Below are 72,089 nucleotides of genomic sequence, written 5' to 3' on the forward strand. Positions count from 1 at the left end.
TAGAAAAGCAGCATCCATCATTAAAGATCCTCACCACCAAAGCCATGCTCTCTTCCCACTGCTGCCATTAGGTAGAAGGTACAAGAGGCCCAGGACTCGCACCACCAGGTTCAGGAACAGTTATTACCCCTCAGCCATCAGGCTCTTCAACAAAGGAGAATAACTACGTTCATTCTATTCCCAGTGATCCCACAACTGATGGTCTCACTTTAAGGATTCCTTATCTTGGTATTTCATACTCGTTATTAATTGCTATTTATTTATATCTGCATTTGCGCAGTTTGCTGTTCATTGATCCTGTTTACAGTTATCATTCAATAGATGTGCTAAGCATGCCCACAGGAAAAAGAATCTCAGGGTTGTATATGGTGACTTGTATGTACTCTGATGATACATGTTACTTTGAACCTTGAGCTTTGAACATGACTTCTGTTCCTCAACATGGCCTTCGCTCTCCACAGAGCATTGCAGAACCCTCTTCCTGGCTGTTGGGTGTCACCATAGACTTCATCCACCCAATCCACAGAGCTGACTTTACATGCTAGGACAGGCATGTCCCTATCTCACCGGGGTACGAGGCCCTCCAGCTACCCCCATCTCTTTTAGACCTCCTATTGAAGAAGTGTACCAGGGCGCGGCTTCCACATGCTAACAGCTACCAGGAACCACAGGAGAGAGCTGCTCCAGACTGGACACAACAAGCCCCTTCACCAGAGGCACTACTGCTCCCTGGATACCCCATACATCCCTCAGAGAGTGAAATAACCCTGTGACAAAAACATCATCTTGAACATCAGCACATAGTTGCTTGAGGTCCGATATCTACTAGATAATTGGTTGGCGTTGGTAGCATGCAGGCAGATAAGTAGACAGAGGTGGACAAAATTCAGTCAACACTCAGCAAACAAAAGCCCTTTCAGATGTTGTCGGACCTGTCCCTAACCTGAGGAGTTCATTGCAACTGAAATGTCACATCCGATTTGTGGAGACTTTAACAACAAGAAGGAAGAGCAAAACTGAATTAGAACATAGAATGTAGAACAGTACAGCACGAGAACAGGCTACAATGTTGTGCTGAACTAGATAAATTAGTAACCAAATGGCCAACTAACTTAATCCCCTCTGTTTACACAATGTCCATATCCTTCCATTTCCCTCACATCCATGTGCCTATCTGAAATATTCCTAACACATCTGTCTCGACCATCACCCCATGCATCCACCACTCTTATTGTAAAAAGCAGGTTCTATACTCTTGAGCCACAATCTACCCCATACATTATGGGGCGTCATAGTAGCACAGCGGTTAATGCGACACCTTTACAGCCTGGGGCATTCCAGAATTTGGAGTTCAATTCTGGCGCTGTCTGTAACAGTGTTTGTACATTCTCCTCGTGAGTGTGTTGGTTTCCTTTGGGTGCTCTGGTTTTTTCCCACAGCCCAGTTAGTAAGCTGTAATTTGCCCCATGATTGGGCTCAGGTTAAATAGGTGGGTTGGTGGGCGGTGGGACTCATAGTACATAGAACATAGAACAGTACAGCACAGGAACAGGCCCTTCAGCCCATAATGTTGTGCTGAACCAATTAAATAAGTAATCAAATGGCCAACTAAACTAATCTTTTCAGCCTACACAATGTCCATATCCTTCCATTTTCCTCACATTCATGTCCCTAATGTACCTGTCTCTGCCACCACCCCAGGCATCCACCACTCTCTGTGTAAAGAACTTGCCCCTCACATCTCCTCCGAAATCACCTCTCTCATCGTAAAACAGAATTTCATAGCAACTTGGTATCTGCCGTTATAGGGCAATATTGACCACGTGCCCAGCTGGTCCCCGTTTCCTGCATTCAGTCCATATCCCTCTCCTCTAAGTATCTGTTCAAGTGCTTCCTCAGTGATACCTGCCTCTGACAGCTTGCTCCATGCGCTCTCCACACCACACCATAATACCCACAGCACCAGGTTCAGAAACAGTTATTACCCCCCCAACCATCAGGCTGTTGGCCAGTGGGGATAACTTCACTTGACTTCACTCAGCCCATCACTGAACTGTTCCCACAACCAGTTGTCTAACTTTCAAGGACTCTTTATCTCATGTTCTCCATATTTATTGCGTATTTATTTATTTATTATTGTGTTTTTTTTCTCCTTTTGTATTTACACAGTTTGTTGTCTCTTACACATTGGTGTTTGTCCCTCTTGTTGCGTGTAGTCTTCCATTGATTCTATTGTGTTTCCTTGTATTTACTGTGAACGTCTGAAGGAAATGAATCTCAGGGTTGTATATGATGACACATGTGTACTTTGATAATGAACTTACTTTTGAACTTTTTGAACACTGTGCATGGAAGATGATGCCTCTCAGGCCCCTCTCTCACCCTGAACCTAAGCCCATTAGTCCTGGAGTCAGTTGTTAGAAAACAAGCATTTAAGTCAATCTCCCCATTTTTGAGGAAATTTTCCTCTCCATTTGCTTCACTCAGCCCTGGACAGGAGATGGGATGGATAGCAATGTTCTTCTGCTCTGGATTTTCATAACAATATTCATTTTAGGATGCTCTCTGATCCAATCCTCATTCTCCCTAGCCCTTTTCCATAGAACCATAGAACTATAGAACATTACAGCATAGAAACAGGCCTTTTGGCCCTTCTTGGCTGTGCCGAACCATTTTTCTGCCTAGTCCCACTGACCTGCACACGGACCATATCCCTCCATACACCTCTCATCCATGTACCTGTCCAAGTTTTTCTTAAATGTTAAAAAAGAACCCGCATTTACCACTTCATCTGGCAGCTCATTCCACGCTCTCAACACTCTCTGTGTGAAGAAGCCCCCCCTAATGTTCCCTTTAAACTTTTCCCCCCTCACTCTTAACCCATGTCCTCTGTTTTTTTTCTCCCCTAGCCTCAGTGGAAAAAGCCTGCTTGCATTCACTCTATCTATACCTATTATAATTTTATATACCTCTATCAAATCTCCCTCATTCTTCTACGCTCCAGGGAATAAAGTCCTAACCTATTCAACCTTTCTCTATAACCCAGTTTCTCAAGTCCTGGCAACATCCTTGTAAACCTTCTCTGCACTCTTTCAACCTTATTTATATCCTTCCTGTAATTTGGTGACCAAAACTGAACACAATACTCCAAATTCGGCCTCACCAATGCCTTATACAACCTCATCATAACATTCCAACTCTTATACTCGATACTTTGATTTATAAAGGCCAATGTACCAAAAGCTCTCTTTACGACCCTATCTACCTGTGACACCACTTTTAGGGAATTTTGTATCTGTATTCCCAGATCGTTCTGTTCCACTGCACTCCTCAGTGCCCTACCATTTACCTTGTATGTTCTATCTTGGTTTGTCCTTCCAAAGTGCAATACCTCACACTTGTCTGTATTAAACTCCATCTGCCATTTTTCAGCCCATTTTTCCAGCTGGTCCAAATCCCCCTGCAAGCTTTGAAAACCTTCCTTACCGTCCACTACACCTCCAAACTTTGTATCATCAGCAAATTTGCTGATTCAATTTACCACATTATCATCCAGATCATTGATATAGATGACAAATAACAATGGACCCAGCACTGATCCCTGTGGCACACCACTAGTCACAGGCCTCCACTCAGAGAAGCAATCCTCCACTACCACTCTCTGGCTTCTTCCAGTGAGCCAATGTCTAATCCAATTTACTACCTCTCCATGTATACCTAGCGACTGAATTTTCCTAACTAACCTCCCATGCGGGACCTTGTCAAAGGCCTTACTGAAATCCATGTAGACAATATCCACTGCCTTCCCTTCAACCACTTTCCTGGTAACCTCCTCAAAAAACTCTAATAGATTGGTTAAACATGACCTACCACACACAAAGCCATATTGACTCTCCTTAATAAGTCCCTATCTATCCAAATACTTGTAGATCCCATCTCTTAGTACTCCTTCCAATAATTTACCTACTATCGACGTCAAACTTACCGGCCTATAATTTCCCGGATTACTTTTAGAGCCTTTTTTAAATAACAGAACAACATGAGCTATCCTCCAATCCTCTGGCACCTCACTCATAGATACCAACATTTTAAATATATCTGCCAGGGCCCCTGCAATTTCAACACTAGTCTCCTTCAAGGTCTGAGGGAATACCCTGTCAGGTCCTGGGGATTTATCTACTGTGATTTGCCTCAAGATAGCAAGCACCTCCTCCTCCTCAATCTGTATAGGTTCCATGACCTCACTACTTGCTTGCCTTATTTCCATTGACTCCATGCCAGTTTCCTTAGTAAATACAGACACAAAAAAAAACATTTAAGATCTCCCCCATTTCTTTTGGTTCCATACATAGCCGACCACTCTGATCTTCAAGAGGACAAATTTTATCCCTTACTATCCTTTTACTCTTAATACACCTGTAGAAGCTCTTTGGATTATCCTTCAGCTTGACTGCCAAAGCAACCTTATGTCTTCTTTTAGCCCTCCTGATTTCTTGCTTGAGTATGTTTTTGCACTTTTTATACTCCTCAAGCACCCTATTTGCTCCCTGTTTCCTATACATGTCATACATCTCTCCTTCTTTATCAGAGTTCCAATATCCCTTGAGAACCAAGGTTCCTTCTTCTTATTCACTTTGCCTTTAATCCTGACAGGAACATACAAACTCTGCACTCTCAAAATTTCTCCTTTGAAGGCCTCCCACTTACCGATCACATCCTTGCTAGAGAACAACCTGTCCCAATCCACGCTTTTTAGATCCTTTCTCATTTCTTCAAATTTAGCCTTTTACCAGTTTAGAATCTCAACCCGAGGACCAGATCTATCTTTATCCATGATCAAATTCAAAATAATGGTGTTATAATCACTGGAACCAAAGTGTTCCCCTACACACACTTCCATCACCTGTCCTAACTCGTTTCCTAATAGATCTAATATTACATCCTCTATTTGTACCTCTATATATTGATATAGAAAACTTTTCTGAACACATTTTACAAACTCTAACCTGTCTAGACCTTATAACAGTATGGGAATCCCAATCAATAAGTGGAAAATTAAAATCCCCACTATCACAACTTTATGTTTCCTGCAGTTGTCTGCTATCTCTCTGCAGATTTGCTCCTCCAATTCTCGCTGACTATTGGGTGGTCTATAATACAACCCCATGAATGTGGTCATACCTTTCCTGTTTCTCAGCTCCAAGCAAATGACCTAAGTAGACAAGCCCTCTAATCTGTCCTGCCTGAGCACTGCTGTAACATTTTCCCTGACTAGCAATGCCACCCCCCCACACTTTATTCCTCTGCCTCTATCGCTTCTGAAACCCTGGAACATTAAGCTGCCAGTCCTGCCCCTCCTGTAGCCAAGTTTCACTAATGGCTATAATGTCGTAATTCCATGTGTCAATCCCTCAGCTCGTCAGCCTTCCCCACAATACTCCTGTTATTGAAATAGACACACCTCAGAAGATTATTACCACCACACACAACCCTTCTGTTTGTGACTTTGCATGGACTTTTAACATCATTTATTTTCACCCCCGCTCCACTATCTGCTCTGGCACTCTGGTTCCCATCCCCCTGCAAATCTAGTTTAAATCCTCCCCAAAAGCACTAACAAACCTCCCTGCAAGGATATTGGTCCCCTTGTAGTTCAGGTGTAACCCGTCTCTCTTGTACAGGTCCCACCTGCCCCAGAAGAGGTCCCAATGATCCTGAAATCTGAAACCCTGCCCCCTACACCAATTCCTCAGCCATGTGTTCATCCACCAGAGCATCCCATTCTTACCCTCACTGGCACGTGGCACAGGTAGCAATCCTGAGATTACCACCCTCGAGGTCCTGCTTTTTAACTTCCTACCAAGCTCTCTATACTCACTCTTCAGGACCTCCTCACTCTTTCTTCCTACGTCATTGGTACCGATGTGTACCATGACATCTGGCTGATCACCCTATCACTTCAGACATTTTCCTCATTTCTACAGCAGAGCTCCCCTACCCCATCACAAACTTCCTCATTTGCCTCCTTCATTCAGTTCCAAAAGATGATTAATTGTAATGGGAATAGGCTGACTCTGTGGGTTTTTGCTGTACGTCGCCAGAGGCAAAAGTTCGATCCTGACACCCGGCTTTGACTGTGTGGAATCTGCGTGTTCTCCGGGATATCAAGAAAGGTGCCATAAAAGGGCCAGTAATATGATAAGGAACCCACTCTCCCTGCTCGTGGACTGTTTGTCCCACTTCCATCAGGGAGGAGACTACCTGCATCCACACTCGGACCACCAGACTCAAAAACAGTTACTTTTCCCAAGCAGTGAGGCTGATCAACACCTCCACCCAGTAACCCATCCCTCCACACCCCCAACCACCCCTACTTTATCAATTCCTGTTAGAGTCACCGTATGTACAGAAACTCCTGTGCCTAGCAATAGGACATACAACCAATCTCTATACTTATATTTACTGTGATCTTTTATTTTGTTTTTGTACTCCTTTTTTCCTTCTCGTTTACACTCGTGTACTGGAAATGACATGAAGCAGTGTCATTATGAATGCTGAATCTTGAATGGTCCAGCTTCCTCCCACATCCCGAAGATGTGTGGATAGGAAAGTTAATTGACTAAGTTGCCTCTAATATGCTAGAATCCAAGGAAAATTGATAAGAATCTGGGAAAAATAAAAATGGGTTTAATGTAATAAAATATGAGTATATTGTCAGTATTGTCTCATTGAGCAGAAGGGCCTGTTTCTGTGCTGTAACTATAAACCTATGAAACACTAACTTTACTTGTCTCTCCCGACAGATGCTGCTCGACTTGCTGAGCGTTTCCATCATTTAATGGTTGTTGGATTAGATTGTTTAATTGTCATTATCTTTGCAGTTTAATAATTTATGCCTGCTTGTGTTATATAACCAGTGCAAAAGTCTTAGACACATATACATAGCTGGGGTGCCTAAGTCTTTTGCACAGTGCTGTAGTAATTTTATGTATTGTACTGTACTGGGGTGTATGGGGTGGTTGGTCCTGATTAAATATCAGGAAACGCCAATACAAATCCTCCTAGACAAAGTAGTACAAACAAGTGCAGATTTTGGTCTAACCATCAATTGTAAAAAAACCAAATATATGGTAATATCAAAACAGAAGGATACTCCCAACTGTCAATTGTACATCGGTAACCAAGAGATTGAACAAAAGACCAGCTTTAATTACCTTGGTAGTTTCATATCACAGGATGCTAGAAGTAAAGCAGAAATAAAAAGAAGAATTCCCATTGCCAAAACCAACTTCCAAAAAATGAAACCCATTTTTACCAACAGACACATTTCTATGACAACAAGGCTTGGGCTACTAAAATGTTACATCTGGTCAATCTTGCTGTATGCTTCCGAAACATAGACCATAAAACCAGAACTCCAAAGAAACTTAGAAGCAACAGAAATGTGATTTCTTAGAAGAATGCTGAAAATATCATATAGAGATAGGGTAACTAATGAGACAGTACTCCAATGTGCCCATACAAAAAGATCTTTAATGAGAACATTAAATGAGAGGAAACGTAAATTCCTGGGCCATGTCATCAGAAAGGGAGAAATAGAATGCCTTACATTAAAAGGCCGTATGCCTGGGAAACGCGGAAGAGGAAGGCAAGGAAGAAAATTTATGGACGCTGTGAACGAACTAACAGATCTAAGTGTGTGAGATATCATTGACGCTGCAAGGGATCGTTCGATGTGGAGAGCCATGATCGGCCAAGCGTGTAACATGCAAGGCACATGAAGAGAGAGTACTGTACTGCTGTTGCAAAAAAAACAAATTTCATGACATATGTGAGTGATGATAAACCTGACTCTGATATGGGTCTCTATTGTGGACTGAGAGTGGGAAATGGGCAGGGAGAGGGGAATCATGGTTGGGAAAAGAGGAAGGGAGAGGAGAGGGAGGGGGGAAGCATGCGGGAGGAATTCTGTAATGATCAATAAACCAATTGTTTGGAATCAAATGACCTTGCCTGGTGTCTCAGGGCTGGGTGTGTTTGCATTCACGTCACCCTGCTGTAGCGCTCCACCCTCACCATTCTCAACTCCCACCAGATTTATAAACTCACTTTCCACTCCACGTTGACAAATACAGTACTGTGGAAGAGTCTTAGCCACCCACGATATATGGAGTATATTTGCCTAAGACTTCACACAGTACCGTATACAGCTGTTTAGTATGATTCCAAACTGTCACAGTACGTATATGAGGTTGTTCAGTGTGTCCCCTAGGAGTTCCAGTTCTTTGTAAGTTCTGGAACATTCTCTTGTGTTTCAGTATTTCAATCAGGACAATCTGATCGGTTATGTGTGAATTTGAATGGAATTTTTCTGATCTGTGGAATATAAAACGAGCTGAGAACATGCCACTGCCATCTTACTTTCTTCTCTCCATTCCGCTACTAGCTTCTGCTCCTGTCACTGTCTGTTTTTAATTCTCTTTGTGCTTTATACAATGTTCGTGAAGCAACAATTTTATGCCTCTTTCCTGATTTCTGAAAGAACCTTAGATTAAAAACATAAGAATTGAATATGGTTTTATTTTCAATTTTAAAGGTCCATCAATCCAAAAAGGAATTCTGTCTTAAAATGTTTGGCAAAGGCAGCATTTTAATTTTAATCTTGTTTTTCGTCTATTCCTGTCCTCATGCAAGAAATGGAGTGCAGTTGAAGACATTGCCTCATATACTGATGCACAGACTGGAATTAGAATTGGGGTATTATTGTCACGAGTGCAAAGGAAGGTACAGTGAAAACATTATCTTGCATGTCATTCATGCTGTTCATACAGACAGGTACCTTTGGGCAGGTGGGGCTCATCGGCTTTGGACAACAGCCCACCTAGGAGAAGGAAAACTTTTGATTTTAAACCTCCGCTGCCTTGTAGCCAAACCCCAAGGAAGAAATCCGGAGCTGGGGTCCCTAAGGCAGTTTGATGTTGCTTACAACTTCACTCTGGCAACCTCTGTGACGACACTGGTGCTGAGCTGTATCAGTGCTTGCCCTTCCTTTGGACTACACCAGAAGGGGAGCCCGCTGCATGGGGAACAGCCGGTTCTTCAAATCTTCCCGCCCAGTCTTGTGCCCTGGAGAGGAGACTGTCCACCGGAGGTGCAAGCCCATGATCCCATGGGATCAATGGCTGCCTACATCAGACACAAGGGGAAAACAGTAACGGAATGCAGAATGACGTGTAACAGATACAGAGAAAGTACAGTGCAGGAAGACAATAAGGTGCAAGGTTACAACAACGTTGATTATGAGGTCAAGAGACCAGAGTCCATCTTATCAAACTAGGGAGCCATGCAATATAGCAGGGAACATAGAACATAGAACTGTACAGCACAGGACAGACACACAAGAGATTCTGCAGATGCTGGAAATCCAAAGCAACACACACACACAATGCTGGAGACACTCAGCAGGTCAGGCAGCATCTATGGAAATGAATGAACAGTCCACGTTTTGGGCTGCGACCCTCCACCAGGACTGGAGAGGAAGGGGAAAATGCCAGAATGAAAAAGGTGGGGGGAAGGAGTCGGAACAGGACAGGTGAATCCAGGTGGATGGGAAAGATAAATGGCTGGAGATGAAGGAATCTGATAGGCAAGAAGAGAGGACCATAGGAGAAAGAGAAGGAGGAGAGCACCCAGGGAGAAGTAAGAAGGGGTAAAAGGCCAGAGTGGGGAATAGAAGAAGTGGGGAGAGGGAGGGCTTACCAGAATGAGAAATCACTATTTATTCCATCGGTCTGGAGGCTATCCAGAGAGAACACCAGGTGTTGCTGCTCCACCCTGAGGGGGCCTCATCTTGGTACAAGAGCAGGCCGTGGACCGACATGGCAGAATGGGAATGGGTATCAGAATTAAAATGTTCGGCTGCTGGGAGATGTTTGGTGGGTGGAGTGGAGGTGCTCGATGAAGCGGTCCCCCAATTTACGACGTGTCTCACCAGTGTAGAGAAGGCTGCGTTGGGAGCACAGAACAGACCCTTTGGCCCATCACGTGAGCCGTCCTTTTAACCTAGTCTAAGATCTGGGGCACTGTTCTTTGTTCTATGTTCTATATGCCAAAGCTGCTACAATCTCCCCTTTCACATCCTCCTGATTCCCTGTTCAGTGTACCATGCTGATTGGAGAGTCCCCTGTAACACACAACTCAGCCCATGTTCTGGTCACCTCACTATAGGACAAGAAAGCTTTAGAGAGGCCGCAGAGGGGATTTACCAGGAAGCTGTCCGGACGAGAGAGCATGTCTTAAGAGGACAGGTTGATCGAGGTGGTACAGCATTGAACAGGCCCTCTGACCCACAACATTGTGCCTTTTTTTTAAACTACTCCAGGATCAATCTAACTCTTCCCTTCCACATAGCTCTCCTTTTTTCTTTCATCATGTGCCAGATAAGGTAAAGCAGAAGATTAGGAGGTTTTGCAAGTATATTCAAAGCAAAAAGGTAACTAGGGAGAGAACAGGGCTCCTCAAAGGACGATAAGGTTGTCTATGTGTGGAGCCAAAGGGGGATGGGCGTACTGGTCACCAATTGGTCATCTGGGAATGAAAGGGTTAATGTATGAAGAGTGTGATGGCTCTGGGCCTGTACTTGCTGGAGTTTAGAAGAATGAAGGGCGGGGGAATCTCATTGAAACCTATCGAATATTGAAATGACCAGGTAGAGTGAATGTGGAGAGATGCTTCCTATAGTGGGGGAGTCTAGGACCAGAGAGCACAGAATAGAGAGACATCCATTTAGACCAGTGATAGAACCATAGAACTATAGAACGCTACAGCACAGAAAACAGGCCATTTGGCCCTTCCAGTCTGTGCCGAAACGTTATTCCGCTAGTCCCATTGACCTGCATCCAGTCCACAACCTTCCAGACCTCTCCCATCCATGCACCTATCCAATTTATTCTTAAAACTTAAGAGTGAGCCTCACATTTACCACATCAGATGGCAGGTTGTTCCACACTCCCACCACTCTCTGAGTGAAGAAGTTCCCCCTAAACCTTTCCCCTTTCACCCTAAAGCCATGTCCTCTCGTATTTATCTCTCCTAATCTAAGTGGAAAGAGCCTATTCACATTTACTCTGTCTAAACCCCTTATAATTTATACCCCTCATGAGGAGGAATTCCTGTAGCCAAAGTGGAGTGAATCTGTGGAATTTGTTGCCACAGATGACTGTAGAGGCCAAGTCATTTGCGTAGCTTTAAAGTGGAGGCTGATAGGTTCTTGATAAGTTAGGGTGTCAAAGGTTACAGGGAGAAGCAGGAGAATGGGGTTGAAGGAATCAGCCTTCACAGAATGGTGGAGCAGACTTGATGGGCAATTGGCCTAATACTGCTCTTAAGTTTTATGATCTAATGGTCACCTGTGTTTACCATTGAGAAAGATATGGACTCAGGGAAGTTTGTGATGATGCCTTGAAGAGAGTCTACATTATGGAAGGGGAGGTGCTGAAAGTCTTAAAACATAGAAGGTTAGATAAAGCCCTGGGACCTGATCAAGTAGGACATCATGGGAAGGTAGGGAAGAAATTGCAGAGTTCCTAGATGAGATAACTGGATCATTAACATCATGAGTGAGGTGTCAGATGATTGGAAGATGACTAATGTTTGGACTTTGTTTATGAAAAGTTGTAAGGAAAAGCCTGGGAGCCACGGGCCTGTGAACCTAACAGGCTGACGGATGGTTGCAGTTGGGAGCTGAATGTCCAAGCTTACACATTGTATCAGAGGGATAGGAAGGTAGGCAGAGGGGGTGGTGTGGCTCTGATGATAAAGAATGACATCAAATCATTAGAAAGGTGTGACATAAGATCGGAAGACGTTGGATCCTTGTGGGCTGAGTTAAGAAACTGTAAAGGTAGAAGGACTCTGATGGCAGTTAAATACAGGCCTTCAGCTGGAATGTGGACTACAGATCACAATGGGAAATAGAAAAGCTGTGTCAAAAGGGCAAAGTTTTGCTAGTCATGGGAGATTTTAACATGCAAGTAGATTGGGAAAATCAGGTTGGTAATGGACATCAAAAGAGTGAATTTGTTGAATGCCTATGAGATGGCTTTTTAGGGCAGTTGATCATCTATACTGGATTGGGTGTTATGTAATGAACTGAAGTTGATTAGGGAGCTTAAGGTAAAGGAACCCTTAGAAGGTGATCACAATATGATTGAGTTGACAACTTGAGAAAGTAAAGTCTGATGTAGTAGTATTTCAGTGGAGTAAAGGGTATTATGGGAGAGGAGTTGGTCAAAGTAAATTGGAAGGAGCTGATGGCAGGGATGACAGCTGAGCAGCAATGGCGCAAGTTTCTGGGAAAAATGAGGAAACACTCAAGTGGCAAAATGGTACAACCGTGGCTGACAAGGGAAGTCAAAGCTAATGTAAAAGCAAAAGATAGGGCATAAGACGAAGCAAAAGTTAGCAGGAAGATAGAGGTTTGGGAAGCGTTTAAAAACCTACAGAAAGCAACTAGAAGAATGATTAGGAGGGAAAAGATGAAATATGAAACCAAGCTAGCAAACAATATCAAGGTGGATTGAAAGAGCTTTTCCAAGAATATAAAAAATGAAAGAGAGTTGAGCGTGGATATAGGACCGCTAGAAAATGAAGCTGGAGCAATAATAATGGGGGGACATGGAGATGCACATGAATGAAATACATCAGCCCTCACTGTGGAAGTCACTAGCAGTGTGCCAGCTGTTGTAGTGTGTGAAGGAAGAGAAGTGGGCGTGGTTGCTATTACAAGGGAGAAGGTGCTCAAAAACTGAAAGACCTGAAGGTACATAAGTCACCTGGACCAGATGGACTGCACCCTAGGGTTCTGAAAGAGGTACTGGTAGAGATTTTTGTGGCATTAGAAATGATCTTTCAAGAATTATTGGACTCTGGCTTGGTTTCAGAGGACTGGAAAATTGCAAATGTCACCCCACTCTTTAAGAAAAGGAGGAAGGTAGCAGGAAGGAAATTATAGACCAGTTAGCCTGACTCAGTGGTTGGGAAAATGTTGGAGTCAATTGTTAAGAATGAGGTTATAGAATACTTGTCACAGGACAAGATAGGACAAAGTCAGCATGGATTCCTAAGGAAAATTTGGAGAGAAGGCAAGTACAGGGTTCTAAGTTGGATGATCAGCCATGATCATGCTGAATGGCAGTGCAGGCTCGAAGGGCCGAATGGCCTACTCCTGCACCTATTTTCTATGTTTCTATGTTTCTATGTAAAATTCTGCCAGATGAACCTGTTGGAATTCTTTGAGGAGATTACAAGGAAGATGGATAAAGAGGATGTTGTAGATGTTGTATATTTGGATTTTCAGAAGGCCTTTGACAAGGTGCCACACATGAGGCTGCTTAACAAGTTAAGAGCCCATGGTATTACAGGGAAGTACCTGGCATGGTTAGAGCATTGGCTGATTAGTAGGAGACAGCAAGTTGGGATAAAATGATCCTTGTCTGGTTGGCTGCCAGTGACTTGTGGTGTTCCGCAGGGGTTGGTGTTGGGACCACTTTTTATGCTGTAAATCAATGATTTAGATGATGGAACAGATAGCTTTGTTGCCAAGTTTGCAGAGATATGAAAACTGATGGAGGGGCAGGTAGTGTTGAGGAAACGGGTAGGCTGGCTGCAGAAGGACTTAGACAGATTAGGAGAATGGGCAAGAAAGTGGCAAATGAAATGCAATGTTGGAAAATGCATGGTCATGCACTTTGGTAGTGGAAATAAACGTGCAGACTATTTTCTAAACCGGGAGAAAATCCAAAAATCTGAGATGCAAAGGGACTTGGGAGTCCTTGTACAAAACACCCCAAAGGTTAACTTGCAGGTTGAATCAGTGGTGAGGAAGGCAAATGCCATGTTAGCATTCATTTCAAGAGGTCTAGAATACGAGAGCAAGGATGTGATGCAAAGGCTTTATAAGGCACTGGTAAAGCTCCATCTTGAGTATTGTGTATGGTTTTGGTCTCCTCATCCAAGAAGAGATGTGCTGACATTGGAGAGGGTTCAGAGGAGGTTCACAAGGATGACTCCAGGAATGAAAGGGTTATCATATGAGGAACGTTTGTTTTCTCTGGGGCTGTACTCGCTGAAATTTAGAAGGATGAGGAGGGATCTCATTGAAACTCTTCATGTGTTGACAGGGGTAGACAGAGTAGATGTGGAAAGGATGTTTCCCATGGTAAGGGAGTCTCAGACAAGAGGGCACAGCCTCAGAATAATTGGGCGTCCATTTAAAACAGAGTTGTGGAGAAATTTCTTTTGCCAGAGAGTGGTGAATTTGTGGAATTTGTTACCACAGGCAGGTATGGAGGCCACATCATTGGGTGTATTTAAGGTGGAGATTGATAGGTTCTTGATTGGCCATGGCATCAGAGGTGAAGGCCGGGGAGTGGAGCTGAGGAGGGAAAAAAAGATCAGCTATGATTGAATGGCGGAGCAGACTCGATGGGCCAGATGCCCTAATTCTGCTCCTATGTCTTCCGGTCTTATGGTCTTGACTTCTTCACCGGGGACCACAGTCTGTGCAGATCCGCCTCACAGATAATCAATACTGGCACACTTCAAGCCCACTGCTCTACTCTCTCTTTACCCATGACTATGTGGCTACGCACAGCTCAAACAACGTCTATAAATTGCCAAAGGCATAACTAGCTTTGTGAAAACTTCATGTGGTGACAAGGAGTTGTGCAGGAGTGAGATAGATCAGCGTGGAGCGCAGACTGGTGTTGCAACAAGAATCTTGCACTTAATATCAGTAAGTCCAAGGAATTGATTGTGAACGTCGGGAAGGGGAAGTTAGGGGAACACACACCAGTCTCATCGAGGGATCAGTAGTGAACAAAGTGAGCAGTTTCAGGTTCTGAGGATCTACCTGGGTCCAATATATTGATGCAATTACAAAGAGGGCATGCCAGCAACTAGACTTCATTCAGAGTCTGAGGAGATTTGGTACGTCACCAAAAACACTGGCAAATTTCTACAGATATACCATGGGGAGTATTCTAACCAGCTGCATCACCGTCTGGTATGGAGGGGACACCGAACAGGATCAAAAAAAGCTGAAGAAGGTTGTGAACTCAATCAGCTCCACTATGAGCATTAGAGCCCCCAGCATCCGGGACACTTTCAAACGGCGATGCCGCAAAAAGACTGCAGGCATCATTAAGGACCCCCATCACCCTCTTCTCGTTGCTACCATCAGGGAGGAGGTACAGGAGCCTGAAGACACACAGTCGATGTTTCAGGAACAGCTTCTTCTCCTCTGCCATCAGATTTCTGAATGGATGTTGAACCCATGAATACTACATCACTCTTTTTGCAGTACTTATTTAATTTAATTTTTATGTATATTTCTTACAGTAATTTATATTTTCCATTGTTATGTATTGCAATGCTGCTGCAAAACAACAGGTTTCATGACAGTTACTGGGACTGGAAAGTTTGAGCTTTATAGAGAGACTGGTCTTTTCTCCCTTGAGCACATGAGACTAAGGGGTGACAGTATTGAGGGTTATAAAATCATGAGAGGCATAGATAAATTAACTATATGGTCTTTACCCCAGGGCAATGGAAAGATTTAAAAGCTTTTTCTTCACACAGAGGCTGATGGTTATGTGGAACGAGCTGCCAGAGGAAGTGGTAGAGGCAGGTTCAATTACAGAATTTAGAAAACATTTGAGCAGGTTCTGAACGATTAATCTGCTGCATCCCATCGACCTGCACCTAGACCACAGCCCTCCATGCCCCCATCCATGTACCTATAAAAATTCCTTTTAGGTGTTGCAATCAAACCCACATCCACCACTTCCACTGGCAGCTTGTTCCACCCTCTCACCACCCTCTGAGTGAAGAAGTTTCCTTAAAGTTTTCACCCTTAATGCATGACCTCTAGATGTAGCCTCACCTAGTCTTAGTGTATAAAACTTGCCTGCATTTATCCCATCTATACCTCTAAAAATTTTGTATACCGCTATCAAATCTCCCTTGATTCTCCTACACTCTAGGTAATAAAGTCCTGACTTATTCAACCCTTCCCTATAACTCTGGTCCTTAAGTCTTGGCAACATCGTTGTAAACTTTCTCTGCATTCTTTCAATGTTAGAACATAGAACATAGAATAGTGCAGCACAGTACAGGCCCTTCAGCCCACAATGTTGTGCCAACCCTCAAACCCTGCCTCCCATATAAGCCCCCACCTTAAATTCCTCCATATACCTTTCTAGTAGTCTCTTAAACTTCACTAGTGTATCTGCCTCCACCACTGACTCAGGCAGTGCATTCCATGCACCAACCACAATCTGAGTAAAAAACCTTCCTCTAATATCCTCCTTGGACTTCCCACCGCCTACCTTAAAGCCATGTCCTCTTGTATTGAGCAGTGGTGCCCTAGGGAAGAGGCGCTGGCTATCCAGTCTATCTATTCCTCTTATTATCTTGCACACCTCTATCATGTCTCCTCTCATCCTCCTTCTCTCCAAAGAGTAAAGCCCTAGCTCTCTTAATCTCTGATCATAATGCATACTCTCTAAACCAGGCAGCATCCTGGTAAATCTCCTCTGTACCCTTTCCAATGCTTCCACATCTTATTAACATCTTTCCTCCAGGTAGGTGACCAGATTGCACACTAGTTAGGCTTTACTAATATCTTATACAACTTCAACATAACATCCTATCTTTTATACCAATACTTTGATCTATGAAGGCCAATATGAAAAAAAAATCTTTCTTTATGACCCTATCTACCTGTGACACCACTTTCAAGGCATGATGGACCTGTATTCCCAAATCCTCTGTTCTTCCACACTCCTCAGTTCACAAGCAAGTCCTGTCCTGATTTGTTCTTCCAAAGTGCACCACTTCATGCTTCGCTGCATTAAATTCCATCTGCTATTTTTGAGCCCAATTTCTCCGGCTGGTCCAGCTCCTGCAGCAAGCTTTGATAGTCGTAAACACAAAATACTCTGCAGATGCTGGGATCAAAGCAACACTCACAACACGCTGGAGGAACTCAGCAGGTCGGGCAGCATCCGTGGAAATGATCAGTCAACGTTTCGGGCCGGAACTCTTCGTCAGGACTGTAGAGGGAAGGGGCAGAGGCCCTATAAAGAAGGTGGGGGGAGGGTGGGAAGGAGAAGGCTGGTAGGTTCCAGGTGAAGGGGAAAGATAAAGGGGTGGGGAAGGGGAGGCAGGGAGGGGATAGGCAGGAAAGGTGAAGAAGGAATAAGGGAAAACACAATGGGTAGTAGAAGGAGGCAGAACCATGAGGGAGGTGATAGGCAGCTGGGGGAGGAGGCAGAGTGAAATAGGGATAGAGAAAGGGAGGGGGAGGGAATTACCGGAAGTTGGAGAATTCTATGTTCATACCAAGGGGCTGGAGACTACTTAGACGATATATGAGGTGTTGCTCCTCCAACCTGAGTTTGATAGTCATTGTTGTTGTCCAGTACACCCCCAATCTAGTGATCTGTGTGACTGGGAAACATGCAAGCGTGAGCTGTCCTGGTGCACACTGGTATTAGTTAGAGCATAAGACAAAGGTGCAAAATTAGGCCATTTGGCCTATTGAGTCTGCTGCACCATCCCAACATGACCGGTTTGTTATTCCCTTCAACCTCCTTTCTCATGCCTTCTCCCTGCAATCGTTGACGCCCTGATTAATCAAGATTTAATTTATTTAGAAATACAATACAGTAACACACCTGCTAACCCCTTGTGAGCAATTAATCTCCTAAACCTTTGGAATGTGCGAGGAAGTCGGGGATCTGGAGGTAACGTACAAACTCCATACAAACAGCGGCGGGAATTGAACCCGGGTTATTGGCGCTGTTATAGCGTTACACTAACCACTGCACGACCGTCCCGTGATCAGCCTCCGCTTTAAATATACGCAACGACTTGGCCTCCACGGCCATCGTGGCAATGAATTCCGCAGATTCGCCTGCCCAGCCGAGTCTGTTGTGAATGATGAAGGTGGATACGAGCTCCCGGCGTAATTCCCCGTGGCTGACGGTGAGTTGCGAGTGGGTGTGAACGGCGGAGCCCCGGCTGCACTACCGCGACTGTCCGCTAGATGGGAGTGTTGATAGGGAGTGCGGCGCCGCTCAGACTCCCTCAGTCCGGGGCAAGGCAAGGTCAGCGAAACACTGCGCCGAGTCCGCATCAGCAGCCTGCATCCCTCGAAAGCTTTCGCAATAAGCACGGGTGTGTAATAACTTAACTGCAGCGCTGAATAAATCGCAAAAGGGCTTATGCAATATAAATTACCAGTATGAAAGCATTCTGCATTATATTTTTTTCCACGCAATCGCTAGTGTAGATCTGTATACTTGTACAGGGATGCTTTGCCATTAGATCGATTCTGATGCGCCTGATACTTGTTGATTGATGCATGGACGGTTACACGAGTGGCGCATTCGCCCGTGGATTGGGACAAGGGTGCGTTGAACCTTGACAAGCGAAATATTCTAAATATTGGCTCCCCTGCGCTCACTGTGGAAGTTTACTGTACCTCTCCCTCTGCAGGTCCCCACATCCTCACCCGGGGCATGGGATTAATCGGCTCCCCTTCCCCGCCCTTCGCCCTATATATCGACTCTTTATCCGTTCCTCTACCTCTGCTTTCTCTTATTTAGTCTCCCTCCCTGTGCCCGTCTCTCCCTTTCCCCCGTACCTCTCTCCCCTCCTCCGGTCTCCGCTCCACTCTTATCTATTTCCCTCGTTCTCCCTTTTATCGGTCTATAAGCGTCGACTGTTTATTCCTCTCCATAGATGCTGGCTGACCTGCTGAGTTCCTCCAGCATTTTGTGCGAGTGCCTCAGCCCGCTCTCCTCTCTCTCTCTCGCGCTTGTCATTCTTGCTCTTTCACTCCCATCCTCTCTCTCATATACATTATCTGTGCGTGCCTGTCTCTCTCATCCTCTCTGTCAGCCTCTCCCTCTCCTTTCTGCCTCCCTCCGGGTACTTCGTCTCATCCTCTGTTCCCCTCTCTCCTGGCTCTCACTTGCTTCTCTATTTCTCTCTTTCGTCCCCTCTGTGCCTATCTGTCCCCTCTCACCTCTCTTTTTTAGCAGCTCTTCCTTTTCTGCCCACCTCCTCTCCCTCACTCACTTCACGTTCTCTTTCGTCTCGCACACCGACCCCTTCTGTCTCCCCGTCCCCCCGATCTCTCGTCTCTTCATCTCTCTCTCTCTCTCACACACACACTTCTCCGCGACCCCGACCCAAACCGACTACCCCGAGAAGCCGGCGCACGTAACAGAGCGAAACACGTTGGACGCCGCGGCGCACGTTCACACAAATACCGGTTTTGCGAATACTCTGGGGATGGTTTAATTTGAGAGCCCCTCTTGTTAGCCCGGACCCACAAATCCAACAAAGAAACTTAGGATGTGGAGAGGGCCAGTGTCTCAGCGTTTTCCTCGTGTCACCGACTTGCATTTGACAGCTGCGCTGAGCAACGCAAGTTGAGACGCGCGACTCTCCTTCGACAGGTCTTTCCTGCAGTCAGCGGGAGGTGTGTGTGTGAGTGTGTGTGTGTGTGTGTGTGTGTGTGTGTGTGTGAAAGAGAGAGAGAGAAAGAGGGAGGGAGAGGGAGAGAGGGCTGGATTGGGGAGGGGGATCTCTCTCTCTCTCTCTCTCTCTGAAGTTCTGAGTGAGGCGCCGTTCCAGATTTGCTCACGGTCCATGGAGTTTGAGTGAGGCGGAACACGAACCACTGTTGTGGACGCATGCCACAGTTTAAAGCGCCTCCGCCTTTATATAGACACAGTCCATACTTCGTGCAGTGTGCATTCACACACACACACACATACACACACACACACACACACACACACACACACACACACACACACACACACGTATATATACATACACACGCACAGAAGGCACCGGATGTCACTTTCACAGACTTGCCCGTGTGTGTTTAATAGATTGCATTAATAATAAAAAAGTTATTTTTTTCTGCAAAGAGGGTTAATTTTTTTTCCATTTGCCTCGCAGAACCAACCTCCTCCCCCCCTCTGCCCCCATCTGCAAGGATGTTTTTTGAAGGTTTTGAACTGGTTTCGGCTCTGGCTGCCTGCTTGGTCTCCGTGGCGCTGCTCTTCGCTGTGTCCAGACAACTCTGGCAAATCCGCTGGGCGGTGACACGGGACAGGAGTTCCAATCTACCGATTCCCAAGGGCTCCATGGGATTACCTGTCATCGGAGAAACATTTCACTGGTTGGTGGAGGTGAGGCTCTGGCACCTATCTGTGCGTTCAATCTCTCTATCTGTCTGTCAGTATCAGTAGTTAGAATCGTCTGCGCGTTCATCGCACGTTTTGAGTGTAAATATTAACAGCGGGGCAAAGGTCCCGCGTGCATTTATTTGCCCCGACTCTATCGGCCGGGTCTCCCGCAGGAGGGAGCGCTGCGTTTGGCTGTAAATTCGCCAGTGAATTCGTGTTGGAAATGTCTGAAGATCCTGGGGTCGCAGCGAGCGGACTCTGGGCAGCGTGTGGGTGCCAAACCACTTGTCCAGGCACGCGTGCTGGGAGCGGGGTTTCTGCCTCCCGGACAGACGCTGATTAGTGTCGACATTATGTGTGGCTTTGCGACTGGTTGCTGCCGTGCGCGGGTTGTGCTGTGTGACGGGGAACGGGGCTGTGGGGCTAGTGGGGTGGGAGATGCTGGTTTACAGCGGGACTGGCCTTTGATTGAAGCGAACAGTTCTCAGTCACCGCCGCTGTTGACCCGTGCAAAGGTCCCGCTTCAGGACGCGGGGATGAGTCGCCCCTTTGACCGGGTCTCCGGCGAGACGCGTGCCGGGGTAATGAGGGAACTCCTCCCGCCACCATACTGTTCAAGTTGCCGACCAGGCTCCAGGGCGCACGTGTTTGTGTGTGAGTGTGTGTGTGTGTGTACGTCTGTGCGAGTATGTGTCGTGTGTGTATATGTGCAAGCGTGAGTATGCGTATGTTGTGTGTGCGTGTGTGTGTGAGAGAGAGAGAAGTGTGTGTATGTGTGTGAGCGTGAGTGTCTGTGTTTCTGTGTGAGTGTGTGTCTGTGTGTATGGTGTGTGAGAGATGGTCCGTGTCTATATGCATGAACACCTGAGCAGATCGTGCAAGGAGCTCCATGTACTGACACTGACACTGATGCACTCGGATGCGGCCACGCGGACTCACCAATGTTTACAGTCTGGGTGTTGAGCGCGTTGAGTTCTTTACTGAACAGTGTCATTTAGAACAAGCAGTGCCGTGGAATGTGTTTGCGCGCATGCTTGTGTGTTTGCTTAAGTGAATCTGTGAATTTCTTTGCGTCTGTATATCGCTGTGTAAAATGTACGTGCGTGTGTACCTGCACATATTCATAACCTACATAGACTAGGCGGGCCAAAGGCTCTGTTTCTGTACTATAGTGCTCTGTGTGCGTGTGTATGTGTGTGTATGCCTGTTACAATAAGTGTGTAAGTGCGCATACTATGCGTGTGTGAAGATAGGTGCATGTGAACGTGTAATCTGTATGTGTGTGTCTATGTTTGTGTGTCGGTATGTATGCATATGCACGTGTCTGCGTGTCTCTGTGTATGTGTGTGTGTGTGTGTGTGTGTGTGTGTGTGAACTCGTGTATACGTGTGTTCGTACATGTATAAGTGTGTGTGCGTGTGTGTATACAGTACACCCCGTTTTCCGAGACCCTGTGTCCGAACCTGCACGTTAACTCCGGACACGCCGTGCGAGGTTATGGCTGCTGCAACTGGTGTGAGTTCGTAAGTCCAGGGTCACCACCTGCCCGCCACCTCCCCCCCCCCCACTTCCCTCCTGCTTGAAACCACACTTTGTAACGACGGCCCCTACAATGGAAGAGCCGGCGAGCGCGGGCACCTGGCGGGGTAGAGGTCGGTGGGCGACGGGAACTGCCCCCGTGCGGAGAAGAATCTGGAGTCCGTCGTCTGCTCCGCAGGGGGAGATTGGGGCTGATGGGGAGGGGGAGGTCATGGGATCTGGCTGTAAATCCACCAAGATCCCCCTGAATCCCATGGGTCTGAACCCGAGGGTCTGCCTACACCGCATTGTTTCACCCTGCAAGCGGTTCCCGAGCGAATGTAACCTGGGACGACCTTTCGCGCTCACAATCTCACCCATTCTTCCAGAACGGCGTAGAATTTTGTTTTACACAGGGAGCTTCGGTCGCCTGCCGTTCCCTGTTCACCGCTCTTGTTCCTAAAATACTAATTTTTAGTGTAAACTGGCCTGAACTCCCCGCGAATAAAGCATTCTTTGTGTGCGAGTGGAAATGTATCAATAACCCTCTATTCCGGCACAAAGGGACCTGTAATTATATTTATACAGATCAGGCCAGTAATTGCGTTAAAAGCCACGATTACCCAGATAATCTCTCAAATTTGGTTTAATAAGATTTATCGGATGGCCCTCATTACAAGAGAGAGGCTGGGGGGCTAGAGAGGCGGGCAGAGGTGAGGTGTGTCTGTCTGCGAGAGGGACGCTCTGTACTGACACTTTGCCCAGTACAGACAGTACTCGGGCTGAGAGACTGTCCGCACGTGTATGTGACGGGATGGCGGGGGGTGTAGATATATATATATATATATATATATATATATATATATATGTGTGTGTGTGTGTGCATGTAGCTATGTAGATATATATATTATATATATATATATATATAGAGAGAGAGAGAGAGAGAGAGATATGGAGGGAGAGAGTGAGCAGGAGGATGAGAGAGAGAGAAAGTGAGTGAGAAAAAAGAGTAAGTTAGAAAGTGAGAGAGGGAGAGAGAGTCAGTGAAAGAGAGAGAGAGTGAATGAGAGGGAGGGAGAGAGAGAAAGAAAGAGTGAGTGGGAAAGAGTAGGAGAGAGTGATATGAGAAAGAGAGTGAATGAGTGAGTGAGAGGATGAAAAAGAGTAAGTGATAGAGAGAGAGTGAGAGAGACAGAGAGAATCAGAAAGAGAGTTTCCCTCTAAGACTAGATAGAGAAACCATAGAGATAGAGGACAAGGGAGAAATACGGGGCAAGAGAGAGGTACAGGGCGAGAGAGAGATGCAGGGTGAGAGACAAGTATGGGGCAAGAGGAATATAAAGGAAAGGATGGATAGGATGATATTTATAAATGGAGATATTTATATGAAGGGCCGTGTAGAGAGAAAGAGAAGGAGGAGATATGTGCGGAGAGTTTCAGAGAGAAAGAGAGAGAGGAAGGGTGTGTATATAGAGGGTGAAAGAAAGAGAAAGGAGAGCAGATATAGAGGGATAAGATTCTGCAGACGCTGGAAATCCAGGGTAATTCACACTAAATGCTGGAGGGTCACAGCAGGTCAGGCAGCATCCATGGAAAAGAATGAAGAGGCAAAATTTCAGGCTGAGGCTATTGCCGTGAAATGTCTGTTTATGGATGCTGCCTGACCTGCTGAGTTCCTTGTTTGTGCAGACAAAGAGGGAGATGCAGAGAGGTGGGGAAATGGAGAGAGAGAAAATGGATGGAGATGGAGAGAGAACAGGAGAAGCACAAATAAAAAGATGGATCGAAGTACTTGTATACCGAATGGACGAGGGAAGGGAGAGGGATGGGTAGAGAGAGAGAGAAATAGAGATCTTGAATGAGAGATAGAGAGATGGAATTTAATGCAGGGGTACAGATTGGGTAAATGCAAGCAGGCTTTTCCCACTGAGACTGGGTGGGACTAGAACTAGAGGTCATGGATTAAGAGTGAGAGGTGAAAAGTTTAAGGGGAACACGAGGGAAACTTCTTCACTCAGAGGGTGGTGACAGTGTGGAACGAGCTGCCAGTGCAAATGGTCCGTGCGAGCTCGATTTCAATGTTTAAGAGAAGTTTGGACAGGTACTTGGATGGTTGGGATATGGAGGGCAGACCGATGTGAGTAGGCAGTTTAAATAGTTTAGCATGGACTAGATGGACTGAAGGGCCTATTTCTCTGCTGTACTTTTCTGAGACTCTATGGAGAAGGAGATATAGAGTGAGAGAGATAGAGACAGAACGGGGGTGGGGGGGAGGATGTTTGAAAGAAAACTTTGACATTTTAGGTTGAGACCCCATGTCGGGCCAGGAAGGCCAAGTTGCGTCTATATCCAGTCCTTCAGTAACTCTGGATTTCCCAGACCAGGGACTCACAGGGGGAGCAGTCACTAAGGCGGACAGTAACTAATTCTGGCACGGCAGGATCCCACGCAGACCTTGTGCCCGAGTGACGATTGACAGCTTACCTGGGGTGGATGTGCGGGGATGCCAAGCACGCGAGACTCTGAGAGGGTAGATTTAGGTTTTAAAATTGAGCACGGCACTGCCGTCTGTGAGGGCCATTGCTGGTTGGGGTCAGTAAAGAGGCAATGGCAACACTGAGGGGAAGAGCAGGCCAACTGTGACACAAGGCAGTCAGTATCAGAATCAGGTTTATTATCACTGACGTACAGGTTGTCATGAAATCCCCGTTCCTGTTCCGACACGTCAGTCCATAGCTTCCTCTTTTGCTACAATGAGGCCACTCCCAGGGTGGAGGAGAAACACCTCATATGCTGTCTGGGTAGCCTCCAACTCGATGTCATGAATGTCTATTTCTCCTTCCAGTCATTTATTTCTCTCCTCCTTCCCTCTTCATTTATTCTCCACTGTGGCCTCTTAGCTCTTCTCCTCACCCACCTATCACCTCCCCTGGTGCCCCTCTTCCTTCCCTTTCTCCCATGGTCCACTCCCCACCTCCACCCCCCATCAGGTCCCTTCTTCTCAGCCCTTTAGCTCTCCCACCTACCTGGCTTTGCCTATCACCTTCCAGCTAGTGCTCCATCCCTTCTCCCACCTTTTTATTCCGACATCTACCCCTTCCTTTCCAGTCCTGAAGGGTCTCAGCACAAAACATCAGTTCCTCCAGCATTTTGTGTGTGTTATTGTGAAATCTGTTGTTTTGCGGCAGCAGTATAGTGCAATACATAAAATACAATAGAACATAGAGCAGTACAGCATAGTACAGGCCCTTCGGCTCACAATGTTGTGCCGACCCTCAAACCCTGCCTCCCATATAAGCCCCCACCTGAAATTCCTCCATATACCTGTCTAGTAGTCTCTTAAACTTCACTAGTGTATCTGCCTCCACCACTGTCTCAGGCAGTGCATTCCACGTACCAACCACTCTCTGAGTAAAAAACCTTCCTCTAATATCCCTCTTGAACTTCCCACCGCTTACCTTAAAGTCATAACAAGAAATATAAAAAAACAAATAAATAAGTGGAACAAAACGATGCTACAACATGATTCTCAATGGTTCAGCCTTCCCCCAAACTTGAGCCCTTCGGATCAACCTGGTTGTAGAGGTTGATGGATTCTTGATTAGCAAGTGCATCAGACGTTACGGGGAGAAGGCAGGGTTGAGAGGGATAATATATCAGCATGATAGCATGATGCAATGGTGGGGCAGACTTGATGGGCTGAATGGCTTAATACTGCCAATAGTGAGGTAGTGCTTATGGACCATTCACAAATCTGACGGCGGAGGGGAAGAGGCTGTTCCCAGAACACTGAGTGTGTGTCTTCTGTACCTTCTCTTCCCTGAGGGTAGTAATGAGAAGAGAGAATATCCTGGCTGGCAGGGGGATCATTCACAATGGATGCTGCCATCTTGAGGCATCGCCGTTTGAAGATGTCTTCGATGGTGGGGAGGATAGGGCCTATAATGTATCTAGCTAAGTTGCAGACGCTTCAGTGCGGAGCATCAAACAACCTGCTGGAGGAACTCAGCAGGCCGAGCAGCATCTGTGGGACTGAGAACTGTTGGTGTTTCGATCTGAAGCGACATGTGGGTCCTGAAACGCCGACAGTTTCTCCCTGCCGTGGATGCTCTTCACTTGTTGAGTTGCTGCAGCAGATTCCTTGTTTTCAAGCTCTTCCCTCGGGCAGTTGATCTGACCAGCCCTCTCTATCTATTACCCCTGTCACTGACTACACTGCACTGTAAGCACTTCAAGCCACTTTTTATAATGCTGTTTACACTGTAAGTTCATGCTGGTGTTTATTTATGCAAATTTTATTCCATATCTGTTCTTTAAAATTTAACTTTAGTTTTATATACTGTATAATTTTTTTCCTTTATAATTGTTGACTATTGTTTTTTGTTGCATGTTGCGTACTTTGGGAAGGAGGTGAGGAGGAATTTCTTTAGCCAGAGGATGGTGAATCTGTGGAATTCAATGTCACAGATGGCTGTGGAGGCCAATTCATTGGGTGCATTTAAAGCAGTGTGATAGGTTCCTGATTATGGGGAGAAGACAGGAGAATGGGGTTGAGAGTGTTAATAAATCAGCCATGAAGGAATGATGAAGCAGACTTGATGGGCTGATTGGCCTAATTCTGCCCTTATTTATTTGTATCTCATGGAAAGTATCCATTTGGTTACTCTGATCTGGGGCGTGATACCTGAACGGAGCTGTACGCTGAATCAAAAGAAGGTTCAAATTGAGGCAGTATCCCTGGATTCTGGGTGAAGGTGTGGGACTAGTGGGATTGTTCCGACAAAGAGCTGGGGCAGTTACAACGAGCAGCCCATCTGCAGCCCTTTCGGCTTCACAGGGTCAAGAAAAACCTTGGATTATGGAAACATTCTGACGCAGGAATCCATTCCTCCCATCTTGTCTGTGTTCACTCCCACCTCCCATCTCCCCAACCCAAGTCAAAAAGAGTTTCCGAATCTCCTCAAGCTCCTAATAGAGCAGAGATGCTGGCTTTGCCTTCTTCATTATTGCTCCTGGGTAGGGGGACCACTGGAGAGCCCTTTGCCATGTTTTATCCCTGTTCATATATTCTGCGTCTTGGTCAGTAAACATTCAAGGATCAACTTCATTCACCAGATGGTTTAGGAACTTACTGTGGTGTGTTGGTCAGAGTGCATCATGCAACAAAAAACAACATTCAATAATTACAAAGGATAAAGAATTATATAAAGAGTAAAGTTAATAAAGCAATTTTCTGTTCCTGGGTGTTAACATCTCTGACGGTCTATTCTGAGCCCAACATACTGATGCATTTACAAAGCAGGCATGATAGCGGCTCTATCCCGTTAGGAGTTTGAGGAGATTTGGTATGTCACCAAAGACGCTCGCAGATCTCTACAGATGTAACGTGGAGAGCATTTTAACTGGCTGCATCACTGTCTGATAATGGGGGGGGGGGCGCAGGTGGAAGGGTGCTAATGCACAGGATCACAATAAGCTGCACAGTGTTGTAAGCACAGTCAGCTCCAGCATGGGTACCAGCCCCCATAGTATCCAGGACATCTTCAAAACGGGATGCCTCAAAAAGGTGGTTTCCATTATTAAGGATCCCCATCACCCAGGGTGTGCCCACTTCTCATTGGCAGCATCAGGGAGGAGGTACAGGAGCCAGAAGACACACACTCAGCAATTCAGGAACAGCTTCTTCCCCTCTGCCATCAGATTTCTGAATGGATATTGAACCTGTGAACACTACCTCATCACTTTTTTCTCTTTTTGCACTGCTTATTTAATTTAACTTCCTAAATATATATATACACTTAATGTAATTGATAGTTTTTAAATTATTATGTGTTGCACTGTACTGCTGCTGCTAAGTTAACAAATTTCACGACATATGCTGGTGATATTAAACCTGATTCTTACTCTGATCGCGGCTGAAATTCGTGGAGGTGGTGGGTCAGAGGGGAGGATCAAAGGGTCATAGAGTTACACAGTATGGAAACAGGCCCATTAGCCCAACTTGTTAACACTTGTCCATCCTGAGCTAGTCCAAGTGTTTGTACTTGGCCCATATCTCTGTCCATGTCCCTGCCCAAATGTCTCTGAAACATTGTAATTTTACACTTCTTCTGGCAGCTCTTTCCATAGACCTACCATCCTCCGTGTGAAAAGATTGTTTCTCCAGTTCCCTCCTCTCGCCTTAACTCAGTGCAATCTATTTTTAGATCTTGAAGGTCAGACGTTGCAGGTGTACTCCACAAATTGTGATGTTCACTCTTTTTTTTCCCTCCCCCTTCCCTCTCTCCAATAGGGCTCGAGCTTCCATGCATCGAGGCGCGAGAAGTATGGCAATGTCTTCAAGACGCACCTCCTGGGCCGCCCGCTGATCCGGGTTACGGGCTCCGAGAACGTCAGGAAGATCCTGATGGGTGAGCATTCGCTGGTGAGCAGCCAGTGGCCCCGGAGTACCAGGATGCTACTGGGGTCCACCAGCCTCATCAACTCCATTGGTGACATCCATCGCCACAAGAGGAAGGTGAGCTCGTAAAAGGCATCACGCCTTTCCCCTCTCCTTATACGGGCAATGTCCACTTGAGTGTATTGTCATGTGCCGACGTTCACGTCTGTACAGCTGTAACGCACATAGCAAGCTGGACACCAACAGCAGTTTCGAACATCTGCCTCTAGCCCACCCAAGGAAAATCCCTGATTAGACATGTAGAGAGGAGTCACAGGGCAGGGCAGGGCTTGAGAGACTGATCAATTGTCAAGCAAATTTTAACATAGAACATAGAACAGTGCAGCACAGTACAGGTCCTCCTGCTCACAACGTTTTGCGAATCTTTTAACCTAGTCTAAGATTAATCTAACCCTTCCCTTTTGCACAGCTTTTCATTTTTCTATCATCCATGTGCCTATCTAATGTATCTGCCTTTACCAGCACCCATGGCAGCATGTTCCATACACCCACCACTCTCTGTATAAAAAAAATACCCTTGACATCCCTTATACTTTCCTCCAATCATCTTAAAATTATGCCCCTTTTAATGCCATTTCTGCCCTGGGAAAAAGGTCTCTGGCTGTCCATTTGATCTATGCCTCGAACCATTTTGTGCACCTTTATCAAGTCACTTCTCATCTTCCTTTCACTCCAAGGAGAAAAGCCCCAGCTCATTCGACCTATCATAAGGCATACTTTCTCATCTCGGCAGCGTCCTGGTACGTCTCCTTTGCACCCTCTCTAAAGCTTCCACATTCATCCTATAACGAAAAACTTACTTGCATCACACGTCATCAACCAACAAGAAATGAGGAAGTTCGAACTAAAGCAGTGCAATGCCGGCTTCTTGAGCCTCTGCCTTTGAAGATGTTTTTGATGGTGGGGAGGGTTGGGCCTGTGATGGAGGTAGCTGAGACTACAACCTCCCCTGCATTGGAGTCTCTGCACCAGATGGTGATGAGTCCAGTACTTCATGGTATGTCTGGAGAAATGTGTAAGCCTTTGATGACATTTCTGATCTCCATAAGACCATTAGACGTGGGAGCAGAATTAGGCCATATGGCCCATCAAGTCTGTTCTGCCATTTCATCATGGCTGATCCAATTTTCCTCTCAGCCCCCAATCTCCTGCCTTCTCCCAATATCCCATCGTGCCGTGATTAATCAAGACCCTATCAACCTCTGCCTTAAATGTACATGAAGACTTGGCCTCCACGGGTGCCTGTGGCAAAGAATTCCACAGACTCACCACTCTCTGGCTAAAGAAATTCTCTTCAGCTCTGTTCTAAAAGCATGCCCCTCTATTCTGAGGCTGTGTCCTCTAGTCTTAGACTCTCCCACCATAGGGAATTTCCTCTCCACATCCACTCTATCCAGGTCTTTCACCATTCGATAGGTTTCAATCAGGTCATCCCTCATTCTTCTGAATTCTAGGGAATACAGTCCCCAAGCCATCAAACTTTCTTCATGTGACAAACCATATCTCCTCAAATTCCAAATGAATTATAGCCACTGGTGTGACTTCTTCATAATTGCATCAATATGTTGGGCCCAGGATAGATACTCTGAGATGTTGACACCCAGGAACTTGAAGCTGCTCACCCTTTCCATTGCTGACCCCACTATGAGGACTGGTGCGTGCTCTGCCAATGTCCTCTTTCTGGTCTACAACCAGTTCCTTGGTCTTGCTGATGTTGAGTGTAAGGATGTTGTTGCAATATGACTCAAACAGCTGATGTATTCCACTCCTGTCCACTTCACCTCATCTCTTCCCCCTAAGGATATTCCACAGTGCCACCTCACTGGTACATCATTAGACAGCACACACATGTGTAACTGAGGCGTTGCCTCTCTCAAAGATGTGTGTTGCAATTTAACATAATGCAAACTCCTGACAAAATTGACCAAATTTCTTTCCTTTTTTCCATTTTGTATCTATTCAGTGCCTTTTTCACAATTCCGTTGTATCTTACTTTCATTCCATATTTCAAGTTTTTGGTTGTGGTTTGTGAATTTCACTAGGCCTGAATCTATGGGAAGATGTACTGGCCTTGGAGTGGGTTCAGAGGCTCAATGTATAAGGAGCATTGTGCATGAGTGTAATGTATGAGTCTCAGGGCCTGTTCTTGATTGAGTTTAGAAGAATGGGGGGGGGTGGGGATGTCGGGTAGTGAAATCTCACAAAAATTTGCTGATATCAGGCCTGGATAAAGTGGTCTTGGAGAGGATTTTTTCCAGGAGGCTGAGAAAAGTCCATCTCCCACCCCCATCCTCATCACATTCTACAGAGGTTGTACTGAGAGCATCCTGAGCAGCTGCATCACTGCCTGGTTCGGAAATTGCACCATCTCGGATCACAAGACCCTGCAGCGGATAGTGAGGTCAGCTGAGAAGATCATCGGGGTCTCTCTTCCCGCCATTACAGACGTTTACGCCACACGCTGCATCCGCAAAGCAAACAGCGTTATGAAGGACCCCACGCACCCCTCATACAAACTCTTCTCCCTCCTGCCATCTAGCAAAAGGCACCAAAGTATTTGGGCTCTCACGACCAGACTATGTAACAGTTTCTTCCCCCAAGCCATTGGACTCCTCAATACCCAGAGCCTGGACTGAAACCAACCTACTGCCCTCTACTGTGCCTATTGTCTTGTTTATTATTTATTGTAATGCCTGCACTGTTTTGTGCACTTTACGCAGTCCTGGGTAGGTCTGTAGTCTAGTGTAGTTTTTTGTGTTGTTTTACGTAGTTCAGTGTAGTTTTTGTATTGTTCATGTAGCACCATGGTCCTGGAAAACATTGTCTTGTTTTTACTGTGTACTGTACCAGCATTAGGGTCGAAATGACAATAAGAAGTGACTTGACTTGACTTGAGTGGGAGAGTCCAGGTACAGATAGCTCAGTCTCAGGGTAAAGGCCACCCCTTCAAAACTGAGATGAGGAAGGTGAATCTATGGAATGTGTTGCCATTGAAGCCTATGGAAGTCCAGTCATTGGGTGTCATAAAGGTTGGGATTGAGAGGTTCTTGATTGTTAAGGAAGTTGAGGGTAATGGGGAGAGGGCAGGGGAATGTGATTGGAAAAAATATCAAAGTCAGCTATAATTCTGTTGGTGTCCACCTTGATATATTCATAATGAAACATCTTTTGGTGTCCACCTCTACCTCTACTGCTTCAATGAGGCTAAACTCAGGTTGGAGGAGCTGCACCTTATGTTCCACCTGGGTAGCCTCCAACCTGATGGCATGAACATCAATTTCTCCAGCTTCCAGTAATTTCTGCACCTTCCCCCTTCTCTCTTTTTCCAGTCCCCATTCTGATTACCCTCCCACCCATACTCTTCTTCTCACCCACCATCACCTCTCTTTAGTTCCCCCTTTCTCCAATGTTCCACTGTCCTCTCCTTTCAGATTCCTTCTTCATTCCTTTGCCTCTTCCACCCATCACCTCCCAGCTTCTCACTTCTTCATCCCTTCTCCACCCACCCACTTTCCACCTCACCTCGTCTCACCTACCACCTGCCAGCTTGAATACTTTCCCCTCCCCCTACCTTCTCATTCTGGTCTCTGCCCCCTTCCTCCCCCAGTCCTGATGAAGGTTCTCGTCCTGAAACGTGGGTTGTTGATTCCCTGCCTGACCTTCCGAGCTCCTCCAGCATTCTGTGTGCACGGCTCGATATGTTCAATGATTCGTTTCTGCCTTTAGCATAGCTCATTGTACGCAGCTAATGACTCAATGGCCTAATGATACAATCCGCCCCAAGAGATCCACATTCACCAGCTGTGGTGCTGAATGAGATGAACAAACTTCGGAAAAAAAAAGGTTTAAGAAAGAGAAGTGTGAAGAAATGTAATTCTGAGTGTTAGAATGCCTGGAGAAAATGATTCATAGACGCAGGTGAGCTAGAGGGCAGTGCAAATATAGAACATAGAGCAGTTCAGTACAGGAACAGGCCCTTCAACCATAATGCTGTACTGAGCACAATGCCGACTTAAGCTAAATCCTTTCTGCCTGTACATGTCTATATCCGATTGATCTCTGCATATTTACGTGGTCACCAAACAGCCTCTTAAACACGACCATCATGTCAGCCTCCGCCACCACCTCTGGCAGCCTGTCCCAGGCCCCTACTGTGCTGTGTATAAAAAAGCTTTCTGCTGTATATCTCCCATAAATCATTCCGCCCACCCCTCCCTCGACTCTCACCTTCAATTATGTTGATGATAATGAAAAAGTGGAGTTGGAGGACATCTGGAACCGCAGGTTGTGTTCAGATCCGGATTCGGAGTTGTATATCACATGTACATACAGCTAAATGTGACGTTTGCATCTACAACCAGCATGGTCTGTTTCTGGGCTGTAGTGCTCTGTGACTTTGTAAATCTACGACCCAACGATGCGCTCGGGGCAGCCCTCAGGTTTCACTGTGGCCGAGGTTGGCCATGGATGTTGCGTCCCCAGCTCTCCGCGTTGTTGGTGCAGCACCGTCTGCGGCTGGCTAGACCAGCGCGAGAGCGGCAGCCTCTGCCGCAAAGGTCGCACCCATAAGTGGCTTCAGCTCTGCTGGAGATGCAGTGTTCCTTTCTATGGGCTCGTTTCTCTTCTGCTGCTTTCAGGCATAATTCTTCGCCTGACTTAAGCTGTTGTTTCAGGATCCTTCTCCATCCAATGCTGTCGGCTGCAAGTTCCTCCTGGGACTCAGTGCTGATGTCCTGTGCCTTCATGTCCTGCTTGCGGACATTGCAAGGTTCACAGGGATATCAGAATTAGACCCATTGGGGTTCCCAGCCTTTTTATGCCAAGGACCAATACCATTAAGCAAGGGGTCCATGGGCCCCAGGTTGGGAACCCGTGAATGATGTGAAATTTGTTGTTTTGTGGCAGCAGTACAGTATGAATATTAGTGTAAATTACAAAGGAAAAAGGAATAATAAGGTAGTGTTCATGTAAAGGAAGAAGGAATGAGGACCCTAGGGCACAAAACAGATGACGGCCAAGGACAGACAGTGATAGGACATAGAACATAGAACATAGAACATAGAAACTTACAGCTCATTACAGGCCCTTCGGCCCACAATGTTGTGCTGACCATGTAACTATTCTAGAAACTGCCTAGAATTTCCCTTACCACATAGCCCTCTAATTTTCTAAGCTCCATGTACTTATCTAAGAGGCTCTTAAAAAACCCTATTGTATCCATTTCCACCACTTCCACCGTCACTGGCAGTGCATTCCATGCACCCACCGGTCTCTGTGTGAAAAACTTGCCTCTGACATCCCCTCGGTACCTATTTCCAAGCACCTTAAAACTGTGCCCCCCTCATGTTAGTCATTTCAGCCCTGGGAAAAAGTCTCTGGCTGTCCACATGATCACTGCCTCTCATCATCTTATACACCTCTATCAGGTCACCTCTCATTCTCTGTCGCTCCAAGGAGAAAAGGCCAAGCTATTCTCATAAGGCATGCTTCCCAATCCAGGCAACATCATTGTAAATCTCCTCTGCACTCTCTCTATAGTATCCACATCCTTCCTGTAGTGATAGAGGACCTTCATTGCTGCCCTAAACGCCAGTGGCATAACAGGCAGTGAGTAAGTGAGTTCATGTAAAGACATAAGATTACTATAAATTACAGAATAAATAAATAGTGCCCAAAAAGGAATAAAAAGGTTGTGTTCATAGGGTTCCTCAACCATTCGGAAATCTGATGGCAGAGGGGAAAAGATCTATCTCTGCATCATTGAGTGTGAGTCTTCAGGCTCCTGTACCTCCTCCCCAGTGGTGATCATGAGAAGAGGACATGTCCTGTTCAGTGAGAATCCTTCATGATGGATGCCACTTTTTTTGAGGATGTTACCTTTATTGATACTATTGGGACTGGAGGGCTGGAGTTAAAAGGAGAGACTGGATTGGCTGAGACTGTTTTCTCTGCAGCAAGGGAGGCTGAGGGGGTGACCTTATACAGCTTTATACAGTAAGATCAAGAGAGGCACTGGTAGGGTGGATGGGTAGAGCCTTTTTTCCAGGGCTAGGGAATCTAATTCCAGAGGCCACAGGTTTATGGTGGTGGTGGGGGGGGGAAGATTCAAAGGGGATCTGAGGGGCAACTTTGTCCCGCAGATGGTGGTGAGTCTGTGGACTGAGCTGCCAGAGGAAGAGGTTAAGGAAGATACAATTACAATGCTTAAAGGACATTTGGGCAGGTAGACAGGAAAGGTTGGGAGGGATATGGGTCAAAACACAGGCAAATGGGATTACCTTGATTGGCATGGGCAAATTGGGCTGAGGGGCCTGTTTGTGTGCTCTTTATGACCCTACATGTGCCTCAATTGACCATAGGCCATTCAGCCCATTGGTCTTTCTCCACCATTCCATCATGGCTGATTTTAATTTTCCTCAACCTCATTTTCCTGCCTTCTCCCCATAACCCCTTGACTCCCTTACCAATCAAGAACCGATCAATCACCCCTTTAGATACACCCAACGAGTTGGCCTCCTCAGCCACCTGTGAGAACGAATTCCACAGATTCGCCACTCTCTATCTAAAAAAACTTCCTCCTCTTCTCTGTTCTAAAGGAGCGTCATTCTATTCTGAGGCTGTGCCCTCCAGTCCTACTCTCTCCCACAACTGGAATCATTCGCTCCACGTCCACTCTCTTTGGTCTTTCAGTGTTTAATAGGTTTCAATGAGGTTCCCCCCTCATTCTTCTAAACTCCAGTGAGTATAGGCCAAGAGTCATACATGAATATAATCTGACCAATGCTTTATAAAGCCTCAGCCATACATCCTTTGTTTTATATTCTTGTCTATCTGCAAAGTTTTGTGTGAATTCTGCCTGTACTTGGTTTCTCCTGAGCTCCATGGCTCTGGCTGGCATTTCCGGGTGAAATGCATTCCCTGAAAAACGGTCCGTTTCACCTCAGTGCAGTGGGGGCTTGGCCTGTGGAAGCTACGCAGGTGATGGTGTCATCACGTGCATCATGTCTCTTTCTGAGTTTGCTAAAGTGGATCGCTACATTGGGGGGGCCAGTGCAATTTGCCAGGCATAGGGAGACCGGGGACAAACTCAGCAGGACATGAGCCGAGAGGATATTGGAGGAGTCATGGAGGGATGTTGATATTTCACTCATTATTATCTAGAAACCTCAATGTGACTAGTGCAGCACCTCGAGAACATAGAACATTACAGACCCTTCACCTCACATTTTAACCTATGCCAAGATCTATCTAATCCCTCCCTCCCCCTAGCCCTCCATTTTCCTTTTATCCATTTCCTTATCTAAGAATCTCTTAGATTCCCTAATGCATCTGCCTCTACCATCACTCTTGGCAGGGTGTAAAAAACATATCCCTCCCCATACCTTCCTCCAATCACCTTAAAATTATGTCCCCTCATATTAGCCATTACTGCCCTGGCAAAATGTCTCTGGCTGTCCGCTCAATCTGTGCCTTTTATCATCCCAGTGTCTGCTGTATTTCTAACAGGCTAACAGTTCATAATAGCGGTCACTCACATCGGTTCAGGTGTGGGATGGGTGAAGATCTCTGACATCCACTGCCCAGCCAAAGCCCAGCCCCATCTCCCTCTGCTCCATGGCCAGTCCCTTCCTCCCTGGTCTGCACCTGCCCCGGGGAGAGTTGGGCTTCTCATTTACAAGGATGTCACCGGGACTCAAGGGCCTGAGTTATAGGGAGAGGCTTTATTCCCAGGAAGGTAGGGAATAAAGGGATGGCCAGTCGAGTTGTGTAAAATTATGAATGACATATATAAGGTGAAAGAACACTGTCTCCTTCTCAGGGAAAGGAAGCCAATAAATAGAGGGTTCTTCCACCTATCACCTCTCAGCTTCTGACCTTGCCCCACCCACTCATCTTCCCCCTCACCTAGCTTCCCCAATCACATGCCAGTTTGTACTCCTTCCTCTTCCCTCCCACCTTCTTATTCTGGCTTCTGCCCTCTTCCTTTCCAATCCTCATGACTGTTGACTGTTTATTCTCCTCCATAGACGCTGCCTGACCTGCTGAGTTCCTCCAGCATTTTGTGTGTGTTGGTCAAGAGCTAGGGAGCATAGGCTTAAGGTGAGAGGAGGAAAATTTAAAGGAGAATTGGGTAGGTACACGGAAGGGAAAGATTTAGAGCAGGGTTGGGGGCGGGGGTCTTCCCATACTGTCGCCCACAGACCACTCAGTTGATGGTAGTGGTCCCTGGCATAAAAAAGGTTGGGAACCCCAGAGGGATATGGGTCAAATGTGGGCAAACGGGATGCAATCAGATAGGAATCTTGGTTAGCATAGACCAGTTGGCCAAAAGGTCCGTTTCCGCGCTGTATGACTCTATCATTGGATGATGTTGCCTCACTTCTTAATGGTGTATGTGACAGTGATAAGGCAGCTTAATTCTATTTAAATTAAGTCAAATGTTTTTTTTAAAAAAAAATCATTCCTTTTCTAAACTGTTCTGATCCAAGGGAGGACGGCTTACAGGGCTACCACAACTGTGAAAGCAAAGTATATAATGTTTCAGAATCCTTGACAGAGGAAATCCTAACCCGCACTCCTCCACACAGAATGCTTTTGTTTTAAACTTCCCGCCTTGCTGTTCAAATTTATCAGCTTTTCTGGAATGAAGGAGAATGAGGGGGGGGGATATGATCGACGTTTATAGAAGTATGAAGGTATCACCACTATCATCATCATTATGCACCGTATTGTATGATGTGGGCAATGACCATGATTATTAATATCAATTATCAGCCATTATCAATACTCTTCAGAGATTGTCTGCCTGGCGTCAGTGGTCGCATAGTCAGGACTTGTGATATGCACCACTTGCTCATACGACCATCCACCACCTGCTCCCATGGTTTCACATGACTCCTTTTTGGGGGGCTAAGCAGGTGCTACACCTTGCCCAAGGGTGACCTGCAGGCTAGCGGAGGGAAGGAGCACCTTACACCTCCTTTAGTAGAGACGTATCTCCACCCCATCACCCAATGAAGGGTACAGATAAGGTAAATTCAAACAGGCTTCTTCCACTGAGGTTAGGTGAGATGAGAACTAGAGGTCATGGGTTAAGGGTGAAAGGTGAAATGTTTAATGGGAACATGAGGAGGAACTTCTCAGAGGGCGGTAAGAGTTTGAAACGAGTACTGGTGGACATGGTGGATTTGGGTTTGATTTCAATATTTAAGAGAAGTTTGGATAGGTACAAGGATTGGAAGAGTATGGAGAGCAGGTCGATGGGACTAGGCAAAAATAACAGACGGGTTGGACGAAGGGCCTGTTTTTGTGTTATAGTGCTTTATGATTCAGCACTCCTTGACAGGGTCTTCAATTCTTTGCAAATTAGGAGTCATCCAAAATTCAAAGTTAAAGTCAAAGTAAATTTATTTTCAAAATAAATGTCACCATATACTACCCTGACATTCATTTTCTTGCAGGCATTTAAAAGAAAATAAAGATATATAGTAGAATTTGTGAAAAACTATACATAAACAAAGACTAACGAACAGCCAATGTACAAAAGAAGAAAAGTCACACAAATAATAAAAAAAAAATTGCTGAGGACAGGAGCTGTAGAGACCTTGAAATTGAGTCTGACTGTTATGGAGTCAGTTCAGAGTTGTGGTGAGTGAAGTTATCCACACTAGTTCAGGAGCCTGACGGTTGTAGGATAAAATTGTCCTAATATGCACGGTCCTATATAAAAAACTTTCACTTTAAGCTTCCCATCTTGGTGTTTACATTTCCTTCTGATCTCCCCCTCTGGTCTAACCCCTTCCAGTCCTCCAACTGTGCAAGAACTTGTACGTCTGCAGTTCTGGTCTCTTAAGCTCTTCTGAATTTAAGACTCTACTGAATAATTCTCCTACCTTCTCCCCATTTTCCTGCCTTCTTCCCATAACCTATGATGCCCTTACTAATCAAGAACCCATGTTTGGATATGCCCGATGACTTGGGCTCCACAGTCGCCTGTGGCAATGAATTTCACAGGTTCACCACACACTGACTAAAGAAATTCCTCCTCATCTCTGTTTTAAAGGGAAGTCCTTGTATTCCGAGGCTGTTCCCTCTGGTTCTACTGGAAACATCCTCTGTGTGTCCACTCTATCTAGGCCTTTCAATGAGACTACAAGACCACAAGACACAGGGGCAGCATTAAGCCATTCAGCCCATCAAGTCTTCTTCACCATTCCATCATGGCTGATTTATGATCCCTCTCAACCCCATTCTTCTGTCTTTTCCCCATAATCTTTGACATCCTTGCTAATCAAGAACCTCCTGATCATCTGCTTTAAATGAAACATCCTCTACACATCCACTCTATTTATGCCTTTCAATATTTGATAGTTTTCAATGGGATCCCCTCCCCTCATTCTTTTAAACTCTAATGGATACAGGCCCAGAGCCATCAGATACTCCTATATGGGAATGCTGTTAAGGACTGTGAGCTGAGTGTGCAGAGTGAGATGTCTAGAAATCTTGATACTGAGGACCAGTCGTGCCACTGCTGCCCTGATCCTTTTGCCATCAAGCTGCAATGGTGCCAGAAGTTCAGCAGAGGGCGCAGTAGTTGCATGTAACATAGAGGAGATGCCTATTCAAGCATCAACCTCTAACCAGTCCAAGGTAAATCCTTCACTGCCCATGTAGAGAGGGGAAAACGGAATCGGCAGGGTTTGAGGGAGTAATTAATCATAGAGCAAATATGAACATAAAACATAGAATATTACAGCATTGTACAGACCCTTCCGCAAATGATGTTATGCTGACCTTTCATCCTACTGTAAGATCATTCTAACCACTCCCTCCTGCATAGTCCTCCATAATTCACGTCTCCATATAAAAGTAACACACACAAAATACTGGAGGAACTCCACTGGTCAAGCAGCATCTATGGAGGGGAATAAACAGTCAAAGTTTTGGGCCAAAACCCTTCATCAGGACAGGAAAGGAAGGGGGGAAAAAGCCAGAATAAGAAGGTGAGGGAGGGGAAGGAGGACAAGCTGGCAGGTGATATGTGAGATCAGGTGAGGGAAAAGGTGGGTGAGTGAGGTAAGGGGATGAAGTGAAAAGCTGGGAGGTGACAGGTGGAAAAGGTAAAGGGCTGAAGAAGCAATCTGACAGGAGAGGAGAGTGGGCCATGGGAGAAAGGGAAGGAGGAGGGACACCAGAGGAAGGCGAAAGGCAGGTGAGGAGAAGAGAAACATTTCTTAAATGTCCCTAATATATCTACCTCCACCAACAGCTTTGACAATGCGTTCCGTGCACCCACCACTGTCTGTGTAAAAAACATCCTCTATTGTGTACAGTTTTGGTCTCCAAATTTGAGGAAGGACATTCTTGCTATTGAGGAAGTGCAGTGTAGGTTCACAGGTTAATTCCCGGGATGGAGGGACTGTCATATGTTGAAAGATTGGAGCGACTGGGCTTGTATACACTGGAATTTAGAAGGATGAGAGGGGATCTCATTGAAACATATAAGATTATTAAGGGATTGGACATGCTAGAGGCAGGAAGCATGTTCCCGATGTTGGGGGAGTCCAGAACCAGAGGCCACAATTTGAGAACAAGGGGTAGGCCATTTAGGACGGAGTTGAGGAAAAACTTTTTCACCCAGAGAGTTGTGGATCTGTGGAATGCTCTGCCTCAGAGGGCAGTGGAGGCCAATTCTCTGGATGCTTTCAAGAAAGAGTTAGATAGAGCTCTTAATGATAGCGGAGTCAGGGGATATGGGGAGAAGGCAGGAACGGGGTACTGATTGTGGATGATCAGCCAGGATCACAGTGAATGGTGGTGCTGGCTCGAAGGGCCGAATGGCCTACTCCTGCACCTATTGTCTATTGTCTATCCCCCACTGTACTTCCCTTCAATCACCTTAAAATTATCTCCCCTGCTATTAGCCATTTTCATCCCGGGAGAAGGTCTCTGGATGTCCTCTCTATCCATGCCTCTTATCACCTTGTACACCTCTATCAAGTCACCTCTCATCCTCCTTCGCTCCAAAGAGAAAAGCCCCAGCTCACTCTACCTATCCTCATAAGGCATAAATGAGAGAACCTTAGTGTGGAGAGGAGACTTGGCTAAAGGCACCTGACTCTCAACAGAATGACAACAGGGGAATTTCTAATCAAAGGAATAACAGCAAAAGGATTGCTCAGGAACGAGCTTTAACCCTCGCTGCACCACGCGGCCCAGAGAAGGTTATGGCCGAACAGGGTTATTGAGTTGTGGGCATGCTATGTTCGCACTGGAAGCATGGTGACACTTGCAGGCTGCCCAACATCGTAAAGAGCATTATAAAAAGTGGTTGTAAGTGTTTACTGTGCAGTGACAGGGGTTAGTAGAGAGAGGTGGGTGGAGGTGGGCTAACTAGAATGATTGATCTGAATAACTGCCTGGGGGAAGAAACTTTTAAGACGGTGTGGAGTTTTGTTTAACAGCCCTATAGAGCTTTCCAGGAGGGAGTTGTTGGAAAAGGCAGTTTACAGGGTGGGTCATGCCCATAATGATTTTTCCTGTCCGTTTCTTTGTCCTTGACACATACAAGTCGTGCAGTGATGGCAGACCGCAGCAATGACCTTTCCCATTGTCTGTACTCTGTGCAAGGACGCCGTACCAAACCAGACAGTAATGGCTGATGTGACGATGCTCTCTATGAAGGCAGTATAGAATTGCACCAGGGTGGTAGCTAACAATAAAATACTATAGGTTACAGTAAGAAATACATAGAATAAATTAATAGTGCAAAAAGACAGAAAAGTAGTGAGGTAGTGTTCATTGCCTGTTCAGATGTCAGAGAGGAAGAAGCTATTTCTACAAAGTTGAGTGTGTGTCTTCGAGCCCCTGTACCTCCTCCTTGACAGTAGCAATGAGAAGAGGGCATGTCCTGAATGGTGAGGGTCTTTAATGATGGGCGCCACCTTCTTGCCACATCACCTCTTGAAGATGCACTTGCTGGTGGGGAGGCTATTGCTCACAGAACATAGAACAGTACAGGACAGGACAGGAGCAGGCACTTCTGTCCACTATGCTGTGCCGAACCAAATACCATAGAAATCAAATGGCCAACTAAACTGATTGTTTCTGCCCACACAATGTCCATTTCCTTCCATTTCCTTTACCTTCATGTGCCTTTCTTAAAAATCCCTGATGTATCTGCCCCCATCACCACCCCTGGCAGCGCATTCCAGGCACCCCCACTCTTCTTTGAAATTACCCCCTCTCGCCTTAAAAGCATGCCCTCTGAGACATTTCAACCCTGGGAAAAAGATACTGTCTGTCCATGGCTCTTCTAATCTCATAATCCTCCATCAGATCGCTCCTCAGCCTTTGCTGCTCCGAAAAAAATCAACCCAAGTTTGTTCAACTTCTCATTCTAGCACATGCCCTCTATCCCAGGCAACCCTGGTAACTCTCTTCTGCCCTCTCCAAAACCTGGACATCCTTCCTACAATGGGGTGACAAGAACTGTAGACATCACTTCAGATGCAGCCCACCTAGAGTTTTATAACATAACTTCCAGAGCAAGTGGAAGAGTCATGCTCCTTTTTCTGAGACCAAGAGAGAGCCTGAACAGATAACCAGCTCACTTTTTTTTTTATCTGTTCTGTGCTTCTGTACCTGGGGTGAGGTTCCCAGCATTCACAAGTGAGCTGAATAATGACGGCTATTTTTACAAGCGAACGTAATTGATGAATGTGTCCCTCACACTGTGAGCTTCATTTTATATCACACCCACAGCTTGTTATATTGTGAGTCGCCATGTGTTAGATCGCAAGCTGACAGTGTGTGGAAAATCTTCAGCATATTGTACTGGAAGCCTACAGTTACACTGGGAGGCTGTAGTTCAGTATATTACAAGCCTATGGTTACATTGGGATGCTATAGTGCAGAATATTATAAGCCTACAGTTACATTGGGATGCTATAGTGCAGAATATTACAAGCCTACAGTTACACTGGTACACTGGTACACTGTATTGCAGTGTTTTACAAGCCTACAGTTGCACTGGGACACAAAATACTGTGCAGATGCTGGGGCACTGTAGTGCAGTATATTGTGTTTTGGGACAGCTGGAAGGACAGACGTACTAACACCAGAATCTCCACCGTGATGAAGCAACTCCAACTCCGATGGACAGATCACGTCATCCACTGCCAAACTCACATCTCCCCAGACAGATCCTTCACTCCCGGTTCAAGGAAAGTCAGCGAACCCCTGGTGGTCAAAGGAAACACTTGAAATATAACATCAAAATCAGCCTGAAGAAATTCAACATGACTTATAAAAACTGGTTAGACTTTGCAGACTATTGTTCAAGAGGGAGCTGCATTACATGAGAACCGCCTCTGCTGGGCTGCAGAGAACAGGTGGCAGCTGTGAAAGGAGACAGTGAACAACCAAAAGACCCGACCACTAACCATAGCCACCACTTACTCTCGCCCGCACTGCTGCAGAATATGTGGATCCCAGATCGGCCTCTACAGCCATCTGAGGACCCATCTGAGCTGAGTATACTCTAGCGGGTGATCGGACTATTGATACATTCATATCCAGATCAGTAATGCATGTACCACACTGCAGGGTTTCCAGCGCCGATCGCTATGCAACACCACTAGTCACAGGCTTCCACTCTCTAAACCTCCACCTTCACTATCACTCTCTTGGGCTGGTGGTCGGGTTTGGGAGGTCCTTTATCCTGGTGGTGCCTTGTTGATCTTGGCCCACAGAGCAGGGGTCTAACTGATTGGCGGCAGTTCCTCCCCACCACAGTGGTATGAATCGTTGTTCCCTCAACTCCTGGAAGCTCGAACCAAGAGCAAGCTTCTGGAGGGACTCAGCGGGTCAGGAGGGAAATGGACAGTGGATGTTTCGGGTCAAGACCCTTCATCTTCATCTCCGTCTAGTCCTGATGAAGTGTCCTTGACCCAAAACATCGGCTGTTCTCCCTGTCACACTACAGCCCTTGTTAGATTAATTTTAGAGTGGGTGAGAAGCTTGACACAACATCGTGGGCCGAAGGGCTGCACTGCTTCGTGTTCTAGATGCTTACATGGTCTGCTGAGTTCCTCCATAAATTTATTTTCGTTCCACGATCAGAATCAAATTTATTAGCACTGTTTTATATGTTGTGAAATGTGTTCTTTAGAGGCAGCAGAGCAGTGCAAAGTCATTAAATGTTACAAAGTCAAACTAATAGCGTATAAAGAATAGTGAGGTAGTGTTCATGGGTGCAATGTCCATCCAGAAATCTGAAGGCAAAGCGGAAGAAGCTGTTCCTGAAGCACTGAGTGTGTGTCTTCGGGCTTCTGTACCTCCTCCCTGACGGTATAATCAGGATATGAATCAGAAACAGGTTTAATATCACCAGCATATGTCGTGAAATTTGTTGTACAACTCATGACCTCGCTATTATTTATTTATTTGTATTTCCAGAGTTTGTCTTCTTTTGCACACTGGCTGATTGTCAATCTTTGTGTGCAGTTTTTCATCGATTCTGTTGTATTTCTCTGTTCTACTGTGAATGCCCATAGGGAAATGAATGTCAGGGTTGTATGTGGTGACACATACGGACTTTGATAATAAAATTACTTTGAACTTTGAAGAGGGCATGTCCTGGATGGTGAGGGTCTTTAATGATGGATGCCGCCTTCTTGAAGCTCCAGTTCCTCTGGTTTCGTCCCACAGTCCAAGGACGTACTGGCTGGGTTAATTGGTCATTGTAAATTGTCCCGTGATTGGGTCAGGTTGTCAGGGGTTGCTGGGCGGTGTGGCTCGAAGGACTGGAAGGGCCTATTGCGAGCTGTGTCACTAAGTAAACAAATAAGATAGCCCCGATGGCAGGGAGGGTTGGGCCTGCAATGGAACTGGCTTTGTCTACAGTTCTCTGCAGTCTCTTGTGACCCGTTATCTGCAGTCTCTTATGTCTCCAGCTCCTGTAAGTTTGATGTGCTCCCATTTTAGCTCAGTAACTCTGAGAATTCCCTGTCCCCCCTTGCCTCAGAAGCTGCGGAGTGGATAAAGTCAGGACAGATTGAGATAACGAGTGAAGCTGGTGGGTGGAACGGCACTGAACCACGGACATTATTGGAACAAGCCGAGAACTGAAAGTGAATTATATAAACACAAAGAGTCAGAGCCAGGAAAATCTTACCTCTGTACCGATGAGGGGAACCATTCTGCAGTGAGGCAGCCTGGAAAGGTCAGGCACTGAGCCTGCACTTCCCGTGGGTTTGAGAGATCCCAGTCTACGGGCTGTGGTGTTCCGGTCTGCCCTGCAGACAATGGCTGATTGAGAGAGCTGTGTGTGCTGCTCACTGCTGGGACTGCAGAGGGGAGGCCTGCTCCAATGCTCAACAGACACGGCAGTGTCCGTTTCTGAATGTAACCCTCAGCTCTCTGCTCAGTACCGTACCTCCTCACTGTGCACTGTGACAAAACAACCCCTCCCATGGGGCAATACTTCCCTCATCGTGACCCCTACACAACTCGCCGTGAACCTACACCCCTCACCATGAACCAACTCCCCTCATCGTGACCCCTACGCTCCTCACTGTCACCTTACACTCCTCACTGTGAATCTACATGCCTCACCAAGAACCTACACCCTTCACCGTGAACCTACACCCCTCACCGTGAACCTACACCCCTCACTGTGAACCTACACCCCCACCGTTAACCTACACCCCTCAATGTGAACCTACACCCCTCACTGTGAACCTACACCCCCACCGTTAACCTACACCCCTCATTGTGAACCTACACCCATCACCGTGAATCTACACCCCTCACCGTGAACCTACACCCCTCACCGTGACCCTACACCCCTCACCGTGAACCTACACCCCTCACCGTTAACCTACACCCCTCACCGTGAATCTACACCCCTCACCGTGAACCTACACCCCCTCACCGTGAACCTACACCCTTCACCGTGAACCTACACCCCTCACCGTGAACCTACACCCCTCACCGTGAATCTACACCCCTCACCGTGAACCTACACCCTTCACCGTGAACCTACACCCCTCACCGTGAACCTACACCCCTCATCGTGTACCTACACCCCTCACCGTGAATCTACACCCCCTCACCGTGAATCTACACCCCCTCACCGTGAACCTACACCCTTCACTGTGAACCTACACCCCTCACCGTGAACCTACACCCCTCATCGTGTACCTACACCCCTCATTGTAATGCTACATCTCCTCATCACATTGCACAGAACAGTACAGCACAGGAACAGGCCCTTCACCCCACAATGTTGTACCGACCCAATTGCAGTAGTAATCAAGTGGCCAAATAATCTAATCTTCTTTGCCTACACAATGTCTATATCCTTTATCCTTCCACTTTCTTCACATTCTTGTGCCGATCTAAACATCTCTTAAAAGTCCCTGATGCTTCCGCCTCGACCACCAGCACTGGCCGTGTATTCCAGGCACCTGCCACTCTCTGTGTGGAGAACTAGGGCGGTTACAGGCAGTGGCAGGAATTGAACCCGGGTCGCTGGCGATGTGAAACACTATTCAATCCGTGACACTATTGTGCTGCCTCACATTCATCTGAAGTAAACTCTCTGTTATTCCTTGGCCCACTGGCCCAGTTGATCAGGACCCTCTCGTGATTTGGAATAACTGCATGTCAGATTACAGCGACTAGGTGTAACTGCATCGTGTGTCAACATGGTTATCCGCTGCTTGCCCTCTGGATCATCCCTGAGGCAGACCAAACTCTAAATACTAAAGGCCAGATCCCTCCTCCAGCATCAGTTCAAAGCATGGTTAATGTTCATAACCACACGGGGTGCTGGAAATCCAGAGCAACACACACAAATGCTGGAGGAATTCAGCAGGTCAGGCAGCATCTATGGAGAGGAATAAAGAGTTGACGTTCTGGACTGAGACCCTTCACTATCACCATCATCATTATCATGTGCCGTGTCGTATGATGTGGGTGGTCATGGTCTTGTGACCATGATTGTTCTTGGCAAATTTTTCCACAGAAGTGGTTTGCCATTGCCTTCTTCTTTACAAGATGGGTGACCCCAGTCATTATCAATACTCTTCAGAGATTGTCTGCCTGGTGTCAGTGGTCGCATAGCCAGGACTGGTGATGTGCACCAGCTGCTCGTACGACCATCCACCACCTGCTCGCATGGCTTCACGTGACCCTGAACTGGGAGCTAAGCAGTTGCTACACCTTGGCCAAAGGTGACCAGCAGGCTGGCAGTGGGAAGGAGCACCTTACACCTCCTTTGGTAGAGATGTATCTCCATCCAGCTACCTTTAAGGTTTCCTATGTTGGGGGAGTCTAGGACCAGAGGGCACAGCCTCAGAATAGAAAGACGTCCCTTTAGAACAGAGATGAGGAGGAATGTCTTTGGCCAGAGGGTGGCGAATCTCTGGAATTCACTGTCACAGATGGCTAAGTTATTGGGTCTATTTAAAGTGGAGTTTGATTCGGTTCTTAATTAGTAGGGGTATCAAAAGTTACAGGGGGAGAAGGCAGGAGAGTGGCCTAATTCTGCCTATTTCTTACTGTCTTCATCAGGACCGGAAAGGACGGGGGAAGAAGCCAGAACAGGAAGGTGGGGGGAGGAGAAGGAGGTCAAGCTGGCAGGTGATAGGTGTGACCAGGTGAGGGGGAAGGTGGACAGGTGGGGGAGAGGGGATGAAGTGAGAAGTGATAGGTGGAAGAGGTAAAGAGGTGAAGAAAAGGGAATCTGATAGGAGGGGATATTGGAAGGGAAGGATGACGGGAGCAAGAGGGCAGGTGAGGAGAAGAGAAGGGGTATGAAGGGAGAAAGAATGAAGAAAGGAATAAAGAACAAAGCACGGAAGGGCTGAAATTACCAGAAGTTAGAAAAGTTAATAATCATGTTGTCAGGTTGGAGACCACCCAGAGGGAGTATGAAGTGTTGCTCCTCCACCATGGGAGTGGCCTCACCGAAGACTCCATATAGGGGCAGAGATAAGGCAATGCAAACAGGCTTCTTCCATTGAGGTTGGGCGAGGACTAGCACTAGAGGTCATGGGTTAAGGGTGAAAGGTGAAATGATGAAGAGAAACTTGAGGGGGAGCATCTTCACTCAGAGGGTGGTGAGAGTGTGGAACAAGCTGCCAGCAGGAGTGGTGCAGGCAAATTCGATTTAAATATTTAAGATAAATTCGGATAGGTACATGGATAATAGGGGTATGAAGGGCTATGGTCTGGTTGCAGGTTAATTGGAGAAGGCAGTTAACAGTTCAGTATGGACTAGATAGTCTGAAGTGCCTGTTTCTGTGTTCTATGACTCGATGTAGAAGAGCTGCACTGGATATAGCAGATGGTCCAGACAGACTCGCAGCTGAAGTGTAACATGGTTTGTGTTCCTTTGAATTCCTAGATCTTTGCCAAAGTGTTCAGCCATGAGGCTCTGGAGTGCTACCTTCCAAAGATCCAACAAGCGATCCAGGATGGGATTAGGGACTGGAGCAGCAGTGGAGAACCCATCACTGTCTACCAGCAGGCCAAGAAGCTAACCTTCCGCATTGCGGTCCGCGTCCTGCTGGGTTTCCGTGTCTCCGAGGGGGATCTCAATCTCCTGTCAGAGAGCTTCGAACAACTCATCGCCAACCTCTTCTCCTTACCGCTCGACTTCCCCTTCAGCGGCTATAGGAAGGTACAAGTTAGATGCTGATCCAAAATGTATTAAACGGGAGTCTCAGATGAAAGACTGATTTTGACCGCGGTATCCCTACTGACGTTAATCCAGCTCCCTCACGCCGTCCCTCAGTGACCCCTCTCCCCCAGCGCCCTGTGTCACTGACTGTATCCCCACTGACGTTAATCCAGCTCCCTCACGCCGTCCCTCAGTGACCCCTCTCCCCCAGAACCCTGTGTCACTGACTGTATCCCCACTGATGTTAATCCAGCTCCCTCAAACTGTCCCCCAGTGACCCCTCTCCCCCAGAACCCTGTGTCACTGACTGTATCCCCACTGATGTTAATCCAGCTCCATCACACTGTCCCTCAGGGACCCCTCTCCCCCAGCACGCTGTGTCACAGACATTAATCAATCTCTCTCACAGTGTCCCTCAGTGACCCCTCTCCCCCAGCGCCCTGTGATATGTCAGTGGATGTTAATCCAGCTCCATGTTTTGTGTCATGTCCTTGAAACTTTTTATCTGCATCATTTCAAGCCCTTCTTTCTTCTCCCCGTAACTTCTTCCTCCTTACAGTTCTGATCTTTTGGCCATTCTGCCATTGGGTCTGAATCGGCTGGCCTGTCTTGGGGTGGCAGAATGGCGTTGTGGTTTGCTCGACAGCACCAGCAAACACTGACTGGGGTTCTAGTCCTGCCACTGCCTGTAAGGAGTTTGTACATTCTTTCCATGACTGCATGGGTTTCCTCTGGGTGCTCTGGTTTCCTCCCCCATTACAAAGACGTACAGGTTAGGGTTCGTATGTTGTGAGCATGCTATGTTGGTGTTGGAACATTTCACTGAATGTTTTCTCATACAAAATGCTGGAGGAACTCAGCAGATCAGGCTGCATCCTGCTGAGGTCATTTCTGACAAAAGCTCTCAGCTCAAAACATTGACTCTTTATTCCTCCCCATAGATGCTGCCTGACCTGCTGAGCTCCTCCAGCATTTTGTGTGTAATGTTCCTCTGGATCTGCAGAATCTCCTGTGTTTATGATTCACTGAATGTTTCAATGTACACACGATAAACAAGTGAGTCTGAGAATGCTGTTCCTTTCCTGTAGGGAATGCGAGCTCGGGACAACCTCCACAAGTACCTGGAAAAAGCCATCAGCGAGAAACTGCAGAGCAAACAAGATAAGGATTATTCCGATGCTTTGGACATTCTGATCGACAGTGCCAGGGAGCAAGGCAAAGAGCTCACCATGCAGGAGCTGAAGGTAAGGAACCCTTGTGCTGAGAGTCTCCTTTTTATAGGTGGCAAGGTAGCACAGTGGTTAGTGTTACTCTGGGTTAATTCCCACCTCTCTCTGTAAGGTAGCACAGTGGTTAGTGTAACACTGGGTTCAGTTCCTGCACTCTCTGTAAGGTGGTGGTGGCATCTGTTAGTCTCGCGAGACCGTGGATCTGCGCCGGGAAAGTCTTGCTTCAGTCTGTGTTAGAGCAGCGTCTGTTGTGGCTGTAGAGGCCCACACGGGAGTGACAGTCTCGGCTGCAGCGACTGCACTTGAAGGCATTGTCCTCCAGTGTTGTCTTGGTGCTGTTTTTCCGACGAGTGCGCTTTTCTTCAGCAGCAAGCCTCAGCTTCTCTTCTCCTCTTTTTAGACCTCTGCGTAGTTCCAGCCTCCAGTGAGAGCGATCGCTTGCGATGTCCTCCCACCTCTCGACGGTCATTTTCAGTGACTTCATGTCTCTCTTGCAAACGTCTTTGAAACGAAGATGGGCCGCCCTTGTGCTCTCTTGCCGGAGGCCAGTTCCCCGTACAGCAGGTCTTTCGGGATCCTCCCATCTGACATGCGGTGTACGTGGCCCAGCCAGCAGAGATGGCGTTGTTGAAGCAGGGTGAAGAGGCTGGGTATCTGGTCGTGGACCAGGACCTCATTGTCGGTGACTCGGTCAGTCCACGTGATGTCCAGGATGCATCTCAGGCTGCGAAGGTGGAAGGCGTTGAGATGCCGCTCTTGTCTGTAGTAGAGGCTCCAGGTCTTGCTGCCGTAAAGCAGTGTGCTGAGGACGCAGGCCCTGTAGACTGTAAGGCAGCACAGTGGTCAGTGTAACTCTGGGTTCAGTTCCTGCCACTCTCAGTCAGGAGTTTGTACATCTCTCCCACATACGTGAAGGTCTCCTCCAGCTGCTCCGGTTTCCTCGCACAGTCCAAAGACGTAGTGAGTTGTGGACATACTATGCTGGTGACATTTGCAGGCTGCCCTCAGCCCACCCGCAGGCTGTGCTAGTTGTTGATACAAACGACACATTTCACTGTATGTTGTGATGTTTCAGTGAACATGTGACAGATAAAACTAATCGTTGCAGCGCGGCAGCAGAGTGGAACAGCAAAGGTGCCAGATTCGATCCCGGCCTTGGCCACTGTCTGAGGGATTGGTACGCTCTCCCTGTGACCATGTGGGTCTTCCCAGGTGCTCCGGTTTCTTCCCACGTCGCAAAAATGTGTGGGTGGGTCAGTGGGTTAACGGTAAATTGTCCCCAGAGTGTGGGTGAATGGGAAGAGTTGATGGGAATGTGGAGAGAAGGGAATAGGGTTAAAACATAGAACATAGAACAGTGACACATGCCAACCTTTTAACCTAACACTTTTCTCCATGATAGCCCTCCATTTTTCTTTTTCCTAAGAGTCTCTTCAATATCCCTAAAGTATCTGCCTCTACCTCCAGGGTGGTAGGGTGTTCCACACACCCACCACTCTCTGTGTGAAGAACTTACCTCTGCCATCCCCCCCACTATTCCTTCAATCTCCTTAAAATTATGCCCTTCATATTAGGCATTTCCCCTCTGGGAGAAGGTCTGTGGTTCTGGTTGGTGTAAATGTGTGGGTTGATGATCAGTGTGGACTTAGTGAGCCTGGGTTTGTGCTACATCAGTCAGTGGCAAAATTGGGCACTGGGACCGGTCCGCGGAGAGGCTGAAGGGGGAAAATGACTTGGTAATTGGTTTATTATTGTCACATGTACCAAAATACATGTGACGGTAATCAACCAATTACCAAGGGATCTCCACCAGAGGGCACAAGCTCAGACTAGAGGGACGTCCATTTGGAACAGAGAAGAAGAGGAATTTCTTTAGTCACAGGGTGGTAAAGTAGTGGAGGCTGCCTCAGTAAATACATTTAAGACAAGGTTGGATAGATTTTGCATAGTGGGGGAATTAAGGGTTATGGGGAAAAGGCAGGTAGGTGGAGATGAATCCATGGCCAGATCTTATTGAATGGCAGAGCAGGCTCGACAGGGCAGATAGCCGATTCCTGCTCCTATCTCTTATGCTCTTATGAATCTGTGGAATTTGTTGCCACAGATGGCTGTGGAGGCCAGGTCATTGGGTATGTTTAAAGCGAAGGTTCTTGGTTAGTCAGGGCATCACAGGTTAGGGGGAGAAGGCAGAGAGAATGGGGTTGAGGGGTAACATAAATCAGCCTCCAGCACCCAGGACATGCCCTTTTCTCACTGTTACCTTCAGGTAGGAGGTACAGAAGCCCGAAGGTACACACTCAACAAAGCTGTGCCGAACATGTCCTTACCTTAGAAATTACCTAGGGTTACTCATAGCCCTCTATTTTTCTAAGCTCCATATGTGCTCGTCCATTGTCGATGAGGACCTCGACACTGTTATGATGGTGTCGAGACTAGCGCATGGTTTGGATTTAAGTGAGGGAGAGTTGCGCAGCGTCAGCCTCACTCTCTCTTCCCAATTCCCATCTGGATCCAGTGGCAAGACAGAGTCGAGACGGCTGGAGATGGGACTAGGCGCAGTGGATGACCAGGACACCTTCTGTGTCTTGTTCTGCTCTACACGTTCCACGACGCTTGCAGAGACCGCCTTCTTGACCGTTGGACCTTCCATTGGTCTCGTCCGCTCAATCCGCCAGAGTCTGTCTTCACATGCTGGGATAGACAACTCCCTATCTCACCGAGGTTTTGAGACCCGTCGGCTACTCTCACCTGGTTTAGCTGGCTTGTCGGAGCCGTTGCCCGGGGTGTGGCCGCTGTCGCATGCAAACAGCTACGGGGAGCCACAGGTGAGAGCTGAGTGCCAGGTGGGGACCAAAGGTGGACTAACTGCCCTGAAAAGGACGCGACATGTTCCCCTACCAGAGGTGCTACCCCTCCCTGACACCCCATACACCTCATACCCCCCTAAGCTCCATATACGTATAATCAGATGGACTCCGTCATATCACAAACGACCTCGATATGGTTTTGCACCTTATTGTTCACCTGCACTGCACTTTTTGGTGAGGAATAAACAGTTGACAATTTGGGATGAGACCTTTCATCAGGTGTGCTCAGATGAAGGGTTTTGTCCCGAAACGTCGACTGTTTATTCTCCTCCGTAGGTGCTGCCTGTTCTTCCAGATTTGCTGTGCATTACTCAGGTGTATGAGCAGCTGACTTTCAGAATAGGAAGAAGCGGTGGTCAGACTTGAATGCTAAGTTTTGGATCTGTTTTGAGGGTGAAGCTGTCAGTTATATCTGGCCTGACCTCATCTTTGCCGGAGAGTGGTTGAGAAGAGTTTGAAGATTTTATGCGTTGTCAGTTAGCAGGGTGGTGATACGTCTCTACAGAAGGAGGTGTAAGGCGCTCCTTCCCGCCGCTAGCCTGCAGGTCACCCTTGGGCAAGGTGTAGCACTCAGTTAGCCCCCGATCAGGGTCACGTGAAGCCATGGGAGCAGGTGGTGGATGGTCGTATGAGCAACTGTTGCACATTTCAAGTCCTGGTTATGTGACCACTGATGCCAGAGAGACAATCTCTGAAGAATAATAGCTGGGGTCACCCAGTCTACCTGTGATGCTGCTTTTTCACCAACGTCTCTGTCCTGGGTGGGTGGGGTTGTTCCAGCCAATATAATCAAAGACCCCATCCACCCCAGATAAACTCTCTTCTCTCCCCCTCCCAACGGGCAGAAGATACAAAAGCACGTGCCAGCTGGTTCTAACACAACTTCAATCCCACTGTTGTCGGACTAATTGTACTATATGATGGACTATTGATCTCATTATGACCTTATTGTCTGTCTGCAGTGTAACTGTAACATTTGATTTGTAATTATGTTATTGTTTTCTCTTGCACTGCATTAGTGTCTGCCTGCGCCGTGCTTCCCCTGCAGCTGTGACACTTTATTCTGCATTGCTATTGTTTTTCCCCTATTCTACTTCAATGCACCGTGTAATGATCTGATCCGTATGGACAGCACACGCAACAATAATAAGTCAATTTACTGCTGGGGGATCTCAGTAGGTCGGGCAGCATCTGTGGAAGTGAACAAACAGTCGACGTTTCGGACTGACCCCCTTTGGCGGGACGGGGAGGGAAGATGGGAGAAGCCAGAACTAGTATGTGGAGGGTGGGGAGAGGGAGGGAAGGAATACCAGCTGGCAGGAGACGGGTGAGGTACTGATTCACAACCATTGAAAACCTTGAGTCAGGGTGGAATGAGGCTTCTCCCATCCCTCTGCTCCAGCCCATTCTACATTAGGACAGAAGGACTGAACTCCTTGTGTGCCCCAATACAGAATTAACTCCAGCAGACGGCAGCAGAAGCGGTAATTGAAGCCAGCTCTCTGAAGTTGTGCGGCCGTGGCTCTCCTGGCTGCGCCACGCTGCCGCTCTTCACTGGGAACGTGAAGAGGCGCAAAGTCGTTTGGCTTGCCAGTGGAGTACAGGAAAGTCGGAGGAACTCAGCAGGTCGGGAAGCATCCACGGAGGGGGGTACACAGTTGATGCTTTGGACTGAGACCTTCCATCAGGGCTGGAATGGAAGGGGGTCGAAGCCAGGAAGAGAAGCTGGGGGAGAGGGATGTGTACAGACTGGTAGGTGGTGGGTGGAGAAGGGAGAAGGGATGAAGAAGGAATCTAATAGGAGAGGAAAGTGGACCATGGGAGACAGGGAAGGAGGAGGGGACTCAGGGGCGGTGATGGGCAGGTGGGGAGAAGGGGTAAGAGGGTAACCAGAATGAGGAATGGGAAAAAAGAGAAGTGGGAGGGGGAGAAATTATCAGTCACCTCCCCTTCCCCCCTCCTTCTTATTCTGGCTTCTGTCCCTTTTGTTTTCGGTCCTGATGAAGGGTGATGGCCCAAAACATCGACTGTTTCTTCGTCTCCATAGATGCTGCCTGACCTGTTGAGTTCCTCCAGCATGTGTGTGTGTGTTACTCTGGACTTGCAAGGGCTGCAGCATCTCTTGTGTCTCGGATTCCCAGTGGGCTGCGGGAGGCCTGTGGACTCTCAGTGTGCTGATTGCTGTGCCCTCTCCCCTAGGAGTCGACGGTGGAGTTGATCTTTGCCGCATTTGCCACCACCTCCAGCGCCAGTACCTCGCTCATCCTGCAGCTGCTGCAGCACCCCGCCGTGCTGGAGAAACTGCGCCAGGAACTGAGGAACAACGACATTCTCCACAACGGCTGCAAGTGCGAGGACCGGCCCCGCCTGGCCACGATAACCCGGCTCCGCTACCTGGACTGCGTCATCAAGGAGGTGTTACGCCTGCTGCCCCCCGTCTCGGGAGGGTACCGCACCGCCCTGCAGACCTTCGAACTTGACGTAAGTGCCAAGGAGACCCTCGCTCTGTGCTTTCTTCCCTTAGTACCACACCTCCCACCGTGACTTTCTCTCAATACTGCCCCTCCCACAGTGCAATACACCCCAGTACTGGCCCTCCCTCAGTTGTTCCCTTCCCACAGTATGACCCTCCCTCAATGCCGCCCCTCCAACACTGTGATGCTCCCACAGTGCACCCTCTCCTAGTGTGAAGCTCCCTCAGTAATGCCTGTCCCTTAGTGTGAAGCTCCCTCAGTACTGCCTGTCCCTTAGTGTGAAGCTCCCTCAGTACTCCCTGTCCCTTAGTGTGAAGCTCCCTCAGTACTCCCTGTCCCTTAGTGTGAAGCTCCCTCAGTACTGCCTGTCCCTTAGTGTGAAGCTCCCTCAGTACTGCCTGTCCCTTAGTGTGAAGCTCCCTCAGTACTCCCTCTCCATTAGTGTGAAACTCCCTCAGTACTGCCTGTTAGAAACATAGAAACATAGAAAAGAGGTGCAGGAGTAGGCCATTCGGCCCTTCGAGCCTGCACTGCCATTCAGTATGATCATGGCTGATCATCCAACTCAGAACCCTGTACCAGCCTTCTCTCCATACCCCCTGATCCCTTTAGCCACAAGGACCATATCTAACTCCCTCTTAAATATAGCCAATGAACTGGCCTCAACTGTTTTCTGTGGCAGAGAATTCCACAGATTCACCACTCTCTGTGTGAAGAAGTTTTTCCTAATCTCGGTCCTAAAAGGCTTCCCCTTTATCCTCAAACTGTGACCCCTCGTTCTGGACTTCCCCAACATCGGGAACAATCTTCCTGCATCTAGCCTGTCCAATCCCTTTAGGATTTTATACGTTTCAATCAGATCCCCCCTCAATCTTCTAAATTCCAACGAGTACAAGCCTAGTTCATCCAGTCTTTCTTCATATGCAAGTCCTGCCATCCCAGAAATCAATCTGGTGAACCTTCTTTGTACTCCCTCTATGGCAAGGATGTCTTTCCTCAGATTAGGGGACCAAAACTGCACACAGTACTCCAGGTGTGGTCTCACCAAGGCCTTGTACAACTGCAGTAGTACCTCCCTGCTCCTGTACTTGAATCCTCTTACTATGAATGCCAGCATAATGCCAGGCTCCCTCAGTACTGCCTGTCCCTTAGTGTGAAGCTCCCTCAGTACTCCCTGTCCCTTAGTGTGAAGCTCCCTCAGTACTCCCTCTCCATTAGTGTGAAGCTCCCTCAGTACTCCCTGTCCTTTAGTGTGAAGCTCCCTCAGTACTGCCTGTCCCTTAGTGTGAAGCTCTGTCAGTACTCCCTCTCCATTAGTGTGAAGCTCCCTCAGTACTCCCTGTCCCTTAGTGTGAAGCTCCCTCAGTACTCCCTCTCCATTAGTCTGAAGCTCCCTCAGTACTGCCTGTTCCTTAGTGTGAAGCTCCCTCAGTACTTCCTGTCCCTTAGTGTGAAGCTCCCTCAGTACTCCCTGTCCCTTAGTGTGAAGCTCCCTCAGTACTCCCTCTCCATTAGTGTGAAGCTCCCTCAGTACTGCCTGTTCCTTAGTGTGAAGCTCCCTCAGTACTTCCTGTCCCTTAGTGTGAAGCTCCCTCAGTACTGCCTGTCCCTTAGTGTGAAGCTCCCTCAGTACTGTCTGTCCCTTAGTGTGAAGCTCCCTCAGTAATGCCTGTCCCTTCATGTGGAGCCCCCTCAGTACTGTCTGACCCTTAGTGTGAAGCTCCCTCAGTAATGCCTGTCCCTTCGTGTGGAGCTCCCTCAGTACTGTCTGTCCCTTAGTGTGAAGCTCCCTCAGTAATGCCCCTCCACAGCATGATTTTCCCTCAGTGCTGCCCCTCTACAATGTGACACTCCCTGAGTACATTGAACATAAAACACAGAACATAGAACATTGAACATAGAACATAGGAAATGGAGCACAGAACACATGACACAGAGCACAGCATAGGCCCACGAAGTTGTGCTGAATTTTTTACATACTCTAAGATCAAACTAATCCTTCCCTCCGACATAACCCTCCATTTTTCTATCATCCATGTGCCTGTCCAAGAGTCTCTTAAACGACCCTAATGTACTTGCCTCTCCCCGCACCCCTGGCAGGGTGTTCTATGCACCCACCACTCTGTGTAAAAAAATTACTTCTGACATCTCCCTGCCCCCCATACATTCCTCCAATCACCTTAAAATTATGCCCTCTCGTATTATCCATTTCCACCTAGGAAATTGTCTCTGGCTATCCATTTGATCAATGCCTCTTATCATCTTGTACGCCTCTATCAAGTCACCTCTCATCCTCCTTCACTCCAAAGAGAAAAGCCCCAGCTTACTCAGCCTTTCCTAATAAGACATGCTCTCTAATCCAGGCAGCATGCTGGTAAATCTCCTCTACACTCTGTCCAAAGTTTCCGCATCCTTCCTTTGAGACAACCAGAACTGTACACAATACTCCAAGCATGGTTTAACCAGGGCTTTATCGAGCTGCAACATTACCTCATGACTTTTGAACTCAACCTCCCTGACTAATAAAGGCCAACGCACCACAACACCTTCTTAACAACCCTATCAACTTGTGTGGCATCTTTGAGGGATCTAAACACAGGAGATTCAGCAGACACTGGAGACCTTGAGTAGCACACACAAACTCAGCAAGTTAGGCAGCATATATGACATGGGACAAACAGTAGATGTCTCATGCAGAGACCCTTTATCAAGGATCTAGGGACGCAATGATCTTTTTTCTGATGAAGCAAGTTGGTAACAGTTTTCTTGGGTTTTTGTTTCAGGGCTGCCAAATTCCCAAAGGGTGGAGTGTCCTCTACAGCATCAGGGACACGCACGACACGGCCCCTGTCTTCCAGAATGTTGGCGTCTTTGACCCAGACCGATTCGGGGAAGATCGGTATGAAGACAAGAGTGTTCGCTTCAGTTACATCCCGTTCGGAGGAGGCATCCGTAGTTGCCTGGGCAAGGAGCTGGCTAAGCTCATCCTGAAGGTGCTGGCGATGGAGCTGGCCAGTACCAGCCGCTTCGAGCTGGCTACCAGGACGTTCCCTCGCATGCTGACAGTCCCTGTGGTCCATCCCATGGATGGCTTGAAAGTAAAGTTCTATGGACTCGATTCCAACCAGAACGAGATAGATGCAGAGTCAGAGTCTCTGTTGGGCTCCACTGTGTAGCCAACAGCCCTCAACCCGAACCAAGCAAAAATACAAGCAAATCCGAGTTGTTTCGAAAAACCTCTCCTATGAACTAACAAACAAAATAAACCAATCTCAGAACTTTGGGAAAGCCGCCTTCTGAATTCTCATTAAGTATCGGGTACAGGGGACACTTCTGGATTAAGCACATTCAAAGGGGAGAGTTCTTGGAAAAGAATTAGGTTCCTGGACAATTAAGAGAGATGAGAGGCAGGAAGCGTGAGAGACGTGTCGGACCTTCTTCGGAGAGAGGAGCTGGCAGAACGATGGTGATGGCGATAATTCTTTGTGATCAAGAGACAATTCTTTAAAAAAACACATATATATCCTGCATTCCTACTTAAAGTATATATGTATAAACCTGCTCTGAGTACCATTGTAGGTATGTAACTTGATTAGAGATTGCAACCGCGTTGCAGCCCAGTGCACTTTGAATGTAGTTGTGATTACTGATGTCGGTTATATTCAGTGTAAACGTAGAAACCATAACAAACTGGTTTGAATTTTTACTATTCCTATCTTTAATCTATATATGGATTATTTGTTGTTGTGTGTTTTTTATTTTAAGATTGCAATTAATTAGACAAATAGTGTAAAAAGAAAATATTTTTTTCTGTTGGTAAATATTGTTTTAGTAAAAAATGAACAAAAAAAGAGCTTTACCTCGGTTTCTTTGCTTAGTGAGACTGTGATTGAGAGCGTGAGTGTTGTTGACACTGCTGGTGGATAGTATGAATAAGGGGGGACTGAATGGCTAGTAGTGAGCCATTCAGCCCCTCTAACCTAACCTGCTCATGAACAAGATCAAAAACACAAGAGGTTCCGCAGACGCTGGCAAGCCAGAGCAACACCTAGAAAATGCTGGGAGAGCTCAGTAGGTCAGGAGAGGAATAAACAGTTGATGTTTCAGGCTGAGACCCTTCATCAGGACTGGGAAAAGAAGGGGGAAGATGCCAGAATGTGGGGGGATGGGAAGGAGGACAAGCTAGAAGGTGATAGGTGAAGGCAGGTGGGTGGGAGAGAGGGGATGAAGTAAGAAGCTGGGAGGTGATAGGTGGAAAAGGCAAATGGTGGGAGAGAAGGGAATCTTATTGGAGAGAAGAGTGGACCGTGGGAGAAAGGGAAGGTGGGGGCACAAGGGGGTAGTGATATGCAGGTGAGGGGTACAGGTAAGAGGCCAGAGTGGGGAAATGAAGAAGAGGGAAAGGTGATGGGGAAAAATTACCAGAGATTGGAGAAATCTATGTTAATGCCATCAGGTTGGAGCAAGATCATGGCCGATGCTGTACCTCAACTTTCCTGTCTCCTGCAATCCCAATATTCCCCCAGTTTATTTCACATTTCAGCATTCTGGTGACATCATCTGTGAGTCTACATGGTGACGATTTTTTTGAGTGGACAGTTCCCGGGTGTTCTCCCCAACTCATTCTGAAGGGGCAGAACCCCACCGAGAACTCTGGTCAGGGAAAGACCATCTGAGATACCAAACCCACCGAGGTCAAGGATGTCAAGTTCAAAATTCAAAGCTCAGAGTAAATTTTATTATCAAAGAACATATATGTTACTATATACAACCCTGAGATTCATTTTCTTGTGGGCGTTCTCAACAAATCTATAGAGTAGTAACTATAACAGAATCTATGAAAAACTGTCCAAGTAGGGTTCAACCAGAGTGAAGAAGACAACAAACTCTGAAAAAAGAAGAACCAATAATATTATTTCATAAGTAATAAATATCCAGAACATGAGGTGAAGAGTCCTTGAAAGTGGGAGCATTTCAGTGATGATGCAAGTGAAGTGATGCCCTTTCTTCCAGAGCCTAATGGTTGAGGAGTAGTGACTGTTCCTGAACCTGATAGTGTGAGTCCTGAGGCGCTTGTACCTCTAAGTATTGGAGTGGGGATGAATGAGAGGTGTGGGTCTGAATCCAGGAAAAGGGAGATGGTGGGAGGAGCAAGCTTAGTGGTGGTTTGCTTGCTCGCTCTCTCTCTCTCTCTCTCTCTCTCTCTCTCTCAGCAACACACAGAAAGTCAAACGATATCCATGGAGGAAGAAACAGTCAACATTAACAGTTTCATAGACTCCAAACCACATGAAGGTCCTCCGTTCAAATTGTCGACTGTCCATCTCCCTCCTCAGATGCTGCTCAATCTGCTGAATCCCTCCAGCAGATTGTTTCTTGTTCCGAGTTCCAGTGTCTGCCATCTCTTGTGTCTCTCTTTAATTAACTCTTTCTTCTGCTAAGTGGTTCCAAAATTTTCTCTTTCCAAGATCAGCGTTTTAATTTTTACGATTTTCTCTTTCTCTTTCGCCCTCATTTTTGTCTCTCTCTTTCAAGGGGGCATAATTTTAAGGTGACTGGAGGAAGTATAGGGGAGATGTCAGAGGCAAGTTTTTTAATGCAAGGAGTGGTGGGTGTGTGGAACGCCCTGCCGGGGGTGGTGACAGAGGCAGGGACATTAGGGGCATTTAAAAGACTCTGCACTTGGAGTATTGTGTTCATTTCTGGAGGCCTCATTATAGGAAGGATGTGGAAGCTTTAGAGAGGGTGCAGAGGAGATTTACAAGGATGCTGCCTAGATTAGAGAGCTTGTTTTATGAGGATAGGTTGAGTGAGCAAGGTTTTTTCTCTCTGAAGCAAAGAACGATGAGAGATGACTTGATAGAGGTGTATAAGATGATAAGAGGCATTGATAGATTGGACAGCCAGAGATTTTTTTCCCAAGGTGGAAAAGGCTGATAGAGAAGGTGATTGTAGGAAAGTGTAGGGGGGATATCAGAGGTAGGTTTTTTATACAGAGAGTGGTGGGCACATGGAATGCACTACTACGGGTGATGGTAGAGGCAGATACATTAGGGATATTTAAGAGACTCTTAGATAGGCACATGTCGGCACAACATCCTGGCTCAAAGGACTTGTACTGTGCTTTAATGTTCTATATTCTATTTCCCTTCCACTGATGTTTGCCTGTGATTACCTGCTTATTTCTGCCCCTCTTCCTGAATAACGGAGACGCAAGGGATTCTGCAGATGTTGGAAGTCTTGAGCAACACACACAAAATGCTACAGGAACTCAACAGGTCAGGCAGCATCTGTGGAGAGAAATAAACAGTCAAAGTTTTGGGTCTGTTTGGTATTGTCGACTGTTCATTTCTCTCCATAGATGCTGCCTGACCTGTTGAATTCCTCCAGCACTGGGTGTGTGTTATTAATAAATAAAGGGAACACTCTCCCTTCATCCGGGAATCAGAATCAGCTTTAATATCACTGGTATATCTGTGAAATTTGTTGTTATGCAGCAGCAGTGCAATATAATACACAACAATAAAAAAACTGTACGTTACAGTGAGTAGATATGTTGAAAAAGTTAAATTAAATAAATAGAACAAAAAGAGAAAATAAAAGCAGTGAGACAGTGTTTATGGGTTCAATGTCCTATCAGAATTCTGATGGCAGAAGGGAAGAAACTATTCCTGAAACATTGGCTGTGTGTCTCCAGGCTCCTGTACCTCCTCCCTGATGGTAGCAGTGAGAAGAGGGTAACAGGGAGCCTTAATGATGGATTCTGGATGCTTGGGAGGCCAGTGCCCATGATGGAGCTGACTGAGTTCACAACTTTCTGCAGCTTATTTTGATCTTGTGCAGTGGCCCCTCCATACCAAATGGTGATGCAGTCAGTTGGAATGCTCTCCCTGGTATATCTGTAGAAATTTGTCAGTGTCTTTAAAGACATACTGAATCTTCTCAAACTCCTAATGAAATATAGTCACTGGCATACCTTCTTTGTAACTGCATCGATATGTTGGGCCCAGGAAAGATCTTCAGAGATGAAGACACCCAGGGACTTGAAACTGCTCACCCTTTCCAGTTCTGATCTCTCGATGACTGGTGTGTGTTCCCCTGTCTTACCCTTTCTGAAGCCCACAATCAATTCTTAGCTCTTACTGAAGTTGAGTACAAGGTTGTTGCTGCGACACCACTCAAGTAGCTGATCTATCTACTTATGTACCTCCTCATTACCATCTGAAACTCAGCCAAGAATTCCGGCACCTCATTTGTGGCTAGTTGAGATCTAAAAAAGCATCTGCCTGGGTTCCACCAATCTCCTCTCTTGCCTCCTGTTCCAGACTGCGTGCCAATCTACCTTAGCACAATAAGATGCACAATACCCTGTCCTTCTCAAGAGTAATACCGCTCCCTGAAATCTCCAAACACAATTCCCTTTCCTGAGTGAGAACAGGTGAGAAACGTTTTTCAAAGATAAAGTTCATCTTGTTCTGAATAACGCTGCTGGGCGGCACCGTGGCATAAAGGTTAGCCAGTGATCCAGGCCCAATTCTCGTTGCTGTTTGTTAGGAGTTTGTATGTTCTCCCCAGCCATGTGGGTTTCCTCCCACGTTCCAAAGACATACCAGTTGGTAGGTTTATTGGCTATATGGTGTAATTAATCAATAAGCTCCAAGATATTACCTCCTTGTACAACTGGCTCCTCAATTTCCTCACTTACAGACCCCAGTCAGTTTGGAATGGCAACGACATCTCTTCCACAATCACTGCCATACACCGCAGTTGTTGGCTGAATCAAAGGTGGTGATGAATCAGCAGAGAGGAGGGAGACTGAAAATCTGTCTGAGTTGTGCCATAACAACAACCTCTTACTCAATGTCAGCAAGGCCAAGGAGCTGATTATTTTCTTCAGGAGAAGGAAACCAGACGTCCATGAGTCAAGTCAAGTCAAGCCAAGTTAATTGCCATTCAACTGCATACATGTATACCATCAAACGAGACAATGTTGCCCCGAGCAGTAGTATAACACACAATATTTTATGAATGTAAGGATAAAACTTACAAATGAATTGTGCATAAACAAACAAAGTAAAGTGCTTAAATTAAATATTGTAAGGTACAGAGCAGATTAGCCAGTAACACTTCGAATGCAATGTGGCAGTGAGTTCAGAAGTCTAATAGCTTGGGGGAACAAAACTATTTCCTATCCAAGCCATTCTTGTTTTTATGCATTGAGTTTCCTGCCTGAAGGTCAAAGAGGATGCTGGATGTAGAAGGTCAAAGAGGATGCTGGATGGGTAAATTAGTCCTCATCGGAGGATCCAAGGTGGAGAGGGTCAGCAACTTTATTTCAGAAGACCTGACCTGGGCCCAGAACGTATGTGCAATTATGAAGAAAGCACAGCAGCGCCTCAGCTTCCTGAAGAGTTTGTGAAGATTTGGCATGACATCTAAAACTTTGACTAACTTCCATAGAGGTGTGGTTGAGAGTGTATTGATTGGCTGCATCACAGCCTGGTATGAAAACTCCAAGGCTCTCGAATGGGAAATCCTACAGAAAGTAGCAGATACAGCCCAGTCCATCATGGGTAAAGCCTTCCCAACCATTGAGCATATCGACATGAAACATTGTCACAGGAAAGCAGCATCCATCATCAGGGACCCCCATCACCAAGACGTGCTCTCTTCTCACTGCTGCCATCAGGAAGAAGGTACAGGAGTCTCAGGACTCACACCACTAGGTTCAGGAACAGTTACTAATCTCAACCATCAGGCTCTTGAACTAAGGGGGATAGCTTCACTCAACCCCACTTGCCCCATCATTGAAATGTTCCTACTACCAATGGACTCATTTTCAAGGACTCTGCATCTCATGTCCTTGATAGTTATTGATTATTTATTTATCTTTCTATATTTTCACAGTTTGTTGTCTTCTGCGCTCTGATTGAACAGCCAAGTTGGGCAGTCTATCATTGATTCTGTTATGGTTATACAGCTCTATAAAACTCTGGTCAGGCCACACTTGGAGTACTGTGTCCAGTTCTGGTCATCTCACTATGGGAAGGATGTGGAAGCGTTGGAAAGGGTACAGAGGAGATTTACCAGGATGCTGCCTGGTCTAGAGAGCATGCATTATGATCAGAGATTAAGGGAGCTAGGGCTTTACTCTTTGGAGAGAAGGAGGATGAGAGGAGAAATGATAGAGATGTACAAGATAATAAGAGGAATAGATAGAGTGGATAGCCAGCGCCTCTTCCCCAGGGCACCGCTGCTCAATACAAGGGAATATGGCTTTAAGGTAATGGGTGGGAAGTTCAAGAGGGATATTAGAGGAAGGTTTTTTACTCAGAGCTGGTGTGTGGAATGCACTGCCTGAGTCAGTGGTGGAGGCAGATATACTAGTGAAACTTAAGAGACTACTAGACAGGTATATGGAGGAATTTAAGTTGGGGGGTTATATGGGAGGGAGGGTTTGAGGGTCAGCACAACATTGTGGGCCGAAGGGCCTGTACTGTGCTGTACTATTCTATGTTCTATGTTCTACGTTATTATTCTGTAGATTTATTGAGTGTGCCACAAGAAAATGACTTTCAGGTTTGTAAATGGTGACATATTTGTACTTTGATAATAAATTTATTTCGAGTAATCTCCATCAGTACAGGTGCATCACAAAGCTCTGTGTTTAGCCCCCTGCTCTACTTGCTTCATACTTATGACAGTGAGTACAGTTCCAACACTATATTTAAGTTTGTTGACAACACCTCTGTTGTTGGCCAAATCAGCATATAGGAAGGAGATTGGAAATCCGGTTAAATGGCTACAACAACAACTTCTCACTCAACGTCAGCAAAATTAAAGAGCTGATTATTGACTACAAGAGGAGGAAACCAGATTTTTTGAATTTTCTACCCGTTTATAAAATAGTCCACACACCTATTTCTACTACCAAAGTGCCTGCATTTTTCAACGTTGCATTTCATTTACCACTCTCTTGCCCATTCTCCTAATCTAGTCTAAGTCCTTCTGCATCCTACCTGTTTCCTCAACACTACTTGCCATTCCACCAATCTTTGTATCATCTGAAAACTTGGCAACAAAGTTATCTATTCTATCATCTAAATCATTTATAAACAGCATAAAAGGAAGTGGTCCCAACACCGACCCTTGTGGGACACCACTAGTCACTGGCAGCCAACCAGAAAAGGATCCTTTTATTCCCACTTGCTGCCTCCTACCAATCAGCCAATGCTTTAACCATGTTAGTAACTTTCTTGTAATACCATGGGCTCTTAATTTGGCAAGCAGCCACATTTGTGGCACCTTGTCAAAGCCCTTCTGAAAGCCCAAATATACAACATCCACTTTATCCCCTTTATCTATCCTACTTGTAACCTCCTCAAAGAATTCAGACAGGTTTGTCAGGCAGGATTTTCTCTGGATGAAACCATGCTGACTTTGTACTACCTTGTCCTGTGTCACCAAGTACTCCATCACCTCATCCTTAACAATCGACTCTAACGTCTTCCCAACCACTAAGGTCAGGCTAACTGGCCTATAATTTTCGTTGTGCTGCCTTCTTTCTTTCTTAAAGAGTGGAGTGACATTTGCAATTTATCCAGACCTTTGGCACCATGTCAGAGTCCAATAGTTTTTGGAAGATGCCACCACTACCTCTAACCCTAGGGAGACCTGTATATAACTGCCATCAATGTCCTTTTACCCGTGCAATTTCTTGCAGTTTCACAAGGATTCAACATCTTCTGATCCTATGTCACATCTTTCTACTGATTTGATACCATTCTTTACCAGTAGAGCTACACCACCTCCTCTGCCTACCTTCCTATCCCCCCGATACAACTTTCCCACTGAACTGGCTTCACCTATCATCTTTTAGATATTCCTCCTTCCCCTCATCCCACATTTTTATTCTTGCATCTTCCCCCTCCTGACGAAGAGTCTTATCCTGAAGTGTTGACTGTTTATTCATTTCCTTAGATGCTGCCTGACCCATTGAGTTCCTCCAGTATTTTGTGTGTGTGTTGCTTTGGAATTATTATGTTTATTTTGTTATTCATTTTTGCCGCATACAAATTAGGTATAATTTATACGTAGCATAGTAGTTTAGTGGTAGCTACCATCCCTTACAATGCCAGCTCTACGATTCCCGTGCTGTCTGTAAGGAGTTTGTATGTTCTCCCCGTGACCGCGTGGGTTTCCTCTGGGTGCTCAGGTTTCCTCCCACAGTCCAAAGACGTGCGGGTTAGGGTTAGTGAGTCGTGGGGTTGCTGTGTTGGTGCCGGAACCATGGCGACACTTACCCAGCACAATTATTGCCAATTTGATTTGACATAAACGATGTATTCCATTGTACATTTCAATATTCATTTGACAAATAAAGCTAATCTTTGTTTGAAATTTATGTTGGAGTATGTTAATGGAAGGTTTCGGCCCGAAATGTTGACTGTACTTTTTTCCATAGATGCTGCCTGGCCTGCTGAGTTCCTCCAGCATTTTGTGTGTGCTGCTTGTATGTAATGTACTGTCATCATCATTATGTGCTGTGTCATATGACACAGGCAATCATGTGCTTTGACTTTCCCAACAGACCATTGGGTCTTTGGCCATGATTGTTCTTGGCAAAGTTTTCTACCCTGCCCAGAGGATGACAATGGTTTGCCATTGTCTTCATCTGGGCAGTGTCCTTACAAGATGTGTGTCCAGCCATTATCAATACTCTTCAGAGATTGTCTGCCTGGCGTCAGTGGTCGCATAACCAGGACTTGTGATATGCACCAGCTGCTCGTACAACCATCCACTACCTGCTGCCGTGGCTTCACGTGACCCTGATCAGGGGGCTAAGCAGGTGCCACACCAAGGGTGACCTGCAGGCTAGCAGAGGGAAGGAACACCTTACACTTCTTTTAATAAAGATGGAACTCCACCTTCCCACCCTGAATGCACGAGACTGCTGCTGAAAGGCTAATTTTCATGGCATTTATACCCTGGAAATTTGACTCCTCAACCCTGTTTCAGCACCAGAAGCAGAGTCGGCACCTCTTCCTCTGGAGGCAAGTCTGCAGATCGGGCTCCTATCATTGGTGAGTCTGGGCTTTGAGGCCTGGAGTTCAGGCCCTATCATTCGTGGGTACTGGAGTCAATACTGAAGACTGAAGTCGGCAAAGTTGGAAGGCCTGATGGCCGGTCCGGGGGTCTGCAAGATTGCAAGTCCATTGGGGAAATCAAAGCCCCCATGTCTGTGTGTCGATGACCCCAATGGAGGCTGGAGGCCTGTCTCTGTGTGTGAGTTGGAGGAAAAGAGGTATCTGATGACTACATCCCACTCTTACTGGTGAGCATTTTGAAAATTGCAGTAAAAAATACATCTAAAAATAAAAAATTGAGCACTTTGGGAAAGTTTGAACGTGCGATTTTTTTCCTGTCTAAACTAGCATTCAATGCACTTTAAAAACTAATATATGTGCAAGAAGCTTCTGCAGAATTTAATTGGGCACCTTGCCACTCTAAATGTATTTTTTTCAGATATATAAAGAGTCTCAGGGTAGAAAGATGCCTCTTTAGAGCGGAGATGAGGGATTTCTTTAGCCAGAGGCTGATCAATCTGTGGAATTCATTGCCACATCTGGCAGTGGAGGGCAAGTCATTGAGAATATTTAAAACTGAGTTTCATAGGTTCTTGGTTAGCCAAGGTATCAAAGGTTATAGTGAGAAGGCAGGAGAATGGGGTTGGGAGAGAAAAGAAATCAGCCATGATCAAATGGTGGGGCAGACTTGATGGGCTGAATTCCCTAATTCTGCTCCTATGTCTTATGGTCTTGCTTTGCTGTCTGTTGCTGGTTTTGTTATCGCTTGCGTAGTTCTGCTGAACATTTTGGGCTTACTATGCCAGAATCGGAATGCATGTTGACACTCACGGTCTGCCACCAGCAAAGGCAACACATCACAAAGGCAGCACAACAAATCTCACGACATACACTCAGTGGCCTCTTTATTAGGTACACCTGTACAAATATCTAATCAGTGAATTGTGTGGCAGCAACTCAGTGCATAAAAGCATGCAGGTGTAGTCAAGAGGTTCAGTTGCTGTTCAGACCAAACATCAGAATGGGGAAGAAATGTGATCTAAGTCACTTTGACCGTGGAATGATTGTTGATGCCAGATGGGGTGGTTTGAGTATCTCAGAAACTGCTGATCTCCTGGGATCTTCACACACAGCAGTCTCTAGAGTTTAAAGAGAATGGTGCGAAAAACAATAAAAAACATCCAGTGAGCAGCAGGTCTGTGGGCAAACATAACCTTAAAAAGTACACACTGCTTTCAGAATCAGAATCGGGTTTATTATCCATGGCATTTGTTGTGAAATTTGTTAACTTAGCAGCAGCAGTACAGTGAAATACATGATTATATAGAAAAAGGAAATCAATTACTGTATGTATGTACATTGAATAGATTGAAATATGCAAAAACAGAAATAATATATATCAAAGAAGGGTGAGCTAATGTTGGTATTAGCTGACAGGAAGATGGTAGTAACTCAAATAACCACAGGTGGTGTGCAGAAGAGCATCTCTGAATTCACAACACATCGAACCTTGAAGTGGATGGGCTACAGCAGCAGAAGACCACGAACATACACTCAGTGGCCACTTTATTAGGTACAGGTATTAGATTATGAAGACACGTAGTCCTCTTTTATTGTCATTTAGTAATGCCTGCATTAAGAAATGATACATTATTTCCTCCGGTGTGATATCACAAAAACAGGACAAACCAAGATTGAAAAAACTGACAAAACCACATAATTATACATATAGTTACAACAGTGTAACAATACCATAACTTGATAAAGAAAGTCCGTGAGCACAGTAAAGTTCAAAGTTTCTCACATGTCCCACATGTCACACAGACAGGAGAAGGAAGAGAAACTCTCCCTGCCATGCTGACCACAATCTGACTCTGAGACATCTGAAAACTTCGAGCTCTGATCAGCTCTCCGACACAGAGTACTGAGCGCCATCTCTGTCTGAGCGATTCGACCTCTTTCTCGGTCGCCAAAAGCAGGCAAGGCCGGGGATTTTGAGGCCTACCCTCCGAAAGATTCCCGACCACACAGTAACGACAGCAGCAGACGGGCGTTTCAGAAATTTCTCCAGATGTTCCTCTGTGATTTCACGTCCATTCTCCATCAAATCAGAATTGTCCACAGCCCCTATTTAACAGATACAACATCATTTTTCACCAGAGAGCTGCACACGCGTGGTGCGCTGCCATCTTCTCCTCCCACTGCTAATAAAGTAGCTAAAGAGTGTATGTCAGTGTTAATAAACCTCATTCTGATTCCTTAGGCTGTGATAGCTGATAACACAAAATGACACATTTCTCGATACGCGATAAATAAATCTGAATATGAATCGTCAACCTGGAATTTAATGGTGGTCCAATCAAAGAGTTAATGAAAACACAAGCATTCTTTGCGGTGAGTTGAAGCTGCCTTTAAGTGCCACCTATTCTAGACATGTTAACGTGATATCTCCTTGAGTTCTGGATTAGAACTTCCCACACATCAGCTCAGTGAATGAAGACACTCGAAGCACGCAAGTAGGGTCAGGCTCCATGCCTGTCATTATATTAATCCCTTAGAAAGGAATTGAGAGCCTCTGGTGAGTCACTAGAGTGGGCGCCTTCACTATTGAGTGATCCTATTGAGGGACGGGTGGGTCTTATTGACAGTCTCGTGCAGGTTCCGATTCAGATTTATTGTGGGTTGAAGGGCTTGTTTGTGAGCTGTACCATCCTATGTTCTATGACAGTGTGGGAGGGGGGGGGTGTGTCAAAGATAGGTTTTTCATGCAGGGAGTGAAGCGTGGGTCAAAAACACTGTAGGGGTGGTAGAGGCAGATACCTTATGAGGATAGGTTGAGCAAGTTAGGGATTTTCTCTTTGGAGTGAAGGGGGATGAGGGGTAATTTGATAGGGATGTACAAGATGACATGAGGCACTTGTTTTTCTCAGGGTAGAAATAACAAATTCAGTCTAACCTTATAACCCGGTTCCTCTAGACCTGGCAGCATCCTTGTAAATCTTCTCTGCGCTCTTTCGTTACAGGCTTGTATGTGTCCAGGACAAAGAAACGGGCATAAAAAAAAATCATTGCAGACACTACCCACCCTGCAGACTGACTTTTCCAAAATCTCCCTTCTGGAAAGCACTACAGGGCTATTAAAACAAGACCACACTATCTTAAAAGTTTCTTCCTCCAGGCAGTTATCCATTCAAGCTTCTTCAGTCACTACCCTACACTGTAGACACTGTAAACCATGTGTTATAATGCTGTTCCAAAGGTTTCAAAGGTACATTTAATGTCAGAGAAATGTATAAAATATACATCCTGAAATGTTTTTTCTTCACAAAAGCAGAGGAGTGCCCCCAAAGAATGAATGACAGTTAAATGTTAGAAGCCCAAAGTCCACCCCCCAGCTCCCCTCCCTCCCGCGGGTAAGCGGCAGCAAACAACAACCCCCCTCCCCCCACTGGCCAAAAAAAAGCATCGGCACCCACCACTGAGCACTCAAGCGTGAGCAAAGCAACAGCAAACACACAGACTTGCAGTACCCCAAAGACAACTAGTTCACCCGGTATTTGACATACCACAGGCTCTCTCTCTCCCTAATAAGGGAGAAAGAGTTATCTCTGTTTCACAGAGAGGGAAGACGTAACAAACAACTCATTGGTTTATGATATTAAAAGTCCGTTATGTCGCTTTTTCCAAGCTCTGTGTTCAAAGATCTCAGGTCTCTTTCATCTCCCACGACACACCGATCTGCCCGGACACCGACCTTCAATCCGCCTGTCTCCAGAGCCATGAAATCTTGGACCCCTGAAGGCGAGCAAAGCTCTTAGGCAAAGCCCTTGGCATGCCGAATAACAGCCAGTTGTGAAACCACGAGAATGGGTCCCATTCCTGCAAAGAACCGTAGTCAGCGTGTAACACCAGGTCAGGGTCTTCAAAACAACCCTGAAAGGGGAAAATAGAGATATTAAATATGGAAATAGAGCTGTTTCTGAAGATGCAAGCAGAGGAGTCGCTGTTGGGCACCATTAATCCCTAATAAAAGATTTACATTGTAAATATTTATTAATTTGTTTTATTAAGCTACAGCTCAGAGTAGCTGTGTCTCACAGAGTAGCTTACAGCACTTCAAGCTGCGTTGCCCAACAACCCATAATTTAACCCGAGCCTAGTCACAGGGAAACTTACAATGACCAATTATCACACCAACCAGTACGTCTTTGGACTGTGGGAGGAAACCAGAGCACCTGGAGGAAATCCATGCGATCATAACGAGAACATACAAACTCTTATCAGACAGCAGGGGGAATTGAACTGAGGTCATTGGTACTGTAAAGTGTTGTGCTAACCACTACACTACTACCCTAAATACATGCTGGTACTTAATGCCTATATGCACAATTTTTTTCCTTCTCTGCCTTTTAACCTCTGGCTTTTTAATATATATAATTCTCTATTCTTTGCAAATATTGAATGTTGTTTTTGTTGCATGTCATACCCTGACCAACTCAAAAGGCAACATTCCTAATACATGCAAATAAATTTGATGCTTGATCTCACTGTTCCATGCTTAAAGATAGTTGCATGGGTATGTGTATTGGAAAGGTTTAGACTCATTTTTATGCCAAGACCAATAGCATTAACTGAGTGCTTCGTGGAACTCCTAGCTTAGAGGGATACGGGCAAGACACGGGAATTGGGACATGCTTCGATGGACGTGTTGGTTGGCATGGACCTGTTAGACAGTCATGTGCACTGGAAAAGTTTAGAAGGATATGGACCAAACACAGGAAATGGGTCATGCTTCAATGGCATTTGGACTTTTAGACCTCATCCTGTGCTGTGTGACTCAACATCTGAAATGAGAATGCAGATTTACATCGAGTCATAGAGTCACAGTCCACTACAGCACAGAAATAGGTCCTTCGCCCCATCTAGTCCATGTCGAACTATTATCCAGTTTAGACCACTTGGATAATAGCTCTCCACACACCTCCCATCCATGCACTTATCCAAACTTCTCTTAAAGTTAGCATTCAAACCTACACCCACTACTTTCACATTCTCACCATCCTCTGAGATAAGAAGTTCCCCCTCAGGTTCCCCTTAAACATTTCACCTATCACCCTAACCCATGACCTCTAGTTGTAGTCTCATTCAATCTCAGTAGAAAAAAAGTCTGCTTGCATTTACCCTATCTGTACCCCTCAATACTTAGTACACCTCTATCAAATCTCCCCTCTTTCTCCTGCTCTACAAGGAATAAAGTCCGAATCGATTCAGCCTTTTCCTTATAGACCAGGTTCTCAAGTCGCAGCAACATCCTTGTAAATTTTCTGGTAAATTTTTACATCCAGAAGGTGCCAGCGATCGCCTGAAGGCAAACCATCCTGAAATTCCCGGTAGTGTGATGGCAGAGGGCGCCGAGATGTCTGGATTTTAACGAAGTGAGGAGACGAGGAATATACCAGTCGATTGCATAACAATTGCAGGCCCTCTCGGCAGCT

General features: G+C 46.3%; 1 protein-coding gene across 4 annotated transcripts; it reads left to right on the top strand.

Annotated features, from left to right (window-relative positions):
• Positions 1–18,387: 18,387 nt before the first annotated feature.
• Positions 18,388–58,349, top strand: cyp26b1 (cytochrome P450, family 26, subfamily b, polypeptide 1). Of its 4 annotated transcripts, none has more exons than XM_072256780.1 (7): positions 18,388–18,474; positions 20,041–20,273; positions 28,081–28,305; positions 47,663–47,938; positions 49,027–49,182; positions 54,234–54,515; positions 57,292–58,349. In XM_072256780.1, exons 2-7 carry the CDS (start codon positions 20,079–20,081, stop codon positions 57,682–57,684), a joined length of 1,527 nt encoding a protein of 508 aa, XP_072112881.1. In that variant the 5' UTR covers positions 18,388–18,474; positions 20,041–20,078; the 3' UTR covers positions 57,685–58,349. The 4 variants fall into 4 exon arrangements, with proteins under 4 accessions (XP_072112881.1, XP_072112880.1, XP_072112882.1 ...); XM_072256779.1 differs by lacking the exon at positions 18,388–18,474 and adding an exon at positions 18,738–19,552; XM_072256781.1 differs by lacking the exon at positions 18,388–18,474 and adding an exon at positions 18,738–19,529.
• The last annotated feature ends 13,740 nt before the right edge of the window (positions 58,350–72,089 follow it).

This window comes from Mobula birostris, chromosome 4 (assembly GCF_030028105.1).
Source record: "Mobula birostris isolate sMobBir1 chromosome 4, sMobBir1.hap1, whole genome shotgun sequence".
Classification (NCBI taxonomy): domain Eukaryota; kingdom Metazoa; phylum Chordata; class Chondrichthyes; order Myliobatiformes; family Myliobatidae; genus Mobula; species Mobula birostris.

What these genes read in the sequence shown, in the direction of transcription:
- cyp26b1 (XM_072256780.1), top strand. Translation starts at nt 20,079, where the DNA reads ATGTTTTTTGAAGGTTTTGAACTGGTTTCGGCTCTGGCTGCCTGCTTG. An exon ending in CATTTCACTGGTTGGTGGAG is followed by an intron (nt 20,274 to 28,080) that starts GTGAGGCTCTGG and finishes TCTCTCCAATAG; the next exon opens with GGCTCGAGCTTCCATGCATC. An exon ending in TCCATCGCCACAAGAGGAAG is followed by an intron (nt 28,306 to 47,662) that starts GTGAGCTCGTAA and finishes TTGAATTCCTAG; the next exon opens with ATCTTTGCCAAAGTGTTCAG.